At 42.5% G+C, this 72089-nt stretch overlaps 4 protein-coding genes across 11 annotated transcripts in view; 1 reads left to right on the top strand and 3 right to left on the bottom strand.

Annotated features, from left to right (window-relative positions):
• LOC121581142 (heterogeneous nuclear ribonucleoprotein C-like) overlaps positions 1-19466 on the bottom strand; it is a 21182-nt gene extending 1716 nt beyond the window's left edge. The window contains exons 1-9 of one of the 6 annotated variants that reach the window (XM_045224705.1): positions 19028-19462; positions 18863-18930; positions 8210-8375; positions 6610-6875; positions 6313-6397; positions 6132-6182; positions 5020-5189; positions 3862-3975; positions 1763-1908 (exon numbers count right to left, since the gene is read on the bottom strand). In XM_045224705.1, the coding sequence (XP_045080640.1) occupies positions 1763-1908; positions 3862-3975; positions 5020-5189; positions 6132-6182; positions 6313-6397; positions 6610-6875; positions 8210-8214 (837 nt within the window). In that variant the 5' untranslated portion in view covers positions 8215-8375; positions 18863-18930; positions 19028-19462. Of the gene's footprint in view, positions 1-1762; positions 1909-3861; positions 3976-5019; positions 5190-6131; positions 6183-6312; positions 6398-6609; positions 6876-8209; positions 8376-18862 lie in introns of all 6 variants that reach the window. The other 5 variants (XM_045224706.1, XM_045224707.1, XM_045224704.1 and 2 more) reach the window with 5 other exon arrangements.
• LOC121581141 (transcriptional repressor CTCF-like) lies at positions 9790-12506 on the bottom strand. The gene has a single exon (XM_045224703.1). The coding sequence runs from the start codon at positions 11857-11859 to the stop codon at positions 10075-10077; it is 1785 nt and encodes a 594-aa protein (XP_045080638.1). The 5' UTR covers positions 11860-12506; the 3' UTR covers positions 9790-10074.
• Positions 19467-33720: 14254 nt separating the features above from the next.
• Positions 33721-64145, bottom strand: dcaf8 (DDB1 and CUL4 associated factor 8). Of its 3 annotated transcripts, none has more exons than XM_041896540.2 (13): positions 63904-64145; positions 53874-53923; positions 41492-41581; positions 40667-41295; positions 40356-40496; positions 37935-38029; positions 37654-37764; positions 37392-37522; positions 37160-37267; positions 36638-36768; positions 36231-36350; positions 35985-36101; positions 33721-35787 (listed from the first exon to the last, which is right to left on the bottom strand). In XM_041896540.2, the coding sequence occupies exons 2-13, from the start codon at positions 53887-53889 to the stop codon at positions 35680-35682; spliced, it is 1797 nt and encodes a 598-aa protein (XP_041752474.2). In that variant the 5' UTR covers positions 53890-53923; positions 63904-64145; the 3' UTR covers positions 33721-35679. The 3 variants fall into 3 exon arrangements, with proteins under 3 accessions (XP_041752474.2, XP_041752472.2, XP_041752475.2); XM_041896538.2 differs by having other exon boundaries at positions 53853-53923; positions 63904-64144; XM_041896541.2 differs by lacking the exon at positions 53874-53923 and having other exon boundaries at positions 63904-64144.
• Positions 64146-71228: 7083 nt separating this feature from the next.
• The window catches only part of LOC121581139 (calsequestrin-1), a 17523-nt gene continuing 16662 nt past the window's right edge, over positions 71229-72089 (top strand). The window contains exon 1 of the mRNA XM_041896537.2: positions 71229-71615. Within this exon, the coding sequence (XP_041752471.2) occupies positions 71379-71615 (237 nt within the window). The 5' untranslated portion in view covers positions 71229-71378. The remainder of the gene's footprint in view (positions 71616-72089) is intronic.

Here is a 72089-nt window from a genome sequence, read left to right as displayed (position 1 = left end):
AAGCTCTGCACTGGTGGTGCCCCGATCCCGCAGCTGAATCAACTTTAGGAGACGGTCCTGGCGCTTGCTGGACTTTCTTGGACGCCCTGACGCCTTCTTCACAACAATTGAACCTCTCTCCTTGAAGTTCTTGATGATCCGAAAAATGGTTGATTTAGGTGCAATCTTACTAGCAGAAATATCCTTGCCTGTGAAGCCCTTTTTGTGCAAAGCAATGATGACAGCACGTCTTTCCTTGCAGGTAACCATGGTTAACAGAGGAAGAACAATGATTTCAAGCACCACCCTGCTTTTAAAGCTTCCAGTCTGTTATTCTAACTCAATCAGCATGACAGAGTGATCTCCAGCCTTGTCCTCGTCAACACTCTCACCTGTGTTAACAAGAGAATCACTGACATGATGGCAGCTGGTCCTTTAGTGGCAGGGCTGAAATGCAGTGGAATTTTTGTTGGGGGGATTAAGTTCATTTTCATGGCAAAGAGGGACTTTCTGATTTATTGCAATTCATCTGATCACTCTTCATGACATTCTGGAGTATATGCAAATTGCCATCATCAAAACTGAAGCAGCAGACTTTGTGAAAATTAGCATTTGTGTCATTCAAAACTTTTGACCAAGACTGTAAAGTGTTGGTCCCATGTTTCATGAGTTGAAATGAGCACAAAAGTGTATTTCTCTCAAATGTTGTGCACAAATTTGATTACATCCCTGTTAGTGAGCATTTCTCCTTTGCCAAGATAATCCATCCACTTGACAGGTAAACTGATTAAACAGCATGATTATTACACAGGTGCACCTTGTGCTGGGGACAATAAAAGGTCACTAAAACGTGCAGTTTTGTCACAACAATGCCACAGATGTCTCAAGTTGAGGGAGCGTGCAATTGGCATGCTGACTGCAGGAATGCCTCCAACGTCATTTTTGAGAATTTGGCAGTACGTCCAACCGGCCTCACAACCGCAGACCATTTGTAACCACGCCAGCCCAGGACCTCCACATCCGGCTTCTTCACCTACAGGATCGTCTGAGACCATCCACCCGGATAGCTGATGAGACTGGGTTTGCAAAACCAAAGACTTTCTGCACAAACTGTCAGAAACCATCTAAAGGAAGCTCATCTGCATGCTCGTTGTCTTCACCAGGGTCTTGACCTGACTGCAGTTCGGTGTCGTAACCAACTTCAGTAGGCAAATGCTCACCTTCGATGGCCACTGGCACGCTGGAGTAGTGTGCTCTTCACGGATTAATCCCGGTTTTAACTGTACCGGGCATATGGCGTCATGTGGGCAAGCGTTTTGCTGATGTCAACGTTGTGAACAGAGTGCCCCATGGTGGCAGTGGTGTTATGGTATGGGCAGGCATAAGATACGGACAATGAACACAATTGCATTTTATCAATGGCAATTTGAATGCACAGAGATACCGTGACGAGATCCTGAGGCCCGTTGTCGTGCCATTCATCCACTGCCATCACCTCTTTTCAGCATGATAATGCATGGCCACATGTCGCAAGGACCTGTACACAATTCCTGGAAGCTGAAAATGTTTCAGTTCTTCCATGGCCTGCATACTCACCAGACATGTCACCCATTGAGCATGGTTGGGATGCTCTGGATCGACGTGTATGACAGCATGTTCCAGTTGTAGTTGCATGTTGCGTTTACATTTTTATTCTGTGTAGCAGACACAGGTCAAACCATTTATCTTTAGCAGCATCATGACATTTTCTCCTCTTCCCCCTCCCTCGTTTCTTCCATCTCACCTCCTCCTCTTCTAGCAGATCCCCCTCCTCCTCAGAGTCATTGAGATCCTGGCTCTCCCTCTCCCTCTTGATGCTCTCCTCCTTCTTGTTGCTGCAGTGCTGCTGTGAGGACACCTCTCCAGGCTCAGGCTTTGCACCCTTCCCATCTGTTACAGAAAGAGAGCGCGATCCGGGTCAAACAAGCCAGAGAAAAAGAAGGCGTCAAAAGAAAGTTCAACAATGAAATCCCTTAACTATGCATACAAGTCATAAGAATGCTGAGATTGCTGGTATACAGTGGGGGAAAAAAATTATTTAGTCAGCCACCAATTGTGCAAGTTCTCCCACTTAAAAAGATGAGGCCTGTAATTTTCATCATAGGTACACGTCAACTATGACAGACAAATTGAGGAAAAAAAATCCAGAAAATCACATTGTAGGATTTTTTATGAATTTATTTGCAAATTATGGTGGAAAATATGTATTTGGTCACCTACAAACAAGCAAGATTTCTGGCTCTCACAGACCTGTAACTTCTTCTTTAAGAGGCTCCTCTGTCCTCCACTCGTTACCTGTATTAATGGCAGCTGTTTGAACTTGTTATCAGTATAAAAGACACCTGTCCACAACCTCAGTCACACTCCAAACTCCACTATGGCCAAGACCAAAGAGCTGTCAAAGGACACCAGAAACAAAATTGTAGACCTGCACCAGGCTGGGAAGACTGAATCTGCAATAGGTAAGCAGCTTGGTTTGAAGAAATCAACTGTGGGAGCAATTATTAGGAAATGGAAGACATACAAGACCACTGATAATCTCACTCGATCTGGGGCTCCACGCAAGATCTCACCCCGTGGGGTCAAAATGATCACAAGAACGGTGAGCAAAAATCCCAGAACCACACGGGGGGACCTAGTGAATGACCTGCAGAGAGCTGGGACCAAAGTAACAAAGCCTACCATCAGTAACACACTACGCCGCCAGGGACTCAAATCCTGCAGTGCTAGACGTGTCCCCCTGCTTAAGCCAGTACATGTCCAGGCCCGTCTGAAGTTTGATAGAGTGCATTTGGATGATCCAGAAGAGGATTGGGAGAATGTCATATGGTCAGATGAAACCAAAATAGAACTTTTTGGTAAAAACTCTTTGGTAAAAACTCAACTCGTCGTGTTTGGAGGACAAAGAATGCTGAGTTGCATCCAAAGAACACCATACCTACTGTGACGCATGGGGGTGGAAACATCATGCTTTGGGGCTGTTTTTCTGCAAAGGGACCAGGACGACTGATCCGTGTAAAGGAAAGAATGATTGGGGCCATGTATCGTGAGACTTTGAGTGAAAACCTCCTTCCATCAGCAAGGGCATTGAAGATGAAACGTGGCTGGGTCTTTCAGTATGACAATGATCCCAAACACACCGCCCGGGCAACGAAGGAGTGGCTTCGTAAGAAGCATTTCAAGGTCCTGGAGTGGCCTAGCCAGTCTCCAGATCTCAACCCCATAGAAAATCTTTGGAGGGAGTTGAAAGTCCATGTTGCCCAGCGACAGCCCCAAAACATCACTGCTCTAGAGGAGATCTGCATGGAGGAATGGGCCAAAATACCAGCAACAGTGTGTGAAAACCTTGAAGACTTACAGAAAACGTTTGACCTGTGTCATTGCCAACAAAGGGTATATAACAAAGTATTGAGAAACTTTTGTTATTGACCAAATACTTATTTTCCACCATAATTAGCAAATAATTCATTAAAAATCCTACAATGTGATTTTCTGGATTTTGTTTTCTCAATTTGTCTGTCATAGTTGACGTGTACCTATGATGAAAATTACAGGCCTCTCTCATCTTTTTAAGTGGGAGAACTTGCACAATTGGTGGCTGACTAAATACTTTTTTTCCCCACTGTACATACAGAGTACAAACCAGCTCATGCATTTTTTTTATGTTATAAAAGTTGACTGTCCACATAACCTGGTTCAAGCATTTACCATGTAACCCTGAAGGAGGCACTGCGTGCCGAAACATTGGTTGCCATACCAATTCAATGTTTGGGAGCATAGTGTGCAACTTTCTTTTTGTAAAAGCTTTGAACACATGGTTAAGGTGATACTCCTGCACTCTACCTGACTTCTTGCTGTGGTCCTTCTCCATAAGCTCTAGGCTCTCCAGCAGGTAGTCTACTTTGTGTTTAATCATTGTCAGCTCCTTCTTGATGGTCTGCAGGTCATCTGTTTTCACTGAGAGAAAAGAGACAGAGAACAAATTGGGATAAAGGTTTAAGAGATAGCTCCTTTGATCACACTACCTTATGAAGCTCTGTATTAAAGTGCTGTGTGAGTAACTTTCATTAGCAACATGCGATTAACCTCAAGCCCAGCACCGTGAGCATCAGGGCATAAAATAAACGTTTTGGTCCACCAGCCAAAATCCCCCCCTCGCTATAATTACACCAATAAAAAATAAAAATAAAAAACAGATGAGTGTGCTTTGTAATGTTCCTAAAACAATACATGTATTACTAGTAAGAAGTAAAATATCACAGATGAGACAATTTCACCTGCCCCTTTTAAAGGGCGGGAGGTTACCGTGGTATTGCGACTTGTCATGTTTGTGCCTGTGAGATTGAGTCTGACTAGTAGAAGCGTTGTCTTCTCTTCCCTAGTAGTTGAAACGCAAACATAGAATAACAACCTAGCTTGTGAACAAAACAATGTAAATAGCCAAGAAACACAAAGGACAAAGTCTCACTTCAGTAGACTTTGGTTTCAAGTAGATTAGACCCACTTTTATGCCTGTGCACAGCTCTTCTAAAAATGAATCTTTCGCTCAGCTCTTCACATACGCACAGCCCCCAGCCAGGCAGTGTTGCAGCACGAGGTGGAATAGGCTATATAGGATTCGTAGTTCTTTGACTTTGTGCAATACATTTACCAGCAATTAAACAAAAACGGCAGAAATACTTTGAAAACAGCTACTGCAGCATTTATTTTACTATAAATGTGATCATACTTGACTATTTCTATTTGCAAATGCGAGTGACACACTTCACACTGTGGAGCCCTGACCACCCTCCAACGTAGCTGGTGAAATATACATCTTACCCGCCAATGCCAAAATCTACCTGCATTTGGCAGGTGTTGGGTGTTAATTTTAGGCCCTGGTGAGCATTGACAGCAGGTACTGCATGAGGATGCTACAAATAGTATACTGTGCAATGTGCAAAGTGTATTACAAGTAGTGTGCTATTCGAGTGGCTAGAGAAGAGAGGGCTGGGCACGGACTTGTTCTTGAGGATGCCCTCTGGCTGCTCTTGGAGGAAGAGGAGAAACTGGCCTTGGCGCGGCGGCTGCCCCCTCCAGTCATGCTGACCCGTGGGCGCTTGGACGGGATCACTGCTCGGGACATGGGTGGAGGAGGAGGAGGGGGCACGCGGGATGGGTACGAGTACACTCTGAGAATAGAACAGCGAGTAATGAATGAACAATCTACTGCCTTTACACTAATTCTGCTTGCATATTGAGTTATCTACACTAAAGAAAAATATAAACACAACATGTAGTGTTGGTCCCATGTTTCATGAGCTGAAATAAATCCCAGGAATTTTCCATACGCACAAAATGTTTAATTCTCTCAAATTTTGTGCACAAATTTATTTACATCCCTGTTGGTGAGCATTTCTCCTTTGCCAATATAATCAATCCACCTGACAGCTGTGGCATATCAAGAAGCTGATTAAACAGCATGATCATTACACAGGTGCACCTTGTGCTGGGGACAATAAAAAGCCACTCTAAAATGTGCAGTTTTGTCACACAACACAATGCCACAGATGTCTCAAGTTGAGGGAGCGTGCAATTGGCATGCTGACTGCAGGAATGTCCACCAGAGCTGTTGCCAGAGAATTTAAATGTTCATTTCTCTACCATAAGCTACCTCCAATGTCATTTTAGAGAATTTAGCAGTGTGTCCAACTGGCTTTACAACCGCAGACCACGTGTATGGCGTTGTGTGGGCGAGCAGTTTGCTGATGTCAATGTTGTGAACAGTGTCCCATGGTGGCGGTGGGGTTATGGTATGGGCAGGCATAAGCTACTGACGAAAACAATAGCATTTTATTTATGGCAATTTGAATGCACAAATACCGTGACGAGATCCTGAGGCCCATTGTGAGACCATTTTTTTAAAGGCATCCCTGACCAACAGATGCAAATCTGTATTTCCAGTCAAGTGAAATCCATAGATTAGGGCCTAATGAATTTATTTCAATTGACTGATTTCCATATATGAACTAACTCAGTAAAACCATTGAAATTGTTGCGTTTATATTTTTGGTCAGTATAGTTAAATAGAGCTGAAACATAGGAAGTGGGAACAGACAAAGCACTGGACTCACCTGTCATAGTAATCTCTCTGGAAGTCGTAGTCCAGATCAAATGTGGGACTACTGTGGGGAGAAGAAAAATAGTTGTATGCATGTATGCAGTGGAGAAGAGGAATTATCAAAGTAAGAGTAAGATTGAGACCCAGAGGTGGCTCACATTTGATATTAGATATTTAAAAACGTGGTTCTTTACATTGAATCAGACCTGTACATGTCTCCCGCCAATCGCTTTGTGGTCTTTGACCTGTGGGGTTTGGGTTCTCCAGCCAAGTTAATGTCTGAGGAAGAGAGAGACAGTCAGTCTTGGTTGGCAGTTGGAAATACAATCTTTATCCATATTCAGTCCTTACAGAGGCACCTTTAAAAACTGTTCTCATCCTCCACAAGCAGGCCAGGTACTGTACCGAAAAGGTCTGTTTTGTCCAATACCCATTGAACCCTGAGTTTGAGGCATTGCTCACCAGCCCCAGAGGCAGGCTTTAATCCTTACCCAGCACCTGTCCCACGATCATGCGTCCGTCCTCGGCCCCTACGGCGGTACGTGCGCATCTCTCGTTGGCGAACTGGACGAAGGCAAAGCCCTTGTGCACAGAACAGCCCACGATCTTGCCGTACTTGCTGAAGATTGCCTCCACGTCTGCCTTGGTGACCAGGAGCGTGTTGAGGTTCCCGATGAAGACCCGCGAGTTGAGTGAGCGCGGGTCCGTCTTGTTGGTCACGTTGCTGGCCATCAGGCTGCTGGTGGTGGGGGACCGACTGGTGGAGGAGGGAGAGACGGGCGAAACCCCAATTATTAACTATGTCACTGCAAGATAACACTACTCAACCATCTTTATATACAAACAAAGCGAGTGGCAGGGAATGTTCAGAATGAACACTTGACCTTGTTCAGTGTAATATTATATCACCAAAATATGTAAAATAGTTTAAGCATCTCATGCACAAATTTGTTTGTGTCGTATCTTCAAATCAGATGTCCCATGTGTTGGTAGTGTAACAACAATTAGCCTTAAAAGGGATACTTTGGATTTAGGCAACGAGGCCCTTTATCTACTTCCCCAGAGTCAGATTAATTTGTGGATACCATTGTTATGTCTCAGTGTCCAGTATGAAGGAAGTTCGAGGTAGTTTTGCAAGCCAATGCTAACTAACGTTAGCGCAATGACTGGAAGTCTATGAGTATCTGCTAGTATGTATAGTAGATACCCATAGACTTCCAGTCATTACGCTAACACTAGTTAGCATTGGCTCGGAAAACTCTCTCGAACTTCCTTCATACTGGACAGAGACATAACAATGGTATCCACAAGTTAATCTGACTCTGGGGAAGTCGATAAAGGGCCTCTGCCAAAATCCCAAAGTATCCCTTTAATATCAGTAGTACATATACAGTATGTATGTCTAGGTTGGTGCATATGGTGCAACTCCAGGAGGTCCTACTGTAAAAAAAGGATTGGGAATAAGCACAATAAGTTGCATTAATATGCACAATAAGTAATCAAAGACAATAACTTCTATTACCATATGTGAAAAACACCATAACGTTGTATTTATGCAGACGTACAGAAGCTGCACATCACATTTCAATTCATACACAAACCACAACTCATTCAACAGCCTATTACAATTGAAATGTTCCTGGAAGAAACGGATGCACACGGGTGTCCACTGACTGTTCAGACAACAGGGTATTATATTAGAACAGTGTGGACGGGGCAGTGTGTGTTCCAATCCACCTGTAGCAGGTTTTGTTGCAGGGTTTGTTTTATATTGCCTGAATTGCACATCTGGGGCCATAGTTAACAAGTGTCTCAAAGCAGTAAATAGATAAGTGCTTGAACATTTTGAGAATGTCACGCTATAGGCTACTATTTAGCACTGTAAGCATATGGTCGGGAAAAGGCATGAGTGTGTACAAATTAGGTGCTTATAATATTAGTGGCACGTGGTAATTTAAGGAAAGCTGGGCAAAGGAGTTAGTGCACAATCGGACGTTAGGGAGTGAGATTTCTCACTGGCACTGCATACAACCTGAGTGTCAAAAAAAGGAGACGTTAACAACCATTGGGGGTTAAATAACCATCACTCACTCCATAGCGTCTGTGTGCAGGGCGATCGTCTGTCTGTCAGTCAGTCAGTTCTTTGACACTGAGCGCAGGGCCAGTGTGAACGGGCAGGTGTCTTGGGTGCTCTCAGCAAAAACTACAATTCCATCAGCACCCTCTCAGAATGCAGAACTTCGCCCCACGACTTATACTGAGGCGGGTGACAGAGAACACACCTCAGTGACATTGGATGTACAGGGTTATTACAGTCTTACCTGGTTGGGTTTTGCACATAATTCAGTTATGAGCCAAATACAGAGAAAACCAGGGTTTAGGGCCATCCTATAGAGGAGCATTCAGGCGACACCCTTTCTGCTATTGATGTGTAACAATAGGAGTTGCCTAGCCTACCAACTTGTTTAAGAGAAAGATGCAATATGCTTCAGGTACTTTTAGTGACAGATTATGCAACAGTATCAATATGTTGATTGCTTTTTTATTTTTTATTACCGGTCAGGCATCCATTGCAAGACTAAGTTACATCAACAGACAGTGGGCCTAGACCTGCTTAGCTCTAACTGTGATTAAGGGGAGAAGCAGTGGGAGGTAATGTGGTAACAGCTGACAAGTCTTCAAATGTACTATATGAGTAGCCGTGTGATGCACACAGAGAAATAACATTGGGACGTTCTTTTGCATGAACACATTGAGAAGCTAAATAGTCTTTGTGAACGTAAACGAGGACAAGTGGGCCTATGCCTACTTTGAGGATTTCACCAACAGTGAATGTTCTGTGCAGGGGCCACCAGAACACTCACGCTGCTCATGGGCCTTCAGCAGCACTGCATGCGGTGATGTGTGTGTGGGGAGGCGGGAGCTGTGCACTGTAGTGCTGAATGTCCCGACTCCCTTATTTCATAGAACCGAAGTGCACAATAACATTTGTCAGAGCAGATATATTGCATTGACTCCCCCCCTTTGTTTTTACACTGCTGCTACTCGCTGTTTATTATCTATGCAGTCACTTTACCCCTACCCATGTACAAATTATCTTGACTAACCTGTACCCCCGCACATTGACTCAGTACCTTTACCCCCTGTATTTAGTATTATTGTTATTTTATTGTGTTACTTTTTTTTCCATTTCGTTTATTTAGTCAATATTTTCTTAACTCTATTTTCTTAAAACTGTATTGTTGGCACAAACCGTAATTCTGTTACCAAACTTTGCATCGGCACGGTTTCTCAAGTAAATGTGTTTTTGTAAAATGTTGTGGAAATTGTAAAAAGTAGTCCTTGTGCATAGAGTTGTATGGTTTGTTTAACTTTGCAATCATTGGTTTTTGTTTGGCCTACATTTTAAAGTGAAATCTTAGTCTCAGCATCACTCTTATCGTGGAATTGCCCTGTACTAGGCATGTTCCAAAGATGAGACCAGACCAAACTAAAACTTGATTATTAGTAGTAGTGATGGGGGAGGGGAAATCGATAGTTACATATCGGGATATTGATTTTACATTTACATTTTAGTCATTTAGCAGACGCTCTTATCCAGAGCGACTTACAGGAGCAATTAGGGTTAAGTGCCTTAAGGGCACATCGACAGATTTTTTCACCTAGTCGGCTCGGGGATTAGAACCAGCGACCTTTCGGTTACTGGCACAACGCTCTTACCCACTAAGCTACCTGCCGCCCCAGACCAAAGCAATTGGAACTTAAACTGTTACAGTGAATGCATGGAAGGATGTGGGTTTGAGAGTGAAAAGAAACACAGATTTGTTAAAAACAAATTATGAAAATAAAGAGTAAAGCGGAGTGGTTTGTAATATGGCAGATCATATGAAGAGGGTGGACTTGAAGGGAAATGTTGAGAGAAGGGGGAAGTCCTTGAGCTGTCTGTGTGGGCTAGATCACCGGTCCATCATGCTGAAGATCATCTCAGGGGTGAGATCTCCGTTGGACGCAACCTCTGCTACAGGCAGCGCTACCCCTGCCTCTGCCTCCTCTGACTGCTCAACCACCACCTCTATGGCAGCCTGCTCAGCCTCTGGCTCATTCTTCACTATGATGTTCTCTATGGCACCTGTATTCTCATCCTCCACCTGGATGATGGCTGCTGCAGCAGCCTTGCCCTTAGGGGTAGCCTTGCTAGCTTTGGCAGGTGAGGCGGGTTTGGGCGTATTCTTGGGGGGTCTACCGCGTTTCCTCTTCACGGGAGGCTCCACAGGGGCAGGGATAGGCTTGGTGGGTGGAGCCTGCTCCAACTCCATCTCCTCCTCCTCCTCTTCTTCATCCTCCAGCAGTGCCGCCTCAGCCTCCTCATCCTCTTCATCAATGTCATCCAGCTCAGGATCAGCATTGTCCTCACTGTCGTCGTCATCATCGTCCTTCCTTGAGCGCATCTTCCTCTTCCTCCCACCTCGTCCTCTCTTGGGTGGGGTTCCATTCTCTCCTTCACCAGGATCCCCGTTACAGTTCTCTGCATGTCTGGCCATGGTGTTCCTGCGGGTGAAGGTCTTGCCACACTTTGTGCACACAAAGGCAGTCGGCACAAAGTTGGGGTCATGGTAGCGCCGGAAGTGCATGTCCAGGAGCTGCTTCTGACGGAAGGTCTTCTCGCACTGGCTACAGGAGTAAGGCTTCTCTCCTGTGTGCGTGCGCCTGTGCATCAGCATGTGGCGCTCTTGTCTGCAGCAGTAGTCACACTGGTCACACTTGAAGCGTTTCTCATTCTTGTGGGACTTCTGGTGCTGGATGAGAGCGTAGCGCTCGTGGAACACAGCATCACAGTAACGGCATTTCCTGCCCTGCTCAATGAACGAGTGCTGCTTACGCAGATGGACACCCAGGTCACTCTTGCGGGCGATAACTGTGTCACAGTGGGGGCAGTGGAACTTGGCCACGTTCTCTGTGTGCTTCTGCAGGATGTGCATCTTCATGGTTCCACTCTGGGTGAAACGGGCGTGGCAGATGTAGCATTCATATGGCTTCTCTCCCGAGTGTGTCCTCATGTGTCTCTTCAGCTTGTAGGTGTCTCTGCTGGCGTAGCTGCACAGACTGCACTGGAACGGACGCTCCCCGGTGTGGGAACGGATGTGCCGCTTCAGCTTGCTCACCTCCACACTGGCATAGTCACACATGGAGCACTTGAAGGGTTTCTCATGAGTGTGCTTGTAGCGACGATGTCGGACCAGCTCTCCGCTGGTCACAAAGGCCATGTCACAATCTTGACACTTGTGTGGTCTGGTACCTGTGTGTGTGTTGAGGTGGTTCCTCAGCAGGGTAGCGGTCCTGAAGGCCCTTCCACACAGATGGCACTTGTGGGGCCTCTCGTCCGTATGGCTCTTCATATGTCGGTCCAGGTTGGAGCGGCGGGGACAGGTGTAGCTACACAGCTCACACTGGAATGTTTTCTTCACACCCTTCTTCTTGATCTTGGTGGGTTTGGGGGGCTTCATGTTGCCCACCACCTTCTCCGCGTTGACCTCAGAGAGCATCCCCTCCTGCTGCTCCTCCTCAAAGTCATAGACAGACACATCCATGTTGTCTTTGTCCCCCTCTGTGTTGTAGCGCAGCTTGCTCTTCTTTGCCTTCTTGGCAGTCTTCTTGGCTGGGGGCTGGTAGTCTGGGTCCGTGGTCCATTGTGGGTCTTCAGTCTGGGGCTCGCAGTGCATTTTGACGCTATATCTTCTCATTTTGACAATACCACAATATTATCTTTGCGCTAGTTGGCTGTACCAAAACTCCAGTATTTTTCCTTAATTGTTTGCTCTCCATCTTCGTTTTAAAATAGGGAGCCAATTTGTTTAGAGCACTTAATTCCATGACTGATCAAAACTCATTCTCATGGCTTTCTCGTCTCTCTGCAGCAGACATATGGTGAGCAATTGTTTGGAACATCGAATCGAAATAAAATCAGTATCAAATCGCGGCACCCAAGTATCGTGATAATATCGTGAGGTCCCCAGCAATCCCCAGTCCTAATTAGTAGCCTAATTAGATGGTAATTTTACATGAAGTAAAACATGTTGGAGCTTGCTTTAGCTCTTTAAATGTTTGTGTTAGTGGAAGAAGTGTTCGGATTTTAGATTTGAAAAGCAGAGAAGTAGAATAAGATTTCATACCCAAGTTGTCGTCTAACTTGTGGGAAAAGTGGTCAAAACTGCAGTTGTTTCAAAGATTTGATGCGAAAAGTAGTTCAAGCGGGTAGTAAAATAAGGTTCATACACATTTTGACAGATGGAGAAGTCATGGAAAATCCATGAGTTTTAACCAAATTTCGATGACCAACCATTAGCGGCGTTTCTATGTACAGTTGAAGTCAAGTGTTTACATACACCTTAGCCAAATACATTTAAACTCAGTTTCACAATTCCTGACATTTAATGCTTGTAAAAATCCCCTGTCTTAGGTCAGTTAGGATCACCACTATTTTAAGAATGTGAAATGTCAGAATAATTGTAGAGAGAATGATTTATTTCAGCTTTTATTTCTTTCCTCACATTCCCAGTGGGTCAGAAGTTTACATGCACTCAATTAGTATTTGGGAGAATTGCCTTTAAATTGTTTAACTTGGGTCAAACGTTTTGGGTAGCCTTCCACAACCTCCCACAATAAGTTGGGTGAATTTTGGCCCATTCCTCCTGACAGAGCTGGTGTAACTGAGTCAGGTTTGTAGGCCTCCTTGCTCGCACACGCTTTTTCAGTTCTGCCCACAAATTTTCTATAGGATTGAGGTCAGGGCTTTGTGATGGCCACGCCAATACCTTGACTTTGGTGTCCTTAAGCCATTTTGCCACAACTTTGGAAGTATGCTTGGCGTCATTGTCCATTTGGAAGACCCTTTTGCGACCAAGCTTTAACTTCCTGACCGATGTCTTGAGATGTTGATTCAATATATCCACATAATTTTCCTTCCACCCCCACAGCATGATGCTGCCACCACCGTGCTTCATGGTTGGGATGGTGTTCTTCGGCTTGCAAGCATTCCCCCTTTTCCTCCAAACATAGCGATGGTCATTATGGCCAAACAGTTATATTTTTGTTTCATCAGACCAGAGGACATTTCTCCAAAAAGTACGATCTTTGTCCCCATGTGCAGTTGAAACCGTAGTCTGGCTTTTTTATGGCGGTTTTGGAGCAGTGGCTTCTTCCTTGCTGAGCAGCCTTTCAGGATATGTCGATATAGGACTCATTTTACGGTGGATATAGATAATTTTGTACCGGTTTCCTCCAGCATCTTCACAGGGTCCTTTGCTGTTGTTCTGGGATTGATTTGCACTTTTCGCACCAAAGTACGTTCATCTCTAGGAGACAGAACGCGTCTCCTTCCTGAGAAGTATGACGGCTACGTGGTCCCATGGTGTTTATACTTGCGTACTATTGTTTGTACAGATGAACGTGGTACCTTCAGGCGTTTGGAAATTGCTCCCAAGGATGAACCAGACTTGTGGAGGTCTACATTTATTTTTCTGAGGTCTTGGCTGATTTCTTTTAATTTTCCCATGATGTCAAGCAAAGAGGCACTGAGTTTGAAGGTAGGCCTTGAAATACATCCACAGGTACACCTCCAATTGACTCAAATGATGTCAATTAGCCTATCAGAAGCTTCTAAAGCCATGACATCATTTTCTGGAATTTTCCAAGCTGTTTAAAGGCACAGTCAACTTAGTGTATGTAAACTTCTGACCCACTGGAATTGTGATACAATTAATTATAAGTGAAATAATCTGTCTAAACAATTGTTGGAAAAATTACTTGTGTTATGCACAAAGTAGATGTCCTAACCAACTTACCAAAACTGGAGTGGTTGAAAAACGAGTTTTAATGACTGCAACCTAAGTGTATGTAAACTTCCGACTTCAACTGTACGTATATATTTGTTTAAAGTATGTGTAATGTGGTGTTGACACTGGGAGGCTGCTCTCTGATCCCATGTACCACCTCCTGTCATAGTGCAAGGCACTTAACCCCTCACAAAGTAGAATACCTGTTAGGCAACTGTATAAAACATGTGGTCAACTGGGGAGCTACTGGGTGTGCAGGCTTTTGATCAAGCCCTGCTCAAACACATCAGAGCCAGTTTATCAAGGTCCGTTTGAGCAACTAATTTCTAAAATGTGGTTTGTTAGAGGGGGACTGGAATAAAAGCCTGCACACCTATTAGCTCTCCTGGAGGATGGTTGACCACCCTTGATATATAACATTGCAACATTACAAACAAATAAGTTATGCCTTTTGAAATAATTCACTAATTTAACATATCAAAGATCAAATAGCTATGGTAGGCTACAAATCGTTTTATTCAGCTGAAGCAAGCGCACACATTTTCAGGAAATGTATATTTTCTAGTTTAGTGATTTATTTGAGCTACCTTAGAAGTGTTTACTTTGCAGGCTGAGAAGCATCTATTGAGTTGCAATGTCCCATACATTGGATGCCCAAATCAACTGGAAGTATCTATAAAACAAGTTGAAGCCACATAATCCAAAATAAAAGCTACATGTAAGTGTAATTCCAATCCTGGCTGATTTTTATTTAATTGATATAAATTACATTAACAGAAATTAATTTCCATGACATTTCCAAAACTGTTAGGATTTTATCATTTTCTAAAACTTTTCCAGGCCTGGAAAATACCATAAAAATTCCATGACCTTACGGACACTGAAAACATGTGTACCTCTTGATTTGTGAAAGTTATGTTCTGATTCCAGATTTGAATAAGTGAGTAGAGGAAGATTCCATACGCTAACTTTGTTGAGCTTGTTGGGAAAGGGGCCTGAGTCAAAGTAGCTGATTTGTGTCAAAAGTTACATCGATCCCAGTGAATGGAATCAGTTTGGGATATTAGCTTTTTGGTGCACCAGCCACTGTGGCAGATAGATTTTTTATTTTTTTTTATCTACCAGCCACTCAAGTTTTTTATTAGCCAAAATATTATTTTCTCAATAATTACACACACAAACGGATGAGCACGCTTTCTAATGTTTTAAATACAATAAATGTACTACCAGTAATAAGTAATGGGGTATATTGTTTAATTTCATTTCCTTTTTGTGACCTGCATCTTTTAACCAATGTATGTTAAAAGAAATAATTTAAATCCAATAATAAAAACAAACAGTTCTACTACTGAACATCAAGAATCAACAAAGTATCTGCCCTGCCACAAAAAGCTGAGTGATACGGCTTACTTATTATTATTGTTCAGAGCTCTACGCTGACATTTTTTACAAGGAGTACATGATGTGCTCCTAAGTAGAAATGTAGAAGCACACAAATAAACCTAGGAGAACAATGAATACAAGTTTTTGGGAGTGATCCATGCTCAATCAAGCACAATCATTAGTTGAGACAAACATTTTCAGCTGGCCCTTTAAGGGACAGGCCGTTACAGTGGTAAATCTCTGACTGTGATGTCTTCCTAGCTGCAGCAAACTCAAACTAACATTGATAAACAACCTAGCATGCGAACAAAACTATGTAACTGGCCATGAAACAAGAGGAGAAAGTCACACTTAGGTAGCCTTTGTCAATTTGACCAACTTCTACATGTGGGCATAGGATTAAAACTGTTCCCAAATGCTGTGACCACCCGCCAACGTGGCTGGTGAAATATACATTCTTACCCGCCAATGACAAAATCTACCAGCATTTGTTAATTTCCAACCCTGAATGGAATGTTGGAAATCATGTGACTGTCTAACAATGGGGAGCTTTACATGCTTACCAGACCACCCACGGTGTGAGCGAGCTTGCAAAATAAATGTACATGTTATTCAATAATTTCATCCAAACTGCTTGCAGGCGTCTGTGTAGCCAGGCGCTAATGCGCTGCAAGTCCCACCTCTCCCATCTACTCATTGGTTTTTATGAGCATATAGGCTACCCACATGGGTGATAAAAAGATGAGAGGTCCACACTCCAGTCGGTGGCTGGCCGTAATACACCTTAAAGTAAAAGTTTGTTGCCAACCGCCATATAAAATCCACAGAAGAATGAACGAGGAGAGATTAATCAAAGAAACTAAAAACGAACTAGGTTTCCCCTTTTATCTGTGGATTAATTATTGGAGTAGAGAACACATGATTGTGTGACTGAAAATGGGTCAAAATTCTACAAAGATTCAGCAAAAAAAGATCCATATGCAGGTAAAATAACAACCCAATGTTTATCTCACAGGACAAATTAGAACGCAACAGCAAGCTAACTAAATGTCCATGAATGTGTCTGGTGGTGATAGACAAAATCAACATGCGTACGATGGCTGACACGCTGAGCCGGTTGGGTCATCATGTTAGAATGTTGAAGTAATAAATCGCTTTTAAAAAATTGACAAAAAGCTTAAAGAGCAACTGCCCCTAAAAACCAACTTGTCATTTAGAAACCAGCCTATGTGGAATCGATACGAGTCAGAAACATTCTGTCAAAATTGACTACAACGTAATTTGTCATAAAGTCAAGTCTTGTTCAAAACGGAGTTTTGTAACAGAGTATTTCACAAGGTAGATGAAAGTTGGGTTTATTCAATCCTGCCCACAGCACACAAGTAATCATCCATTCGGGGTGCAGCTGCAGGTGACCAGATCATAATGCCCCTGGTAAATGTAGGTTGACTTTGGGTATCCCTATGGGGCTAGTTAGGGACCATCTGTAAATTACACAATGTGAATATCTCCTAATTTCAATGACTGAAACCCCCCCCCAAAAAAAAGTAACCATAAATTGTAGAAATTAATATACAAATATTAAAAGTATTTAATGAGAAAACTAAAACGTGTGCAACATGAAAATATTGTCTAATTTACATTGTGTATTTATTGTGGTCCTCTGTAGCTCAATTACATTTACATTTTAGTCATTTAGCAGACGCTCTTATCCAGAGCGACTTACAGTTAGTGAATGCATTTTTTTTTTTTATACTGGCCCCCCGTGGGAAATGAACCCACAACCCTGGCATTGCAAACGCCATGCTCTATCAACTGAGCTACATCCCTGCCGGCCATTCCCTCCCCTACCCTGGACGACGCTGGGCCAATTGTGCACCGCCCATGAGTCTCCCGGTCGCGGCCGGCTGCGACAGAGCCTGGATTCGAACCAGGATCTAGTGGCACAGTTAGCACTGCGATGCAGTGCATTAGACCACTGAGCCACTCAGGAGTCTCATGGCGCTTATAACGCCAGGGTAGTGGGTTCGATCCCTGTGACCACCCATACGTAAAAATGTATGCGCACATGACTGTAAGTCGCTTTTGATAAAAGCGTCTGCTAAATGGCATATTATTATTATTGACTGTTCCAAACTAGCCCCGGAGATAGGCTATCCAAACTCAAACCAACTTTGCCATGGTCACACACCAGCCAGCTGAAGCTTTTGGCGAAATAATTTAGCTAACTGTACCCACATCAAACCACACGTTTGGGTCATGGCCGCTAGCATTTCCAATCATGAACCACATTTTTAAAAAGACGCAAAATCAGGAAGTGCAGTCACTCTTTAGTTTAAAAAGTATAAAAGATATCAAAAAGGTGTCTACAAGCACACTGGTCCTGACCTCTCTGCACCTTGTAAAGTTTTGATTACGTTTCTAGCTTTAACGTGTACGACAAATAGCGTTCCAAATAATAACAAGAAGTATGACAAGGACTTAGAGTGGGACGTCCCAGTAATTATTAGACACACAAACAACCTGATCAATCAATGCTGAGGTCTCTGGCAGGGAGGGGCCTGAGGCAAAGCACCACAACTCTAAACAGAGCAGAGCATTTATGATTCACCACCTTACTTCCAAAGTAAATGTAACTACTAGCTATTATCAAAACGGAGAGTGGACTGTCTAGTCACTTTTGAGCTACACTTGCTGATATCTTTAGCACTATTGTTTAGTCTAAGATGCAACTTGATGAAATCAGGTTCATTAAAAGGATTACAGGAAGGCCTAAATAACCTCATAATCTGCACATTGTAGTAAAAAAGTCCTATACAAAGCTGTGATCTAGCAAGCTATATATTGGTTTAGGGTCTAGCAAAGTGAGACTGAGCAAGGACAGAGTACATAACTGCATTATTCATAAAGTAACGTTTAATTAGTGGTAACAAAAAGTGCACATGTCCTTGTGTTTTCTGCGACATAGTTAATATTATCGACGTAAAATATGAATGACGTAACGTTAATTATAATGTGAAAAACGTGTCCAGAGAAAAATGGCCAACCAGCATTTCTTGCAGAAAAAAAACATTAATTCCCGCAAAAATAGCGTTCGTGTATCAGTCTTTCTGTGGATATTCAAGGACTCCAAAACCAGCTAATCAATCACAAAAATGTAAAAAAAAAAAAAATAATAACAGCAAGGTGCAACAGGGAGGACTTCTAATTTTAAAAAATTATATCGAAAAACAAATTCCACAAGGTTAGCTAGCTAACTTTAGCTTGCAGGCTAGCCAATCAGCCAAACGACCTAGCTGCAAAATGGCTGAAGTGCAGCGTGTTATTGTCCAGAGAGCGCGTTATTCGCAGATATTGTCATAAAAATATAACCAGTTCGGCTTACACAATCATGAACTCAGTTTGCAAGACAACAAAACAGATGTCAAAAACGCTAGTAAAATTATTTGGGATCCTTCTAGCTAGCATGTTGTGCCAACTAGCTAGCTTGCTAAAACGCTAATGGAACCAAAGACAGTAAGTAACTTACATCAGTATGTTTCGAAACTGTGATGGAACCATGATGAGCTAACTAACAGTTAGCCATCTAGCCGCTCGCTCAAATAGAAAAAGACATGGCGTTAAAAAATGAAATTCCAAAGATACTGTAGTCAGAGAAAAAATATAAAAAACAGTCTTGAATCAAAATACTCACCAGGAGCTTAAAGGTTAAAATGTCTTATATTTCAGCAAAATCTGTCAATACAGTACTGAGGTGGTCTTCTTGCAGCTATGAGAAAATGGTTCCACCCTGCACGAAATGGCGCAGCACATAAAGGGGGAGGGAGTCAAGACTGGTATTAAATCAAATATCTACTTTGACAAGATAGTCGACTGACCGCTCTAACAATGGAAATACATGACCGCAAAGGTAGACGGGAGGCGCGATCAGGTGGGAACATTGTAGCCAATGAGAGGGCAGATTCGCATGTAAACGATGGACACAACTCCGATTTAAAATAGTTTTCCTCAAAGTTACTGGAATGCCACGTGCGCCCACCTATATCAGAATATGTGTAACAACATCAATATTACGAAACGAATAATCGATCAAATAAGCCTCACGTAGAAAATTCGACACTCTCATAGACCTCCAAATTATTTATTTTTTAAATAAACTTGGTCTACTTATCACGCGGATAGATTTAAGCCTCTCGCTTCGCCTCTTCCTCTCTGACTAAATCCGCCTTAATAGACACCTATCAAATTTGATTGGCTAACTCGTTGCAAACCCAAACCGTTCCCGTCAGTGGTTGGTTACAATGTCTGTCACATGCTTTTATTGTTATAACCTTGCAACTGTCGGTCGTGTCAAAGCTTGTGTCCCAAACTGAAGACATCTCCCTACAACAGTGGTATTCAAACTTGGGGGACACCATTTTTTCCAAAATAATTTATCAGGACACCACCCCACCCCAACCCAAATCTAATATTGACACAGCCTTAAAATCGGTAAATTTCGATTTTTACGTCAACAAATAACCATCAATAACCTTGAAAAGAAACCAATAAATACATTTACTCAATAAAACATGATCTTTCTCAAAAAACATCCTAAACAATAATCTGTACTCTTAATGTTTGCTCCACCTCCCTAGAAGCTGTTAAGAAGCCTTTTAGACCTAGACTTGGCGCTCCGGTACTGCTTGCCGTGCGGTAGCAGAGAGAACAGTCTATGACTAGGGTGACTGGAGTCTTTGATAATTTTTAGGGCCTTCCTCTGACACCGCCTGGTATAGAGGTCCTGGATGGCCCCAGTGATGTACTGGGCCGTACGCACTACCCTCTGTAGTGCCTTGCGGTCGGAGGCCGAGCAGTTGCCATACCAGGTGGTGATGCAACTAGTCAGGATGCTCTCGATGGTGCAGTTGTATAACTTTTTGAGGATCTGAGGACCCATGCCAAATATTTTCAGTCTCCTTAGGGGGAATGTCTGGTGAGTATGCAGCCCATGGAGAACTGGGACATTTTCAGCCTCCAGGAATTGTGTACAGATCCTTGCGACATGGGTCTGAAACATGAGGTGATGGCGGCGGATTAATGGCACGACAATGGGCCTCAGGATCTCGCCACGGTATCTCTGTGCATTCAAATTGCCATCGATAAAATGCAAGTGTGTTTGTTGTCCGTAGCTTATGCTTGCCCATACCATAACACCACCGCCACCATGGGGCACTCTGTTCACAAAGTTTAAATCAGCAAACGGCTCACCCACACGACGCCATACACGCTGTTTGCCATATGCCCGGTACAGTTGAAACTGGGATTCATCCATGAAGAACACACTTCTCCAGCGTGCCAGTGGCAATCGATGATGAGCATTTGCACACTTAAGTCAGTTACGACGCCGAACTGCAGTCAGGTCAAGACCCTGGTGAGGACGACGACCATGCAGATGAGCTTCCCTGAGACGGTGTCTGACAGTTTGTGCAGAAATTATTCTGTTGTGCAAACCCACAGTTTCATCAGCTGTCTGGGTGGCTGGTCTCAGACGATCCCACAGGTGAAGAAGCCGGATATGGAGGTCCTGGGCTGGCATGGTTACACGTGGTCTGCCAAATTCTCTAAAACGACTTTGGAAGTGGCTTATGATAGAGAAATGAACATTCAATTCTCTGGCAACAGCTCTGGTAGACATTTGCTTCAACAAAGTACTGAGTAAAGGGTCTGAATACTTATGTAAATGTGATATGTCTAAAAACCTATTTTTGCTTTCTCATTATGGGGTATTGTGTGTAGATTGATGAGGGAATTTTAGAATAAGGCTGTAACGTAACAAAATGTGAAAAAAGTCAAGTGGTCTGAACACTTTCCAAATGCACTGTAGACAGGTGTGTGCCTTTCCAAATCATGTCCAATCAATTGAATTTACCACAGGTGGACTCCAATCAAGTTGTAGAAATATCTCAAGTATGATCAATGGAAACTGGATGCACCTAAGCTCAATTTCGAGTCTCAAAGCAAAGGGTCTGAATACTTATGTAATAGGTGTATCTGTTATAAAACAATTATACATTTGCAAACATTTCTGAAAACCTGTTTTCGCTTTGTCATTATGGGTTATTGTGAGGATTATTATTTTTTAAATCCATTTTAGAATAAGGCTGTAACATAAGAAAATGTGGAAAAAGGGAAGGGGTCTGAATACTTTACGAATGGTATATATATATATATATATATATATATATATATAGTTGAAGTGGGAAGTTTACATACACCTTAGCCAAATACATTTAAACTCAGTTTTTCACAATTCCTGACATTTAATCCTAGCTAAAATTCCATGTTTTAGGTCAGTTAGGATCACCACTTTATTTTAAGAATGTGAAATGTCCGAATAATAGTAGAGAGAATTATTTATTTCAGCTTTTATTTCTTTCCTCACATTCCCAGTGGGTCAGAAGTTTACATACACTCAATTAGTATTTGGTAGCATTGCCTTTAAATTGTTTAACTTGGGTCAAACTTTTCAGGTAGCCTTCCACAAGCTTCCCACAATAAGTTGGGTGAATTTTGGCCCATTCCTCCTGACAGAGCTGGTGTAACTGAGTCAGGTTTGTAGGCCTCCTTGCTTACAGACGCTTTTTCAGTTCTGCCCACACATTTTCTATAGGATTGAGGTTAGGGCTTTGTGATGGCCACGCCAATACCTTGACTTTGTTGTCCTTAAGCCATTTTGCCACAACTTTGGAAGTATGCTTGGCGTCATTGTCCATTTGGAAGACCCATTTGCGACCAAGCTTTAACTTCCTGACCAATGTCTTGAGATGTTGCTTCAATATATCCACATAATTTTCCTTCCTCACGATGCCATCTATTTTGTGAAGTGCACCAGTCCCTCCTGCAGCAAAGCACCCCCACAGCATGATGCTGCCACCACCGTGCTTCACGGTTGGGATGGTGTTCTTCGGCTTGCAAGCATTCCCCTTTTTCCTCCAAACATAACAATGGTCATTATGGCCAAACAGTTATATTTTTGTTTCATCAGACCAGAGGACATTTCTCCAAAAAGTACGATCTTTGTCCCTATGTGCAGTTGCAACCAGTATTCTGGCTTTTGTATGGCGGTTTTGGAGCAGTGGCTTCTTCCTTGCTGAGCAGCCTTTCAGGTTATGTCGATATAGGACACGTTTTACTGTGGATATAGATATTTTTGTACCCGTTTCCTCCAGCATCTTCACAAGGTCCTTTGTTGTTGTTCTGGTATTGATTTGCACTTTTTGCACCAAAGTACGTTCATCTCTAGGAGACAGAACGCGTCTCCTTCCTGAGCGGTATGACAGCTGCGTGGTCCCATGGTGTTTATACTTGCGGACTATTGTTTGTACAGATGAACGTGGTAGCTTCAGGCGTTTGGAAATTGCTCCCAAGGATGAACCAGACTTGTGGAGGTCTACAATTATTTTTCGGAGGTCTTGGCTGATTTCTTTAAATTTTCCCATGATGTCAAGCAAAGAGGCACTGAGTTTGAAGGTAGGCCTTGAAATAGTCAGAAGTTTACATACACTTAGGTTGGAGTCATTAAAAGTCATTTTTCAACCACTCCACACATTTCTTGTTAACAAACTATAGTTTTGGCAAGTCGGTTAGGAAATCTACTTTGTGCATGACACAAGTCATTTTTCCAAGAATTGTTTACAGACAGATTATTTCAGTTATAATTCACTGTATCACAATTCCAGTGGGTTAGACTTACATGTAGCCTTTCTTTTGGATTATGTGGCTTCAACTTGTTTTATAGATACTTCCAGTTGATTTGGGCATCCAATGTATGGGACATTGCAACTCAATAGATGCTTCTCAGCCTGCAAAGTAAACACTTCTAAGGTAGCTAAAATAAATCACTAAACTAGAAAATATACATTTCCTTAAAATGTGTGGGCTTGCTTCAGCTGAATAAAAAGATTTGTAGCCTACCATAGCTATTTGATCTTTGATATATTAAATTAGTGAATTATTTCAAAAAGCATAACTTATTTGTTTGTAATGTTGCAATGTTATATATCAAGGGTGGTCAACCATCCTCCAGGAGAGCTAATGGGTGTGCAGGCTTTTATTCCAGTCCCCCTCTAACAAACCACATTTTAGAAATTAGTTGCTCAAACGGACCTTGATAAACTGGCTCTGATGTGTTTGAGCAGGGCTTGATCAAAAGCCTGCACACCCAGTAGCTCCCCAGTTGACCACGTGTTTTATACAGTTGCCTAACAGGTATTCTACTTTGTGAGGGGTTAAGTGCCTTGCACTATGACAGGAGGTGGTACATGGGATCAGAGAGCAGCCTCCCAGTGTCAACACCACATTACACATACTTTAAACAAATACAGTGGGGAGAACAAGTATTTGATACACTGCCGATTTTGCAGGTTTTCCTACTTACAAAGCATGTAGAGGTCTGGCACTTTTATCATAGGTACACTTCAACTGTGAGAGACGGAATCTAAAACAAAAATCCAGAAAATCACATTGTATGATTTTTAAGTAATTAATTTGCATTTTATTGCATGACATAAGTATTTGATACATCAGAAAAGCAGAACTTAATATTTGGTACAGAAACCTTTGTTTGCAATTACAGAGATCATATGTTTCCTGTAGGTCTTGACCAGGTTTGCACACACTGCAGCAGGGATTTTGGCCCACTCCTCCATACAGACCTTCTCCAGATCCTTCAGGTTTCGGGGCTGTCGCTGGGCAATACGGACTTTCAGCTCCCTCCAAAGATTTTCGATTGGGTTCAGGTCTGGAGACTGGCTAGGCCACTCCAGGACCTTGAGATGCTTCTTACGGAGCCACTCCTTAGTTGTCCTGGCTGTGTGTTTTTGGGTCGTTGTCATGCTGGAAGACCCAGCCACGACCCATCTTCAATGCTCTTATTGAGGGAAGGAGGTTGTTGGCCAAGATCTCGTGATACATGGCCCCATCCATCCTCCCCTCAATACGGTGCAGTCGTCCTGTCCCCTTTGCAGAAAAGCATCCCCAAAGAATGATGTTTCCACCTCCATGCTTCACGGTTGGGATGGTGTTCTTGGGGTTGTACTCATCCTTCTTCTTCCTCCAAACACGGCGAGTGGAGTTTAGACCAAAAAGCTCTATTTTTGTCTCATCAGACCACATGACCTTCTCCCATTCCTCCTCTGGATCATCCAGATGGTCATTGGCAAACTTCAGACGGGCCTGGACATGCGCTGGCTTGAGCAGGGGGACCTTGCATAGGCTGCAGGATTTTAATCCATGACGGCGTAATGTGTTACTAATGGTTTTCTTTGAGACTGTGGTCCCAGCTCTCTTCAGGTCATTGACCAGGTCCTGCCGTGTAGTTCTGGGCTGATCCCTCACCTTCCTCATGATCATTGATGCCCCACGAGGTGAGATCTTGCATGGAGCCCCAGACCGTGGGTGATTGACCGTCATCTTGAACTTCTTCCATTTTCTAATAATTGTTTCAACAGTTGTTGCCTTCTCACCAAGCTGCTTGCCTATTGTCCTGTAGCCCATCCCAGCCTTGTGCAGGTCTACAATTATATCCCTGATGTCCTTACACAGCTCTCTGGTCTTGGCCATTGTGGAGAGGTTGGAGTCTGTTTGATTGAGTGTGTGGACAGGTGTCTTTTATACAGGTAACGAGTTCAGACAGGTGCAGTTAATACAGGTAATGAGTGGAGAACAGGAGGGCTTCTTAAAGAAAAACTAACAGGTCTGTGAGAGCCGGAATTCTTACTGGTTGGTAGGTGATCAAATACTTATGTCATGCAATAAAATGCAAATTAATTACTTAAAAATCATACCATGTGATTTTCTGGATTTTTGCTTTAGATTCGGTCTCTCACAGTTGAGGTGTACCTATGACAAAAATTACAGACCTCTACATGCTTTGTAAGTAGGAAAACCTGCAAAATCGGCAGTGTATCAAATACTTGTTCTCCCCACTGTATATACGTACAGTTGAAGTCGGAAGTTTACATACACTTAGGTTGCAGTCATTAAAACTCGTTTTTCAACCACTCCACAAATGTCTTGGTAACAAACTATAGTTTTGGCAAGTTGGTTAGGACATCTACTTTGTGCATAACACAAGTAATTTTTCCAACAATTGTTTACAGACAGATTATTTCACTTATAATTCACTGTATCACAATTCCAGTGGGTCAGAAGTTTACATACACTAAGTTGACTGTGCCTTTAAACAGCTTGGAAAATTCCAGAAAATGATGTCATGGCTTTAGAAGCTTCTGATAGGCTAATTGACATAATTTGAGTCAATTGGAGGTGTACCTGTGGATGTATTTCGAGGCCTACCTTCAAACTCAGTGCCTCTTTGCTTGACATCATGGGAAAATTAAAAGAAATCAGCCAAGACCTCAGAAAAATAAATGTAGACCTCCTCAAGTCTGGTTCATCCTTGGGAGCAATTTCCAAACGCCTGAAGGTACCACGTTCATCTGTACAAACAATAGTACGCAAGTATAAACACCATGGGACTACGCAGCCGTCATACCGCTCAGGAAGGAGACACGTTCTGTCTCCTAGAGATGAACGTACTTTGGTGCGAAAAGTGCAAATCAATCCCAGAACAACAGCAAAGGACCGTGTGAAGATGCTGGAGAAAACAGGTATAAAAGTATCTATATCCACAGTAAAATGTGTCCTATATCGACATAACCTGAAAGGCCGCTCATCAAGGAAGAAGCATCTGCTCCAAAACCGCCATAAAAAAGCCAGACTACGGTTTGCAACTGCACATGGGGACAAAGATCATACTTTTTGGAGAAATGTCCTCTGGTCTGATGAAACAAAAATATAACTGTTTGGCCATAATGACCATCGTTATGTTTGGAGGAAATAATGGGTAGCTTGCAAGCCGAAGAACACCATCCCAACTGTGAAACACGGGGGTGGCAGCATCATGCTGTGGGGGTGCTTTGCTGCAGGAGTGACTGGTGCACTTCACAAAATAGATAGCATCATGAGGAAGGAAAATGATGTGGATATATTGAAGCAACATCTCAAGACATCAGTCAGGAAGTTAAAGCTTGGTTGCAAATGGGTCTTCCAAATGGACAATGACCCCAAGCATACTTCCAAAGTTGTGGCAAAATGGCTTAAGGACAACAAAGTCAAGGTATTGGAGTGGCCATCACAAAGCCCTGACCTCAATCCTATAGAAAATGTGTGGGCAGAACTGAAAAAGCGTGTGCGAGCAAGGAGGCCTACAAACCTGACTCAGTTACACCAGCTCTGTCAGCAGGAATGGGCCAAAATTCACCCAACTTATTGTGGAAGCTTGTGGAAGGCTACCCTAAACGTTTCACCCAAGTTAAACTATTTAAAGACAATGCTACCAAATACTAATTGAGTGTATGTAAACATCTGACCCACTGGGAATGTGAGGAATGAAATAAAAGCTGAAATAAATCATTCTCTCTACTATTATTCTGACATGTAACATTCTTAAAATAAAGTGGTGATCCTAACTGACCTAAGACAGGGAATTTTTACTAGGATTAAATGTCAGGAATTGTGAAAAACTGAGTTTAAATGTATTTGGCTAAGGTGTATGTAAACTTCCGACTTCAACTGTAACTGAGCAATGCATTAAGTCGGTTTTTGGTGTGGGTACCGTGAAGAAAGCCATAGTGGCGTGTATGTTGGGGTATGTACAGTATATTCAAAAAGTATTCAGACCCCTTGACTTTTTCCTTATTTTGTTACGTTACGGCCTTATTCTAAAATTGATTAAGTAAAACAATTTCCTCAGCAATCTACACACATTATACCACATAACGACAAAGCGAAAACAGGTTTTTAGACATTTTTGCAAAATGATAAAAAAAACAAAAACAGAAATACCTTATTTACATAAGTATTCAGACCCTGTGCTTTGAGACTTGAAATTGAGCTCAGGTGCATCCTGTTTCCATTGATCATCCTTGATATGTTTCTACAACTTGATTGGAGTCCACCTGTGGTTAATTCAATTGATTGGACATGATTTGGAAAGGCACACACCTGTCTATATAATGTCCCACAGTCAAAGTAATTGTCCGTAGAGCTCCGAGACAGGATTGTGTCGAGGCACAGATCTGGGGAAGGGTACCAAAAAATGTCTGCAGCATTGAAGGTCCCCAAGAACACAGTGGCCTCCATCATTCTTAAATGGAAGAAGTTTGGAACCACCAAGACTCTTTCTAGAGCTGGTCGCCTGGCCAAACTGAGCAATTGGGGGAGAAGGGCCTTGGTCAGGGAGGTGACCAAGAACCCGATGGTCACTCTGACAGAGCTCCAGAGTTCCTCTGTGGAGATGCGACAACCTTCCAGAAGGACAACCATCTCCGCAGCACTCCACCAATCAGGCCTTTATGGTAGAGTGGCCAGATGGAAGCCACTCCTTAGTAAAAGGCACATGACAGCCCGCTTGGAGTTTGCCAAAAGGCATCTAAAGGACTTTCAGACCACGAGAAACAAGATTCTCTGGTCTGATGAGATCAAAATTGAACTCTTTGGCCTGCATGCCAAGCGTCACGTCTGGAGGAAACCTTCCCTACGGTGAAGCATGGTGGTGGCAGCATCATGCTGTGGGGATGTTTTTCAGCGGCAGGGACTGGGAGACTAGTCAGGAAAACCTGCTCCAGAGCGCTCAAGACCTCAGACTGGGGTGAAGGTTCACCTTTCAACAGGACAACGACCTTAAGCACACAGCCAAGACAACACAGGAGTGGCTTCTGGGCAAGTCTCTGAATGTCCTTGAGTGGCCCAGCCAGAGTCCGGACTTGAACCCGATCGAACATCTCTGGAGAGACCTGAAAATAGCTGTGCAGCGATGTTCCCCATCCAACCTGACAGCGCTTGAGAGGATCTGCAGAGAAGAATGGGAGAAACTCCCCAAATACAGGTGTGCCAAGCTTGTAGCGTCAAACCCAAGAAGAGTTGAGGCTGTAATCGCTGCCAAAGGTGCTTCAACAAAGTACTGAGTAAATGGTCTGAATACTTGTGCAAACATTTCTAAAAACCTGTTTTTGCTTTGTCATTACAGTGTATTTTGTGTAGATTGATTAGGGGAAAAACAAAAATGTAATCAGTTTTAGAGTAAGTCTGTAATGTAACAAAATGTGGAGAAAGTCAAGGGGTCTGAATACTTTCCAAATGCACTGTATGTCTGTTTGAAGTGTATGCAAATAGATGATACAAGTGGTTAGGCATTTTCAACACACACATTCTTTTTTAAAGAAGAGAAGTAGTCAATTTCTCCTAAACCCTCAACCATAAAAGACTATCATGCATGTTGTGGATGTTAGTTCTGTGTGTGCAGTTAAGGGCAAGGCGAGCTGCTTTGCTTTGATCCAGCTGCAGCTTTGCTAGGTCTTTCTTTGTTGCACCTGACCATGTTACCGGACAGTAATCAAGATGCGACAAGACAACTAGTACATTTGATCTTGGTGCCAAAAACACATAACATATTTTTATAACAGACATACCTCTCCCCATCTTCACAACAACTTTGTCAATATGACTTGACCATGATAACTGTCCATCCAATGTTACTCCTAGGAGTTACGTTTCTTCAACTTGTTCAATGGTCACACCCTTTATGCACAACTCCAGTTGAGGTTAATGTCTAAGAGAATGCTTTGAACCAAATACAATGCTTTTGGTTTTAGATGTATTTAAGACCTGTTTATTGTTAATTACCCATTCTGACACTGACTGTAACTCCTTGCTAAGAGTCTCAGTGAGCTCACTGTCTGTAGGTGCTTATGTGTATAGTGTGCAATCAGCAGCATATATAGTCATTTTAGCTTCTTGTAAGACAAGTGGCAAATAATTTGTACAAATAGAGTAACAGCCCAAGGCAACTGCACTGAGGGATACCGCACTGTACATATCTGATGTTAGAGAAGTTTCCATTGAAGAATACTCTGAGTTCTATTGGTTAAGTAACTCTCTCTCTCCTTCCAGACTCACATTAAGAATCTCCAATCCAAAGTTAAATCTAGAATCGGCTTCCTATTTCGCAACAAAGCCTCCTTCACTCATGCTGCCAAACATGCCCTCGTAAAACTGACTATCCTACCGATCCTTGACTTCGGCGATGTCATTTACAAAATAGCCTCCAACACTCTACTCAGCAAATTGGATGTAGTCTATCACAGTGCCATCCGTTTTGTCTCCAAAGCCCCATATACTACCCGTACGCTCTTGTTGGCTGGTCCTCACTACATATTCGTCGCCAAACCCACTGGCTCCAGGCCATCTATAAATCCCTGCTAGGCAAATCCCCGCCTTATCTTAGCTCATTGGTCACCATAGCAACACCCACCCGTAGTATGCGCTCCAGCAGGTATATCTCACTGGTCATCCCAAAGCCAACACCTCCTTTGGCCGCCATTCCTTCCAGTTCTCTGCTGCCAATGACTGGAACAAATTGCAAAAATCTCTGAAGCTGGAGACTCTTATCTCCCTCACTAACTTTAAGCATCAGTTGTCAGAGCACCTTACCGATCACTGCACCTGTACACAGCCCATCTGAAATTAGCCCACCCAACTACCTCATCCCTATATTGTTATTTATTTTGCTCATTTGCACCCCAGTATCTCTATTTGCACATCATCTCTTGCACATCTATCATTCCAGTGTTAATACTAATTGTAATTATTTTGCACTATAGCCTATTTATTGCCTTACCTCCATAACTTGCTACATTTGCACACACTGTATATATATTTTCTGTTGTATTTTTGACTTTGTTTTGTTTTACCCCATATGTAACTCTGTGTTGTTGTTTTTATCGCACTGCTATGCTTTATCTTGGCCAGGTTACAGTTGTAAATGAGAACTTGTTCTCAACTGGCTTACCTGGTTAAATAAAGGTGAAATAAAATAAAAATAAAATAAAACTCTCCAACCATGTGATGGTTTCAATAACAAATTATGATCAATAACATCAAAGGCTACACTGAAATCTAACAATACAGCTATCATCTTATTATCCATTTATTTTAGCCAATCATCAGTCTGCTACCATTCTCAATTGTTTCATATCTAGGTTGTCTATACCTGGTGGCTTATTATTATTGATGGATAACAACCATTTTTCCACCTCTTCCACACAAACTTGACCAAATTCAAAACGGCAATCCTTCTCTTTCATTATTCGATTTTTAATACACAAATATGATGGTTAACTGTTCAATATTGTCATTTCACTTCTCAGTTTGTCCACTTTACTGGTGAAATAGTCATTGAAATGATTGGCTATATCAAAAGGTTTTGTTAAGAATTACCCATCGACTTCAATGAACGATGGAGATTAATTGGGTTTTCTGCCCATAATATAATTTAAGATATTCTAAGGTCTTTTCCCCTTGTTTTTTATGCCATTTATCTTGTTTTGGTAACATAATTTCTTATTTTCTTTGTTATGTTTAGCCACACATTTTCTCAATTTACAATGTGTCAACCAATCAGCTGAGCAGCCTGACATGTTGGCCACTTCTTTTGCATAAATTCTTTGAACTATACAATTGTTCAATTTATCATTGATCCAGGGGGCTCTAACAGTTCTCACAGTTAGTTTCTTAACAGGTGCATGTTTGTCAACAACTGGCAAGAATAATTGTACAAATATGGATCCTCCTCCTTATACACATCAGACCAATATAAATGTTTTTACATCTTCAACAAAAGAGTCCTGAGAAAAGATTTTGTATGATCTCATTTAAATTATTTAGGCCCTGCCTTTGGTACTTTGGCTTTCCTTGTTTTTGCCACAATGTTAGGGTCACTACTACAGCCAATGGGAGCTGATATTGCTTTGGAGCAAAGCTCTGCGTCATTGGTGAAGATACGATCAATACAAGTGGATGTGTCACAGATCCAAACACTATGGTATAAACTAGTTGGTTGAGTGATAACCTGGGTTATGTTACAGGCATTAGTCACAGTAAAAAGCTTCCTCTTGAGAGGACAACTAGATGATAACCAGTCAATGTTCAGGTCACCAAGAAAATACATTTATCTTGGTGGCCTATAGCAGCACCCTAAAAGAAGCGGCTTCAGATGAGGCAGGTGAACCTGCAACCACTGTGACAACTGCTGATGTAAAAAGGGCTTTATGAAATACATTTGATTGATTGAATTCTTGTCTTCATTCATGTCTTTATCTTGCTGATAAAAAAAGAGCAAGTGGTTTTCAATAATGTGTGTGGAGTTGTATGTTGGAGCTATTATGTGGGTAGTCTCTAGCCTAGTAGCCAGATCATTTTATGCATTAGCAAACTCCTCGACCGCTCAATAAACAACAGAAGATGGCTAAAGGACACACAGACCACCTGGGATATCCATTTTTGTTCTGTCCCCCAGACCTCGGACAAGTTTAGACAAAAGCCACTATACAACCATGTCAAATGTAATGATTTGTTGGTGTATTTTTCTCTACTTTTTCTCTCCAAATTATTTTCTTCCTCTCTAGTTGTTGGAATAAAAAAGTGTTTTTGAATCTGGCTGCTGAAGACTTCTATTCTAGTACATTTTAGACAAAACTTTTGACCAATGTGTGGGTCAAACGGGAACTTCTGTGTTAAACTTGCTTTAAAAGAGTAAGCTCAACCTGGGGGGTATTCCAGAAAGATGGTTTAACAAATTCAGGATTCCCTGAACATATTTGGCTTTTCTTAACCAGATAAGGGAGTCCGGAATTTCTTGGTTCCAGAATGGCTGCTTCTCGTTTAAGTAATTAGGCTAAGCGAATCTCAGATTGCATGCAACATTCAAAAAGGTAGATGATAGATATGGAGTCAAAAGGCATACCCCAGAACAAGAAACAATTGTAACATACAATAAATATGTTCACATATTTAACCAAAAAAGTAATACATCCCCTGCCGCAAAAGCCAGAGGGAGCCTGGCATACAATTGCAGACAGAGTAAATGCATAAGTGAAGTAGCACAAATTCAATATCTAATAGGCCAAGCTTACACACATGGCAGATTAGTAATAATGCTTTCACTTTATAGAGCACTTTCATTGCAACACTGGTGATATTACATGTCAAGGCTATGGCCTAATACTGTATGTAAGTTGTAGTAGCCTGTCACAGTTGCAATGGTAGGCCCGCCCATTCCATAGCCTATGTAGGATGAATAATAATTTGTTGAATTCGAATTTCATGACAACACGGGAAACAATGTGTGCTATGTTCAGTTGTAACCCTGTGGGAGTCACAGATCTGACAAAATAAGTAAGGAAGATCATTGAGTTTAATGACTGTTTCTGAAAATGATTAGGTTTGGTGAAGATGTAGGCTACAGTATTCAATAGCTACCTGTTTATGCTGTGAAAAGATGTTCTATTCACGTAGTCTCTTTCATTTGGTCTTTGAATTAGGATATGTCCCATCTATAGAACCAATGACGTTTGGAATCTACGGGATGAATTTGGCTATTTATCATTTTTATCATGTTGCCTAGTCTTATCAATTTGAGATTAGCAAAGCATCGCTGGCAGTCAACTGACCGCAGCCTACTGGACCTGCAATTCTGTAAAAGTCCTCCTTGATTATTTGGACAGCTTGATGACCAAGGAATTCAACAAAGACATTAAAACATCTCTTCAATGCGAAGCAGACTCTTCTTACGGCTCTACACACAGTTGCCTTGCCAAATTGTTCCGCATCGCCCACATTGTACAGGAGTACAGGAAACTTCCAGTGGCAAAAAAATCGCTAAGCAATACAGTTTGTATAGCAGTGAAAGCGAAACCGCATTCGGTAACATTGCTACGGGTTGAGTATGTTGGCAAGATATGATTGATCGTGCGGAAAAACTATAACGTTCCGAAAGAAAATCTTCTGAATGATCTAAAGCGGTGGTTCCCAACCTATGGTCTCATGAGTCTTTTCAAGTACACACAGGGGTCCTAGTAACCCTGGTTGGGAACCACTGATCTAAAGGATCTATTCGAGGTGCAATAACTCATTCCCTTTGTAATGCAGTGCGAACAATGCAGGCTCCAATGTCAATTGGATTTTCCGCAAAGGGACAGTTCATAGTGACGGACAAGGACAGTTCATAGTGACGGACAATAATCTGATTGGCGGAGAGACCCGTCTTTATTCACCAGGCCAGGCTAAGATCAAGTTAACCTAGTAGGTAGCAGGTTTGCTTCAGCGCATTTGTTGCTATGGTTTCTGATCAGGCTATACATCAAGCTCTCTTTCTGGAACCAGAAATTCTGAGATTGCTCAAATTCTGGTTTGACAGATCTCGCAAACTCACTAATCCAGCTTTCTGGAATACCCCTCTGATGCCTGAAACAGTTAAAACAACCAATGTCAAAATAACACAAGGGACACGGTCTTCTGTTTATTGCACAAAAGGTACATGTTTCCAACTGCACCAGTAGAACACAATATTAGGCAGCAGTGGAATAAATCATTGATCAAAAGCTTAAACGATGTGAACAAAGAAAAATAGGTCAAGATCTTGAAGGGAGAAAATTAAACATTGAAAATGAAAAGGAACCAAACTTAATTCATGTTCAACTGAATCCTGCCGATATAGGATAATGTAACAATTGGGGAGGTCATTTACAAAAAAAAATGACGTCATCTTTGTCTCTTCATTTTAAAAGTACTTTGTCCTCATATATAATATAAACCTCTGCATCAATACCAATCAAATATTTAGACAATTTTTTTCTTAAGTCAAACATTATTTGCTAAAGATGATTTCTTTACAGTTTTAATATATATATATATATGTACATATCAATTGATCTAACTTCTATAATTCTCATACAAAATGAGAAAAAGCTGGACTTTATCGCTCTCACACACAAAAAAACAACAACAACTGGCAAGCAGATCGATCCTCCCTTCTTCTGTCCCCCTGGCCTGAATGCTATAACACAGACCCAGAGGCCTGACTGGGCAGATGGGCCCAGATACAGAGAAGAATGGCTTCTGAAAGCCCACACAGGTCAAAAAGAGAGCCAAACAGCAGTTTCTACATCTGATCTCCAGAGCCTGATCAAACCCCGTTCCTTCTTTATGGAGTCTGATCTCTGGCAGAGGCCCGACAGCTGGCATGAGCCATGGATGTAGGTAGCAGGACCCGAGGCTTAGGGCCTTATCATCAGGGTTTCTCAAACAGAAAAGTGAGAAACCTTTTGGATGTATTTACTGTATGCATTACGCAATGAGACCATCCAGGTGTTCCTCAGTAGCCCTCCAGCTCACCGTCTCAGCGAAATGTACTCTCAGAGGAAGAGAGGATGGCTTAGGGAGGGAGGGGCTGAGGTCAGGGTGCTCCTCCAGGAGGAGTGTAAAGGAGGAGGAGGATGGGTGAGGTTAAATTGGTGGAAGCAGAGGGATTCTTTCTTTCTCCTCGCTCCAGCTGGAGCTGTTTTAGACACTCCTGCTAAGTGCAAATCCCAAACGAAACAACTAGAGTCAAATGTCTCTCCTTTTACACGAGCACACCTTTACGTCACTGAGGTGTTCATATTGCATGGTTGGCCGCCAAACGCACACTTTGTCTAAGAAACTCACGCCATACATCCCTGATTAAAGTGCACTATGGGGGGCTAAACTGATTGGCCACGTGCTGATGTTCTGAGGCTAACTGCTGATGTTCTGAGGCTAACTTAGAGAAGAAGAGGGTGTAGAACGTGTAAGGGGCTCTGGTTTGAAATCTATGGAGTGAATTGGGGGATGATCAGAGGTTGGAAGGTGTATTTCCCATCACTCCATTTCTGCCATCACCAACAGAAAAGTATGGGGGAGAGAGGTTGTTAAGGAGAGTGGGGTAATGTGTGCTCTGCAGATGATGTACAGCGGATTGTGAAATGTGTATGATGTTGAAGTGCTTATGTTCTCAGGGGCTTGGCAGAGCATATGTATGGGTGTACGAGTCCAAGTGGTTGTCTAGGGATGTGAGCACTCATCAGCCTCCCTCTAACACAGTTTAGATCAAAATCAGGGTTGAGACTATTTGTATCAGCAGACTGTATGAGCAAAACTGTCTACAATTCACTCCCTGTCGGATTAGAAGTGAGATTTTGTGTCTTGGTGTATACTAGTCACCCTCCCTACCCCTCAGCTGTGTGTATGTACTTATATGTCTGCCTGTGTGTGTGTGTGTGTGTGTATATGCTGTGTGTGTGTATGTGAATACCTTTACTGTTACTTCATGGTCTCTCAGTGTTCATGTGTGTGCCAGTGTGTCGATAGTGCCTGCCTATGTGCATCAATGCTAGGGCAATAAAGAGTGTGTGTGTGTGTGTGTGTACTCTTGCATGTCTCCTTGGCTCAGGAGGACATGCACTGGACGTGGTCTGGCCCTCCATCCTCTTCATCAGAGGAATCTGGAGAGCTCCACGATTCATCAGTGTCTCCCTCTGCACCCTCGCGACGTGTCTGGAAAAAAAAAAGGGGGAGAGAGAGGGAGAGAAAGAAAAAAGAGAATGTTCAACCTCAACACAATTGTCACTAACTACTACTGGAGAGAGAGAGAGAGAGAGAGAGAGAGAGAGAGAGAGAGAGATTGGAGTGCACTGATTTGATTACTGGAATAGAGATGACACATGGAGGGTGGGTTATGGTGTTCCACTCACCCTCTGGGGCCGTCTGTTTCTCATGTGCCTCATGAGGAACCACAGGAGCTGTGTGTCGTACTGGTCTCCATGGCGAACACTGTCCTCGTCACGCTCATGCTTGTTCTTCTTCATCACCTGAACAACCACAACAGTCACATCAAAATTCACAGTTTGGTATGCAGTATCCAAGCCTATATGTTGTGGAATGTTTGGGATATTGGTGATATGTTGTGGTTTGTGTGGATATAATGGTATGAACCGTACGTCTTTGAGGCCCTTGAGCCCTGTGGGATTCTCGGCAGTGGGGGCCCACAGTTTAACGTCATGATCCAGACCACTGGTGGCCAGACCTGGGAGGTGAGGGTGGGGCTCCAGGCAGTTGACCTGGGAACAGAGGATGAGATAAAGCGTGACGTGACAGATTGAGATTAATAAGTGAGCATGAAACTTTGAAACTGATACTGTACAATTTTGTTTGAGACTATTGCTTGCGCTCGCCAATTTCCTCAAAGCGCCGAGGCCCTTTCTATTTACATTTACGTCATTTAGCAGACGCTCTTATCCAGAGCGACTTACAAATTGGTGCATTCACCTTATAGCCAGTGGGATAACCACTTTACAACATACATCTTCCCACCCTCCATCCCTCCCTCCCTCCCTCCCTCTCTCACCACTCCACCTCTGTCTCCCTCCATGAACTGGACAATGCGAGCGGAGACCTTGTCCCACAGGTAGATGTGTCCACAGTCGCTGCCACTGACCACAAACTCACTGCTAGGGCCATAGAAGTTCACCCCCTTCACTGTGAAATTGAGAAATAGAGAGGGAGGGAGAAGAGGGAAAGAGAGACAGGGAGAGTGGCAGCTTATTACACTGGAATTCCAAGTTATAACATGGTAATACGCTAGTGTTCATGTTACTTAGGTAGGGCGGCAGGTGGCCTAGCGGTTAGAGCGTTGGGCCAGTAAGCGAAAGGTCGCTGGTGCGAATACCTGAGCCGACAAGGTGAAAAATCTGTCAATGTGCCCTAGAGGGAGGCACTTAAATCTAATTTGCTCCAGGGGCGCCGTACTACAATGGCTGACCTGTAAAGATAATACATTTCACTGCACCTATCCTGTGTATGTGTTGCTGTTTTCTTGACTTATAATTGACTAGTTCATAATCATTCCTTCCCCTTTCTTCCCCAGTACCTGTAGCGTTGTTGCGATGGCCCTTGTATCTCCTGCGGTAGTCTGCACCGTCACTGTGGCTGGAGTCAAACAAGTAGATGTCCTCATCGTTGTAACTAGTCAGGAGCTCTGAACAGACAGACAGAGAGACATGGTCACTGATGGGGAGAACAGACATGAGGACAGTCATAACAGCAACAGCTAGAGGACGTCAGACTTCTGAATAAACGTGTTTTTGAGTCATGTGTTTTACCTGTGCCATCATGACTGTACACTAAGCAGGTAATGTTAGTTTTGGACTCGCTGGACACCAGGTGAGATGGACAGAACTTCTTCAGTACGCCATTATTTTCATTCTCATTAATCTTCCTCTGGTCATAGATCCTAAAAATTTTGAAGGTGAGGAGAGGTAAGAGAGAGAACATAGTAAGAACATGCAGAATCCAAGAGAATGCACTTTGCACTTCCTCTGCTTTACGATTACGATAGACCTATAAAAGGGATTTGAGTCTCACCTGACATACTGATCTCTCCCACCCACAGCAAAGTGGTGTGTGTTGACAGGGTTCACAAATATGGTGTACAACCCCACTTTCTTATCCCCCTCCTTCACCACCACCAGTTTACTGGGAGAAAAGGAAAAGAGCAAAACAAATAGTGGGAAAAGGGTTAAACGGCTGTTATGTTATACATTGGGCCTGGAGTTTTTCCTGGTCTGGTCACATGGACAGGGAAAACGAATGGCTTTAGTACAGTAACGTCCAGGCGATCTTGCAGTAATGGCGTTATCACTCACTTGGCAGGCCGGTCGAGGCGCAGGTCGATGCCAAACACTATGGCGTCCTCCCCAGCCGACAGGAAGGAGCAGGGAGAGTCTGGCTCCAGGGCCAGCTGACAAACACACACACACACAAAAACAAACACAAACAACACACTTAAATCATCTCAGGTCTCAGCTTAAAAAGGCTTAGAACTACTGCATCTCAAATGACAACCAGTTCTCCACATTGTGCCCTACCAAAGCTGACATACACTGAGTGTACAAAACATTAAGAATACCTGCTCTTTCCATGACATAGACTGACCAGGTGAATCCAGGTGAAAGCTATGATCCCTTATTGATGTCACTTGTTAAAGCCACTTCAATCAGTGTAGATGAAGGGAGAAGACAGGTTAAAGGATTTTTAAGCCTTGAGACAATTGAGAAATTGATTGTGTATGTGTGCCATTCAGAGGGTAAATGGGCAAGACAAAAGATTTAAGTGCCTTTGAACGGGGTATGGTAGTAGGTGCCAGGCGCACCGGTTTGTGTCAAGAACTACAACGCTGCTGGGTTTTTCACACTCAACAGTTTCCCGTGTATATCAAGAATGGTCCACCACCCGAAGGACAATCAGCCAACTTGACACAACTGTGGGAAGTATTGGAGTCAACATAATAAGCCAGCATCCCTGTGGAACGCTTTCGACACCTTTAGAGTCCATGCCCAGACGAATTGAGGCTGTTCTGAGGGCAAAAGGCAGGGGGGGCACAACTCAATATTAGGAAGGTGTTCTTAATGTTTTATTTTTAACATTTTATTTAACTTTTATTTAACCAGGAAAGGCTCATTGAGATAGGCAGCACCAAGTCATTACACAATTACGGACAGACAACATGAAAAACTACAAGTAATCTAGTAAACATCCATAGAAATTACAGGAGCATAACAAAATCATAAAATAGCAATTTAAAAACATTGACAGGTCAAGGAATCTGCCCCAAAATCCGTCATCAATGATTTAAAAACACCAATTGGGACAGGTTCTTCCAGTTTAAAAGTATGTTGTAAGGCGTTCCAAGCCGATGGCGCAGAGTACATAAAAGCCCTTTTACGAAATTCAGTTCGGACATTTGGAACAGTTAGGAAGTACCCACCACATTTCTGAAGAATAAAAATGCCTAGATAAAATGGTAGTAAACCCAAAATGGCTTTGTAAATAAAAGTATACCAGTGACTGAGCCTACGAGTGACTAGAGAAGGCCAGCCAACCCTGGTATATAAAGTGCAATGGTGCGTAAGGGTTTTGCAGTTTAAAATAAATCTCAATGCTCCATGATAAAGGGTGTCTACTGATCTCAAACACTGAGCGGAAGCATTCATATATAAAATATCTCCATAGTCTAGTATAGGCATAAATGTAGCTGATACTAGCCTCCTTCTGGCTTCAAAAGAAAAACAGGCCTTATTCCTAAAATAAAATCCCAACTTCAGCTTCAATTTTTTTGTAAGTTGTTGAATATGCTATTTAAAAGGCTGTCATCAATTACAATTCCAAGATATTTATATGAGGTTACAACCTCAATCTCATTGCCCTGAAAGGTAGTAATAGGTTCAGTGGTCTATTTCTTGCTTTAGAAAACACCATTAGTTTAGTTTTGTCAGCATTGAGGATAAGCTTCAATTGACACGAGGTATGTTTAACAGTATAAAAAGCAGTTTGCAAGTTCTGGAAAGCTTTTGTGAGAGATGAGGCACAACAATAAATAACAGTAACATCAGCATAAAAGTGAAGTTGTGCATTTAGCAAATTTTTGTCTAAATTATTTATATAAATAGTGAATAAGAGGGGACCAAGTTCAGAGCCCTGGGGCACACCATTACAGACAGACAATTTAACAGACATGAGCCCATCAAATTGAGTGCACTGAGTTCTATCAGACAGACAGGTAGCAAACCATGCAACTGCATGCTCCGAAAGACCTACACTCGACAATCTCTGCCTCAGTATAGCATGATCAACTGTATCAAAAGCCTTAGAGAGATCAATAAAAAGTGAGACAGTGCCGTTTTTTGTCAAGGACTTCAGTGATATATTTTAAAACCTTCATGGCTGCTGTAATTGTGCTATGCTTTTTCCTGAAGCCTGATTGATACATTGATAAAATAGAGTTAGTATATAAAAACTATTTTAGCTGTTCACTAACAAGGGTTTCAAGTATTTTTGCCAGGGGTGACAGCTTTGAGATTGGCCTATAATTATTTCAAAGAGTTGGATCTCCCCCCTTTAAAAGTGGTAGGACAAATGCCGTGTATGGTTCTGGTCAAAAGTTATGTAATATATTGAGAATAGGGTGTCATTTTAGCCGCAGCCAAAGTCTGGCTTCTTGGGCAAATGTTGAAACTCATTATCACGAATACAACCACACTCCTGAGGTATACACATGGTCTCCATACCTTGTGTGCTGCCCCTTTATGCTGAGCCACTCTCTTGGTGCTCTTGCAGCGCTGAGTGGCAGAGAGCTCAGCCACTCTGATCTGACCGTCCCGGGCACACATGGCCATGGTGGAGTCGCCACTGTGTGGCAGGAACTTTGCCTGGGGAGGAAGAAAGGTACATTTCAACATCTCTTAAAAGTCCCCTACCACATTTCTAGCTTACCTTTCTAATTTTACAATGGCTTGCTAATGGTTGTCTGTCAACAACATCAGAAATCTTCCCCTCGTTTCTACAATCCCATCCTAGCCTGATTCTCCTCTCCCCTAACCTGAAAGACGTTGCTCTTATGCCCGCTGTCAAACTCCAGCTCAGCACGGCGACGTGCCCAGTCCCACACTACCACCCGCAGGTCATCGCTGCCGGAGGCCAGGCGTGTGCCTGAGGGGTTGAAGTGCAGGGTGTTCACACAGCCAGTGTGTCTCTCCAGGCGCCCCTGGAGCTCCAGCCTCTGGACCAAGCCTCGTGCACCACACACACGCCTCACAAACTGGTGCGAGCCCCGGCCAATCTCCCTCGACTTCAGGGAGGGCACCGCCCGCCATGACGGCCCGCTGAGGTCACGCAGCTCCGCCCCCAGCCACGCGTCCATGGCCTGCTCGTCCTCTTCCTCCTCTTGATCTTCCTCCTCTTCCTCATCATCCTCATCAGAGCTGGAGGAGTGGTGGGCGGTGCCACCACTCGGGCGGTTCCTCTTTCTGGCGGGCCACTTTCCTGCATCTCTCTCATTCACTCTCTCTCTTCTACCTCCCTCGCTCTCTCGCTCCCCTTCCTCGGTCAGGGAGTAGAGGCCACTGCCATCCATGCTGTCTGTGTCCTCCTCCTCCTCTCCAGGCACCCTCACACCCTCTGCATCTGGCATTGGCTTGTCCTTAGCCCCGTCTCCTGCCTCTTTGGGAGCTAAGGGAAGCATGAGGACAAGAGAGCAAGTTGTCACACACTGAGTAAAAATAGTTACTGTCAAGAAGTGTGGAGGAAACTTATCCATTGTAAAACAAATATTGAGTGTATAATGTCAAAGTTGAAGTTATGGTGTCCTATGTTGTGGATAGATGTTGAACTATGACAGCTATTTGCTATAGTCCTCTTCTACTACCTGCTTGAGAGCCAGAGTGTCCCTCTGTGGCTGTGGAAGCATCTCCCTCCCCTCGCTGGTCCTCTCCTGGATCTGGCTCCTCAGACCCACCTGAAAAACAAACGTTCAGAGATGCCCACACATTCACATTAGTTTTACATAGCAGGTTCTGGTGGTGTGACTCACTAGAAGTTCAACTACAGAGTTTGTATTTCCAGTCGGCCAAAAGCAGTACATGGAGTAGCCAGCCAAATAGAAAAAGTAGCCAGCAAGGGAATTCCGGGCTCGGGCCAGAGGATGTGAGCGGAGTGGAGCGAGGAGCGGAGCGTGCGTAATTTGGCTGGAGCGGATTTAATTTTGGGGGGGAGCGTCTGCCTTCTCTTTCGCTCCGGTACTGCTCAGCCACGAACTCTGCGCATGCTCTGCACAGCATTTTTCATTTCCTTCATCACTGTTCTTTTAATTAGGCCTATTCTGTTGTATTTATTTAGCCTACCCCACCACAATGCGCAGAGATGTTGATATGAAATAGGTCACACAGCCTGTGTAATTGATAGCAAAACAACAAATCAGCCCATGCAGCAGCACCGGAGACATTTAGATTTTTATATATTGTATAAATAAAAAGAGTCTAAGTTTAGAAGTTACAAAGTTGTCTATCAACTGTAAAATGGAATCGCAACAGAGCCAGTTACAACTGAAGTATCTGATTAGAGAAAAAGCTATTTGTTTTTTAACACAGCAGCTGCATATCATCAGGTAGGTCCTTGTTTAATAGTCTACGACATGTTATTGAAATGTTGAAGCTTCTTACGATAGCCTACTTCAAAACCAAATGTTACATAGTCACAAAAGTAGATGAGGTGTTTGTTAATTATATTTTGAAACAAAAAATGAATGGAGCCAATTTGGAGCTGCATTTATTTTTCTGTGAGCGCTGAGCGATTTTTTGCGAAGCGGGAAAGGACGTTGAGCGCCGGAGCGGTGCACAAAGATGAGTGGGATTTCCAACAATTCAAACTCTGCTCACATACTCTGGCTCAGTGGTCCAGGGGGCATGCCCCCACAAAATAAATTGCAGAACAAGCTTTATTTTGGTGGCCTCTGGTACATTATAATGCCTTGATTCCATCTGAAATACACAGCTAAATTATTGAATACTTTAACAACTCTACATCCCAAATTGTGGTATTGAGTAGAAAGACATGACTTGCAATTAAAATGAATTCAGTGTGTTAATTGTTTTGGATACCGTCTAGGCCTATACTGAACAAAAATATAAATGCAACATGCAACAATTTCAATGATTTTACTGAGTAACAGTTCATATAAGGAAATCAGTCACTTGAAATGAATTCATTATGCCCTAAATCAATGGATTTCACATGACTGGGCAGGAGCGCAGCTACGGGTGTGCCTGGGAGGGCATAGGCCCACCCACTGGGGAGCCAGGCCCAGCCAATCAGAATGGGTTTTTCCCCCATAAAAGGGCTTTATTACAGACAGAAATACTCCTCAGTTTCATCAGCTGTCTGTGTGGCTGGTCTCACAAAGCGCAGGTGAAGAAGCCGGATGTGGAGGTCCTGAACTGGCGTGGTTACACATGGTCTGCGGTTGTGAGGCCGGTTGGACGTACTGCGAAATTCTCTAAAACGATGTTGGAGGTGGCTTATGGTAGAGAAATGAACATTCAATTCTCTGGCAACAGCTCTGGTGGACATTCCTGCAGTCAGCATGTCAATTGCGCGCTCTCTCAAATCATGAGACATCTGTCGCATTGTGTTGTGTGAAACTGCAAAACTGTGGCCTTTTATTGTCCTCAGCACAAGGCACACCTGTGTAATGATCATGCTGTTTAATCAGCTTCTTGTTATGCTACACCTGTCAGGTGGATGGATTATCTTGGCAAAGGAGAAAAGCTCACTTACAGGGATGTAAACAAACTTGTGCACAAAATTAGAGAGACATTTCTGGGATCTTTTATTTCAGCTCATGAAACATGGGGCCAACCCTTTACATGTTGCGTTTATATTTTTTGTTCAGTATATACAGTGGGGGAAAAAAGTATTTAGTCAGCCACCAATTGTGCAAGTTCTCCCACTTAAAAAGATGAGAGAGGCCTATAATTTTCATCATAGGTACACGTCAACTATGACAGACAAAATTAGGAATTCTTTTCTCCAGAAAATCACATTGTAGGATTTTTAATGAATTTATTTGCAAATTATGGTGGAAAATAAGTATTTGGTCACCTACAAACAAGCAAGATTTCTGGCTCTCACAGACCTGTAACTTCTTCTTTAAGAGGCTCCTCTGTCCTCCACTCGTTACCTGTATTAATGGCACCTGTTTGAACTTGTTATCAGTATAAAAGACACCTGTCCACAACCTCAAACAGTCACACTCCAAACTCCACTATGGCCAAGACCAAAGAGCTGTCAAAGGACACCAGAAACAAAATTGTAGACCTGCACCAGGCTGGGAAGACTGAATCTGCAATAGGTAAGCAGCTTGGTTTGAAGAAATCAACTGTGGGAGCAATTATTAGGAAATGGAAGACATACAAGACCACTGATAATCTCCCTCGATCTGGGGCTCCACGCAAGATCTCACCCCGTGTGGTCAAAATGATCACAAGAACGGTGAGCAAAAATCCCAGAACCACACGGGGGGACCTAGTGAATGACCTGCAGAGAGCTGGAACCAAAGTAACAAAGCCTACCATCAGTAACACACTACGCCGTCAGGGACTCAAATCCTGCAGTGCTAGACGTGTCCCCCTGCTTAAGCCAGTACATGTCCAGGCCCGTCTGAAGTTTGCTAGTGCATTTGGATGATCCAGAAGAGGATTGGGAGAATGTCATATGGTCAGATGAAACCAAAATATAACTTTTTGGTAAAAACTCAACTCGTCGTGTTTGGAGGACAAAGAATGCTGAGTTGCATCCAAAGAACACCATACCTACTGTGAAGCATGGGGGTGGAAACATCATGCTTTGGGGCTGTTTTTCTGCAAAGGGACCAGGACGACTGATCCGTGTAAAGGAAAGAATGAATGGGGCCATGTATCGTGAGATTTTGAGTGAAAACCTCCTTCCATCAGCAAGGGCATTGAAGATGAAACGTGGCTGGGTCTTTAAGCATGACAATGATCCCAAACACACCGCCCGGGCAACGAAGGAGTGGCTTCGTAAGAAGCATTTCAAGGTCCTGGAGTGGCCTAGCCAGTCTCCAGATCTCAACCCCATAGAACATCTTTCGAGGGAGTTGAAAGTCTGTGTTGCCCAGCGACAGCCCCAAAACATCACTGCTCTAGAGGAGATCTGCATGGAGGAATAGGCCAAAAACCAGCAACAGTGTGTGAAAACCTTGTGAAGACTTACAGAAAACGTTTGACCTGTTTCATTGCCAACAAAGGGTATATAACAAAGTATTGAGAAACTTTTGTTATTGACCAAATACTTATTTTCCACCATAATTTGCAAATAAATTCATTAAAAATCCTACAATGTGATTTTCTGGATTTTTTCTCTCTCATTTTGTCTGTCATAGTTGACGTGTACCTATAATGAAAATTGCAGGCCTCTCTCATCTTTTTAAGTGGGAGAACTTGCACAATTGGTGGCTGACTAAATACTTTTTTCCCCCACTGTATGATCAGGACTATTTTCTAAGTAAGATAACTTTTTAAAACATTAAACCTATCTTCTCTTCAAGTTATATTTACAGTTGGTAGGGTTTTAGACCGGTCAATCAATCACTGTGGGTGGAAGGTGGTAGATTAGTAATCTAGTCAGAAAAACGAATCTACCCTTTCAATTGTATTTATTGTGGAAAGACTAAATCTAGTTCTCTTTCAATTTAGTTTATTGTGGCATAAACCTAAGACAAAAGGAACATTAAACCTGTCTTCTATTTAGATTAAAGGCCCAGTGCAGTCAAACACGTAATTTTCCTGTGTTTATAAACATTTCCACACTATGAGGTTGGAATAATACTGTGAAATTGTGAAAATAATGATAATGCCCTTTTAGTGTAAGAGCCGTTTGAAAAGACCGCCTGAAATTTAACCCTGTTTTGGCGGGATGATGTTTTGGCCTGACTGGTAACATCACCAGGCGGTTAATTCATTAATAGATCAATAAGATAGAGTTCCAAACCTCTCTGCCAATAACAGACCGTTTTCAGTTTTCCCCTCCCCACTCAGACCACTCCCAGACAGTCCTAGCAAAATTCTTGCTCTTTGAAATTTCTCTTTGCAAAGAAGCTATTTTTGTTTCCATTTGACCAGTAAGGTACTTAATTGTTACCCAGATATGATTTCATATTGATATAAAAACGGCTGCATTGGACCTTAAAAGTCTTATTTACCGTTTTATTGTACGATATGAATTGCTACAATGTTTGTTCTTCAAATTATGTATTTAATTAAAACAGAAAAATGAAGTAAATAGCCATATTATCTTGAAAGATAAATGAATGGTTCAATTGAAAAGATAAGGGTTATATCAGTCTTAGGGCTTTCCCAACTAAAACAAAATATTGGTCAACCGTAAGTCTGTTCTTTAGACCAATCGATTTGTCGAAATTCTTAAACATAATTTTCCATATATAGACACACCCTATGTGTTTTAATAAAATCAACTATACGCATTGAGCTTATCTGATGCTTAAAGCTTACGGTTTGATGAAATAAGACAAATGCCTCATGAGGGCACCAGAGATTTAGATAACTAGAAGAAAATAAACTTTACCTGACCCAACTATTCTCCACCCGCTCCTGCTGGCTTTCGCAGATTCTGCCATTACTCTCCTGAAGTTGCCTGTAATAGGCTACACGAGGAGTCTGCAAGCTTTCTCATGTTGAATGCCAATTTATCTTACCATTTCTATCGAGCTGCGCGGCAGTTATGGTTTTCATATGCACATTTTCGTCAAACAGTTTAATTTAATTTATAATAACGTCTTCATATCTCAAAATCATTGTCATGTGATTAATCAAAATTATATCCAAATCTAAATGAAAATGATACAAACCTAAAAAGTTACTTCTATTGCCATTGCCAACTATGTAAAAATAGCCTACATAAAGCCAACAAATAAAAACATTGCAGCCTGCATGTAGAAAATATCCTGATAAAAATAAATATCCTATAAATCACATTGGCTACACATGGCCTGTCTGCAACATTGTATAAACTATTAAGTTGGGTCCAGCCCCGAAGTTTGTGCTAGCGAGCTTGCAACATTGTATAAAATGCTTGGTACCGGCACCTCAAATTTCTACTGCTTGAGCTCCTGTTCCTCTTATAGAATATTAGCTCAAAAGTATTGTGGAGCTCCTGCACCTAAATATAAACAGCACCAGCACCCAAAATGAGTACTGGAACCTATTTCAGTCCAAGTCAAGCACTGATAAGAAGTAATCAGGTAGGCCTATTTTACGAAGTTTCCACTGGATCAAAGCATGACATTTTTCGCTTTCACGCTGAGTGGTTATCGAAAGGGAGAGAGCTGGAAAGATTTTTCCGGTAGCCTATAGGCCCACTTCTATGCGTGCGTGTCCTTACTCAACATTGACAGGAGCGCTCCAAACAAAAGACAATGACTAAATTGAATGAAATAAACCAAAACTTGTTTTTCACAAGAAACACGAGCAATGGACATTAGACCGATTGAAATTTGTCCTTTGGTCTGGAGTCCAAATTGGAGATTTTTGGTTCCAACCGCCGTGTCTTTGTGAGACGCGCTGAGGGTGAACGGATTATCTCCGCATGTGTAGTTCCCACCGTAAAGCATGGAGGAGGAGGTGTGATGGTGTGGGGGTGCGTTTCTGGTGACACTGTCAGTGATTTATTTAGAATTCAAGGCACACTTAACCAGCATGGCTACCACAGCATTCTGCAGCGATACGCCATCCCATCTGGTTTGTGCTTAGTGGGACTATCATTTGTTTTTCAACAGGACAATGACCCAAAACACATCTCCAGGCTGTGTAAGGGCTATTTGACCAAGAAGGAGAGTGATGGAGTGCTGCATCAGATGACCTGGCCTCCACAATCACCCAACCTCAACCCAATTGAGATGGTTTGGGATGAGTTGGACCGCAGAGTGAAGGAAAAGCAGACAACAAGTGCTCAGCATAAGACTGTTGGAAAAGCATTCCAGATGACTACCTCATGAAGCTGGTTGAGAGAATGACAAGAGTGTGCAAAGCTGTCATCAAGGCAAAGGGTGGCTACTTTGAAGAATCTCAAATATAAAATTCTAGATGATTAATTGGGGTCAGCCCTAATCAGTCTTAAGTATTATATCTTTCTGATTTTACATAGCCTACATTTTTTGCCTTATTCCATTTTGTTCTTTCCCAAATTCAGTTTTCTCCAGTTTTCTGAGTTTTTACAGGTTTTCATTCTTAAAATCACACGTTAATAGAAAAACAACTAAATTGGATGTTCACAACTATGCTTAAACCACATCAGGAGACCACTTTTGAGTTCTGGGAAAAATCCAAGTGCACATCTAGCAAGAAGCTGTTGTTTAGCTGTGTTTCTGTAGAGCACATGTGATAGTAGAGCTTGCAAAACAAATACCCACTGGATTGATGAAAATAATCATGATCTCATGCTGCCAGGTAAGCAAAGGCTACTTTGTAGTTAACATTTAACAGAGTGTTTTTGGGAAAGCCTTTCCATCTACCAGAAGACTGTTTTCATTAGCATCAAGGCTAATGGCTACAAAAAGTGTGCACTGCACACACATACACAGGGGCATTCTCGTTGCCTCTTCAGGAAGTTGCAGGAAATGCAAATTACTGATGCATTCTGTTCATGTCTCATAATAAACTTGGGCAAATTAATTATTTTTTCAATAGATTTAGTTGATTCACTGAGGTCAATACATTTTTGAATATTGTTGGATTCCATGAGGGTCCTAATGATCATATTTGGACCTGAATGAGGCTATTAATCCTGCAGTGATGATTAGCCATCTTCATCGAATGTTTTAATAATTTATCTGTAGATAATCGCCAAAATGCCTAGGCCTCACTGTCTGGCAAGCCCCGAAATCTTAGGAAAGGAAACATTTACATTTACATTGACATTTTAGTCATTTAGCAGACGCTCTTATCCAGAGCGACTTACAGTTAGTGAGTGCATACATTTTAATTATTTTATACTGGAATCGAACCCACAACCCTGGCATTACAAATGCCATGCTCTACCAACTGAGCTACCCTTTGGTTTACTTGTCCCGATGCGATAGCATGGACATAAACTCAGCAAAAAAAGAAACGTTCCTTTTTCAGCACCCTGTCTTTCAAAGATAATTCGTAAAAATCCAAATAACTTCACAGATCTTCATCGTAAAGGGTTTAAACACTGTTTCCCATGCTTGTTCACTGAACCGTAAACAATGAATGAACATGCTCCTGTGGAACGGTTGTTAAGACAATAACAGCTTACAGACGGTAGGCAATTAAGGTCACAGTTATGAAAACTTAGGACACTAAAGAGGCCTTTCTACTGACTCTGAAAAACACCAAAAGAAAGATGCCCAGGGTCCCTGCTCATCTGCGTGAACGTGCCTTAGGCATGCTGCAAGGAGGCCTGAGGACTGCAGATGTGGCCAGGGCAATAAATTGCAATGTCTGTACTGTGAGACGCCTAAGACAGCGCTACAGGGAGACAGGACGGACAGCTGATCGTCCTCGCAGTGGCAGACCACGTGTAACAACACCTACACAGGATCGGTACATCCGAACATCACACCTGTGGGACAGGTACAGGATGGCAACAACAACTGCCCGAGTTACACCAGGAATACACAATCCCTCCATCAGTGCTCAGACTGTCCGCAATAGGCAGAGAGAGGCTGAACTGAGGGCTTGTAGGCCTGTTGTAAGGCAGGTCCTCACCAGACATCACCGGCAACAACGTTGCATATGGGCACAAATCCACCGTCGCTGGACCAGACAGGACTGGCAAAAAGTGCTCTTCACTGACAAGTCGCAGTTTTGTCTCACCAAGGTCGATGGTCGGATTCGCATTTATCGTCTAAGGAATGAGCGTTACACCGAGGCCTGTACTCTGGAGCGGGATCGATTTGGAGGTGGAGGGTCCGTCATGGTCTGGGGCGGTGTGTCACAGCATCATCGGACTGAGCTTGTTGTCATTGCAGGCAATCTCAACGCTGTGCGTTACAGGGAAGACAACCTCCTCCCTCATGTGGTACCCTTCCTGCAGGCTCATCCTGACATGCCATACTGCTTGTTCTGTGCGTGATTTCCTGCAAGATATGAATGTCAGTGTTCTGCCATGGCCAGCGAAGAGCCCGGATCTCAATCCCATTGAGCATGTCTGGGACCTGTTGGATCGGAGGGTGAGGGCTAGGGCCATTCCCCCCAGAAATGTCCGGGAACTTGCAGGTGCCTTGGTGGAAGAGTGGGGTAACATCTCACAGCAAGAACTGGCAAATCTGGTGCAGTCCATGAGGAGGAAATGCACTGCAGTACTTAATGCAGCTGGTGGCCACACCAGATACTGACTGTTACTTTTGATTTTGACCCCCCCTTTGTTCAGGGACACATTATTCCATTTCTGTTAGTCACACGTCTGTGGAACTTGTTCAGTTTATGTCTCAGTTGTTGAATCTTGTTATGTTCATACAAATATTTACATATGTTAAGTTTGCTGAAAATAAACGCAGTTGACAGTGAGAGGACGTTTCTTTTTTTGCTGAGTTTATAACCATGTTGCATGATGTATGAATGGCAAAGGGATATAGGAGATTGACTTTCAGTCAGTTCGACACTTTTTATAAACTAGTCAACACTTGCTCTTCAGTTGTCAAACAAAGCACAGTAAATACCCTATGCACCACAACTCCGCATGGCTGGCCATGTGAAACACGCGAAAGAAAATAAACGAAGGTGACAGAGAACAATAATTTGTCTAAGTGGATTTCACCTCATCGTTACCACTTACATTACATCGGACGTAAAATTCACGCGCATCATGCTCTCCTCTCTCCCCCCGGAGGCGGGACAGACCGCAGACTGCTCTACCGTGTCATCGCTCGCTTTGTGACTGACACGCGCCTAACCTATCAATAGATCGCTAGAAGATGCGTAACGTTTATTCTATCCGGAGAGGGCTCGACGGACTAGCGAATTGAAATGTTTTAATGAAAAGTAGCCTAGTTAATATGAAGTGGAAAAAGTAGCCGCCTGAAAATGAGTCTGTAAGTGGCTGATTAGCCGACGGCCAGCGCTAATGGAAAACACTGAATGAGGCTGTCTCTCCACTACCTATGGTTCCTGCAGTGAGGATTTAACATCTTAATCGAATGTTTTCATAATGTATCTGCAGATAATCGCAAAAAAGCAGTAGTAGCCTACCAATATGCAAATTAGGGAGCCAAATGAATGGCTCTCTCACTGATGCAATTTGTGTTGGTTCTGTTGACCTAAACATATTTATTTTTTAAAAGAGCCATTTGTTCGCGAACAACCCAGCCCATAACTAGGCTACACTGGCAAGTCTCGACATGGGCTTCGAATCCTAGGAAAAGACAAACAAGATCTTTGGTTTACTTGTCCTGATGTGATACTATGGACATGAATACATAGTATGATTTATGAATAGCAAAGGGATGTAGGAGATTGACTTTATTCAGTCTGTTCGACGCCTTTTATAAACGACTCAACACAAGCTGTTCGGTCGTCAATCAAAGCACAGTAAATAGCCTATGCGGCCCGGACTCCGTGGAAGGCTATATAGGCCTATCAAACATGTGAAAGAAAATAAAAAAATCTGCCACAAAACAATAATTTAGTGGATTTCAACTCATCGTTACCACTTACATTACATGGGACGTGTACATTCACTCACAGGAGCCTCTCCCTCCGTGAAAAGACATTTGACTACAGCCAACCACAGCGCAAAAATAACACTGGTACCGAGAAGCGGGACGGACAGCAGAATGACAAACCAGCAGTGTTCCCCTGTCATCGCTCGCTTTGTGACTGACAGACACCTGTCCTATCTATAGATCAGTAAAATATGTACACTACCGGTCAAAAGGTTTAGAACACCTACTCATTCAAGGGGTTTTCTTTATTTTTTAAAAACTATTTTCTACATTGTAGAATAACAGTGAAGACATCAAAACTATGAAATAACACATATGGAATCATGTATTAACCCAAAAAGTGTTAAACAAATCAAAATATATTTGAGATTCTTCAAATAGCCACCCTTTGCCTTGATGACAGCATTGCACACTCCTGGCATTCTCTCTACCAGCTTCACCTGGAATGCTTTTCCAACAGTCTCGAAGGAGTTCCCACATATGCTGAGCACTTGGTGGCTGCTTTTCCTTCACTCTGCGGTCCGACTCATCCCAAACCATCTCAATTTGTTTGAGGTCAGGGGATTGTGGAGGCCAGGTCATCTGATGCAGCACTCCATCAAACAGCCCTTACACAGCCTGGAGGTGTGTTTTGGGTCATTGTCCTGTTGAAAAACAAATGATAGTCCCACTAAACCCAAATCAGATGGGATGGCGTATCACTGCAGAATACTGTGGTAGCCATGCTGGTTAAGTGCGACTTGAATTCTAAATAAATCACAGACAGTGTCACCAGCAAAGCACCCCCACAACATAACACCACCTCCTCTATGCTTTACAGTGGGAAATACACATGCAGAGATCATCCGTTCACCCACACCACGTCTCACAAAGACACAGCGTTTTGATCACAAATCTCAAATTTGGACTCCAGACCAAAGGACACATTTCCACCGGTCTAATGTCCATTGCTCATGTTTCTTGGCCCAAGCAAGTCTCTTCTTCTTATTGGTGTCCTTTATTAGTAGTTTCTTTGCAGCAATTCGACCATGAAGGCCTGATTCACACAGTCTCCTCTGAACAGTTGATGTTGAGATGTGTCTGTGACTTGAACTCTGTGAAGCATTTATTTGGGCTGCAATTTCTGAGGCTGGTAACTCTAATGAACTTATCCTCTGCAGCAGAGGTAACTCTGGGTCTTCCATTCCTGTGGTGGTCCTCATGAGAGCCAGTTTCATCATAGCGCTTGATGGTTTTTGCGACTGCACTTGAAGAAACTTTAAAAGTTCTTGAAATGTTCCGTATTGACTGACCTTCATATCTTAAAGTAATGATGGACTGTCGTTTCTCTTTGCTTATTTGAGCTGTTCTTGCCATAATATGGACTTGGTCTTTTACCAAATAGGGCTATCTTCTGTATACCCCCCCTACCTTGTCACAACACAACTGATTGGCTCAAATGCGTTAAGAAGGAAATAAATACCACAAATGAACTTTTAAGAAGGAACCTGTTAATTGAAATGCATTATAGGTGACTACCTCATGAAGCTGGTTGAGAGAATGCCAAGAGTGTGCAAAGCTGTCATCAAGGCAAAGGGTGGCTATTTGAAGAATCTCAAATATAAAATATATTTGGATTTGTTTAACACGTTTTTGTTACTACATGATTCCATATGTGTTATTTCATACAGTGGGGAAAAAAAGTATTTAGTCAGCCACCAATTGTGCAAGTTCTCCCACTTAAAAAGATGAGAGAGGCCTGTAATTTTCATCATAGGTACACGTCAACTATGACAGACAAATTGAGAGAAAAAAATCCAGAAAATCACATTGTAGGATTTTTTATGAATTTATTTGCAAATCATGGTGGAAAATAAGTATTTGGTCAATAACAAAAGTTTCTCAATACTTTGTTATATACCCTTTGTTGGCAATGACACAGGTCAAACGTTTTCTGTAAGTCTTCACAAGGTTTTCACACACTGTTGCTGGTATTTTGGCCTATTCCTCCATGCAGATCTCCTCTAGAGCAGTGATGTTTTGGGGCTGTCGCTGGGCAACACAGACTTTCAACTCCCTCCAAAGATTTTCTATGGGGTTGAGATCTTTTTTCTCATTTTGTCTGTCATAGTTGACGTGTACCTATGATGAAAATTACAGGCCTCTCTCATCTTTTTAAGTGGGAGAACTTGCACAATTGGTGGCTGACTAAATACTTTTTTTCCCCACTGTAGTTGTGATGTCTTCACTATTATTCTACAATGTAGAAAATAGTAAAAATAAAGAAAAACCCTTGAATGAGTAGGTGTTCTAAAACCTTTGACCGGTAGTGTATATAGTTCATTCTAGCGGGAGAAGGCTATACAGACTGACTTTTCTGACTAGCAAATTGAAAATCTTTAATGAAAAGAAGCCTAGTTAATAAACTGGTAAAAGTAGCCGACTGACAATGATTCTGTTATCGGCTGTTTAGCCGACCGCCAGCGCTTATGGAAAACTATGCAACAGTGAGGCCTGTGTGATCCCTCACCGTTAAGCACACTGGATTTACCATCTGCCTCTGCCATCCTGCTTCTTTCTTCCTGTGGACAGGAGGAGAGCCTGGAATGAAACAGAGAGACAGGGTCAAGTTAATTACATTGCTGGCTGCTTTTGAAGACACCTATTAATATTGATTGTCAACAATTGCAATATGTCCAAACAACTGACTTGACCTTCTAAGTTAAAGCAAGTTAGCAAGACATCACTAAAGACAGCTAGCTAGTTTAGTTAGCTAGCTAAGGTGACTAATGAACAAATTAAGTTCTCATATGATTGAAATCTTGCAAACTAGCTAGCTAAATATATCAGCAACTAGGCCTTAAAGGAAAATTCCACCCAAAAACTATATTTTGGTATTTGTTTCATTAGTCCATTGTTGATATAGTCCGAAAGTGTTTTGCATGTCAGCAATCAAGTTTTCAAGATATATGTGTTTCAAAATACAGACATACAGCAAAATGCATTATACCAGCTGTATTTCTGTACTTTGAAAGTTATATATATTTTAGACTTGATTGCTTACATGCAAAACATTTCGTGACTATATCAACAATGGACAAATGAAACAAATACCAAAAGATTGATTTTGGGTGGAGTTTTCCTTAAATGAAATCAAGTGTGCACTTACACATTACCAGAAACGAATTACCAGTCTATAGGTATCTAAGTTTGCAACCAGTAGCTTGGAGTAAGCTAGCTGACTTAACGTGACTCCATGGTGAAGGAAGTTTATGATGAAATCCACCAACGGAGTGGAGCAGAGACCAAGCTTTGTGTAATCTAGTTCAGATTACATTGATTCGTCCAAGATCAACACTTAATGCTAACCTTGTACCTATGTTTGTCCTCTGTAGTCTTTGTTTGCTTAAATCAATAATTTTTCAATAAACGTTAATCAAATACAACCGCCGACTGTTTCCTATTTGAGATTAAATGAGCACATGCGCATTTGCACTGAGTTGCCATCAGTCGGTGGTTGTATTTGATTAATGTTTATTGAAAAAAATATGGATTTCAGCAAACAAAGAAAGGCACGCAACTACAGAGGACAAACATACGTACAAGGTTAACGTTTCATAATTAAAAATTTTTGATCTTGGGCGAATCGATGTAGTCTGAGCTCGATTCCACAAAGCCTGGTCTCTGCTCCATTCTAATGGTGGTTCATCAGAAACGTTGCCAGGGTCCTCACGATATGATATTATCATGATACTTAGGCGCCGATACTATATGTATTGCGATTCTCATTATTCTATATGTATTGCGACTCAATACTGTGATTTTATTGCGATTAGTTGTTCCAAACATATTGCTCACCATACACTACCGGTCAAAAGTTTTAGAAAACAATATTGTCAAGACAATACATTCTCAAAAATAATATCCTGATATGTAACTGTATGGATTTTTTTCACCCAACACTAACGTGCACAAGATTGAAGTACATGCAGGCAATGCAATGCTTACTACAGTGAGGGAAAAAGGTATTTGATCCCCTGCTGATTTTGTACGTTTGCCCACTGACAAAGAAATGATCAGTCTATAATTTTAATGGTAGGTTTATTTGAACAGTGAGAGACAGAATAACAACAACAAAAATCCAGAAATGTTTTATAAATTGATTTGCATTTTAATGAGGGAAATAAGTATTTGACCCCTCTGCAAAACATGACTTTGTACTTGGTGGCAAAACCCCTGTTGGCAATCACAGAGGTCAGACGTTTCTTGTAGTTGGCCACCAGGTTTGCACACATCTCAGGAGGGGTTTTGTTCCACTCCTCTTTGCAGATCTTCTCCAAGTCATGAAGGTTGAGGCTGACGTTTGGCAACTCGAACCTTCAGCTCCCTCCACATATTTTCTATGGGATTAAGGTCTGGAGACTGGCTAGGCCACTCCAGGACCTTAATGTGCTTCTTCTTGAGCCACTCCTTTGTTGCCTTGGCCGTGTGTTTTGGGTCATTGTCATGCTGGAATACCCATCCATGACCCATTTTCAATGCCCTGGCTGAGGGAAGGAGGTTCTCACCCAAGATTTGACGGTACATGGCCCCTTCCATCGTCCCTTTGATGCCGTGAAGTTGTCCTGTCCCCTTAGCAGAAAAACACCCCCAAAGAATAATGTTTCCACCTCCATGTTTGACGGTGGGGATGGTGTTCTTGGGGTCATAGGCAGCATTCCTCCTCCTCCAAACACGGCGAGTTGAGTTGATGCCAAAGAGCTCCATTTTGGTCTCATCTGACCACAACGCTTTCACCCACTTCTCCTCTGAATCATTCAGATGTTCATGGGCAAACTTCAGACGGCCCTGTATATGTGCTTTCTTGAGCAGGGGGACCTTGCGGGCGCTGCAGGATTTCAGTCCTTCACGGCGTAGTGTGTTACCAATTGTTTTCTTGGTGACTATGGTCCCAGCTGCCTTGAGATCATTGACAAGATCCTCCCGTGTAGTTCTGGGCTGATTCCTCACCGTTCTCATGATCGTTGCAACTCCACGAGGTGAGATCTTGCATGAAGCCCAAAATATGTTCCAAGATGGCGAAGTAGTGCAGTTGTGTTTTTATCGTCTGTCTGTAAATAGCCTGTAAATACCCTATTTTCGTACATTTTTCGTACATATTTCCCTATCAGACTTTTCATCCTTCTACAAGATATACTTTCCTGCAACCCGCCTCACTCAATGTGGAACGGATTCTATTATTGACTTACCTTTATCTAGAATCTAGAATCTCCAGTTGAAACTAGCTAGCCAGCTAACTAGCTACTTGCTATTTGCTATTAGCCACAGCTAGCGGTGTTTTCACCCAGAACATTGGATTTTTTTCCGCGGGATTAATTTTAATCATTGGACATTGATCACCGGATATTCGGCCAGTCTGCACAGCGCGTTATCGACCCAGAACATATCAGTTTTTCCGCGGAATCACTGATTCACTGGACCTTTAACTCCGGATTAATCGCTACCAGCTGCCTACAACAAATCGGACGCTGTGGTCTGGCTAATCAACCTGAGCTAGGCCCATCTCCCGGCTATCTACCTCTCTATCAACCGGACGGGACCACATAGTATTGACACGGAGCCCCGCCGATCCTACACGACTGGTCTGCCGACGAAATCGTCTGATGTGGTTACGATGTAACCACGAAGATTCCATCCATCTGCTAGCCCTGGCCCGTTAGCACACGCTTACTCACTAAACTGAACTAGCTACTGGACTAGCTACTTGCTATTAGCCACAGCTAGCAGTGTTTCACCCAGAACATTTGATTTTTTTCCGCGGGATTAATTTTAATCACTGGACTTTGATCACCGGATATTCGGCCAGTCAGCACTGCGCGTTATCGACCCAGAACATATCAGTTTTTCCGCCGGAATCACTGGACCTTTAACTCCGGATTCTTCGCTACCAGCTGGCTACAACAAAACGGACGTAGCACACGCTAGCCGTGGCCTCTTACTCACTAGCACTTCACCACCGGACCTTATGATAACTCAGCTATACAGCTGATATCTGCTGGACTGTTCCTTTTTTACGGTACTACATCCTGTTTATGTTTAGCCTCAGCCCAAACATGGTTAGTTTATCGATGTTTCGGTTATTTCTAATTGTACTATATCACTGTAGACCCCCCAGCCTAGCTAAACCTGCCTTAGTTAGCTCTTTTGTCCCTCCACCCATACACTCAGAGACCGACTCAATTGATGCCTCTAGAGATACTATCTCTTTCAGTGTTACCCAACGCTTAGGTTTACCTCCACTTTACTCATATCCTTCCATATCCTTGTCTGTACATAATGCCCTGAATCTTTTCTATAACACCCGGAAATCTGCCCCCCTTTATTCTATGTACCCAACGCACTAGAAGACCAGTTCTTAAAGCCTTTAGCCGTATCCTTATTCTAGTCCTCCTCTGTTCCTCTGGTGATGTAGAGGCTAACCCAGGCCCTGTAGCCCCCAGTATCACTCCTACTCCCCAGGAGCTATCATTTGTTGACTTCTGTAATCGCAAAAGTCTTGGTTTCTTGCACATAAATATCAGAAGTCTACTTCCTAAGTTTGAGTTATTCACTGCGTTAGCACACTCTGCCAACCCTGATGTTCTAGCAGTGTCTGAATCCTGGCTCAGGAAGGCCACCAAAAATTCTGAAATTTCCATCCCCAACTATAACATTTTCCGTCTAGATAGAACTGCCAAAGGGGGGTGGAGTTGCAATCTACTGTAGAGATAGCCTGCAGAGCTCTATCATACTATCCAGGTCTGTGCCCAAACAGTTTGAGCTTCTACTTCTAAAATCCACCTTTCCAGAAATAAGTCTCTCACTGTTGCCGCTTGCTACAGACCCCCCTCAGCCCCCAGCTGTGCCCTGGACACCATATGTGAATTGATTGCCCCCCATTTATCCTCTGAGTTTGTACTGCTTGGTGACCTAAATTGGGATATGCTTAATACCCCAGCCATCCTACAATCCAAGCTAGATGCCCTCAACCTCACGCAAATTATCAACGAACCTACCAGGTACAACCCTAAATCCTTAAACATGGGTACCCTCATAGATATCATACCCTCTAAATACACCTCAGCTGTCTTTAACCAGGATCTCAGCGATCACTGCCTTATTGCCTGCGTCCGTAACGGGTCCGCGGTCAAACAACCACCCCTCATCACTGTCAAACGCTCCCTAAAACACTTTAGCGAGGAGGCCTTCCTAATTGACCTGGCCCAGGTATCCTGGATGGATATAGATCTCATTCCGTCAGTAGAGGATGCCTGGTTGTTCCTTAAAAGTAATTTCCTCTCAATCTTAAATAAACATGCCCCATTCAAAAATACAGAACTAAGAACCGATATAGCCCCTGGTTCTCCTCAGACTTGACTGCCCTTGACCAGCACAAAAACATCCTGTGGCGTACAGCATTAGCATCAAAAAGCCCCCGCGATATGCAACTTTTCAGGGAAGTTAGGAACCAATATACACAAGCAGTCAGGAAAGCAAAGGCTAACTTTTTCAAACAGAAATTTGCATCCTGTAGCACTAACTCCAAAAAGTTTTGGGACACTGTAAAGTCCATGGAGAATAAGAGCACTTCCTCCCAGCTGCCCACTGCACTGAGGCTAGGAAACACTATCTCCACCGATAAATCTACAATAATCGAGAATTTCAACAAGCATTTTGCTACAGCTGGCCATGCTTTCCATCTGGCTACCACTAACCCGGCCACCAACTCTGCACCCTCTGCTGCAACTTGCCCATGCCCCCCCGCTTCTCCTTCACACAAATTCAGACAGCTGATGTTTTGAAAGCGCTGCAAAATCTGGACCCCTACAAATCAGCTGGGCTAGACAATCTGGACCCTTTCTTCCTAAAACTAGCCGCGAAATTGTCGCAACCCCTATTACTAGTCTGTTCAACCTCTCTTTCATAACGTCTGAGATCCCCAGAGATTGGAAAGCTGCCGCGGTCATCCCCCTCTTCAAAGGGGGTGACACTCTAGATCCAAACTGCTACAGACCTATATCCATCCTGCCCTGCCTTTCGAAAGTATTCGAAAGCCAAGTTAATAAACAGATCATCGACCATTTCCGAATACCACCGTACCTTCTCCGCTATGCAATCCGGTTTCGAGCTGGTCACGGGTGCACTTCAGCCACGCTCAAGGTCCTAAACGATATTATAACCGCGATTGATAATAGACAGTACTGTGCAGCCGTCTTCATCGACCTGGCCAAGGCTTTCGACTCTGTCAACCACCGCATTCTTATTGGCAGACTAAATAGCCTTGGTTTCTCAAATGACTGCCTCGCCTGGTTCACCAACTACTTCTCAGATAGAGTTCAGTGTGTCAAATCGGAGGGCCTGTTGTCTGGACCTATGGCAGTCTCTATGGGGGTGCCACAGGGTTCAATTCTTGGGCCGACACTTTTCTCCGTGTATATCAATGATGTCGCTCTTGCTGCTGGTGACTCTCAGATCCACCTCTACGCAGACGACACCATTTTGTATACATCTGGCCCTTCATTGGACACTGTGTTAACAAACCTCCAAACGAGCTTCAATGCCATACAACAATCCTTCAGTAGCCTTCAACTGCTCTTAAACACTAGTAAAACTAAATGCATGCTTTTCAATCGAACGCTGCTAGCACCCGCCCACCCGACTAGAATCACCACTCTCGACGGGTCTGACCTAGAGTATGTGGACAACTACAAATATCTAGGTGTCTGGTTAGACTGTAAACTCAACTTCCAGACTCACATAAAGAATCTCCAATCCAAAGTTAAATCTAGAATCGGCTTCCTATTTCGCAACAAAGCCTCCTTCACTCATGCTGCCAAACATGCCCTCGTAAAACTGACTATCCTACCGATCCTTGACTTCGGCGATGTCATTTATAAAATAGCCTCCAACACTCTACTCAGCAAATTGGATGTAGTCTATCACAGTGCCATCCGTTTTGTCTCCAAAGCCCCATACACTACCCACCACTGTGACCTGTACGCTCTTGTTGGCTGGTCCTCACTACATGTTCGTCGTCAAACCCACTGGCTCCAGGCCATCTATAAATCACTGCTAGCCAAATCCCCGCCTTATCTTAGCTCATTGGTCACCATAGCAGCACCCACCCGTAGTCTGCGCTCCAGCAGGTATATCTCACTGGTCATTCCCAAAGTATTTCTGACTTTATGTTTTTTTTTACCCCATATGTAACTCTGTGTTGTTTTTGTTGCACTACTTTGCTTTGTCTTGGCCAGGTCGCAGTTGTAAATGAGAACCTGTTCTCAACTGGCTTACCTGGTTAAATAAAGGTGAAAAAAAAAAAAAAAAAATAAAAAGCCCCAGGCCGAGGGAGATTGACAGTTATTTTGTGTTTCTTCCATTTGCGAATAATCGCACCAACTGTTGTCACCTTCTCACCAAGCTGCTTGGCGATGGTCTTGTAGCCCATTCCAGCCTTGTGTAGGTCTACAATCTTGTCCCTGACATCCTTGGAGAGCTCTTTGGTCTTGGCCATGGTGGAGAGTTTGGAATCTGATTGATTGCTTCTGTGGACAGGTGTCTTTTATACAGGTAACAAACTGAGATTAGGAACACTCCCTTTAAGAGTGTGCTCCTTACCTGTATAAAAGACACCTGGGAGCCAGAAATCTTTCTGATTGAGAGTGGGTCAAATACTTATTTCCCTCATTAAAATGCAAATCAATTTATAACATTTTTCACATGCGTTTTTCTGGATTTTGTTGTTGTTATTCTGTCTCTCACTGTTCAAATAAACCTACCATTAAAATTATAGACTGATCATTTCTTTGTCAGTGGGCAAACGTACAAAATCAGCAGGGGATCAAATACTTTTTTCCCCTCACTGTAACTAGGGTGCGTTGAGTTCGCTTGAACGTTAGATACGTTGCTGAACGGTTTGTACTGAATGGCACGTTTTCCCGAAACGTTCCTGAACAGACAGGCTGTGGCTTGAAGCAATGAGTGACGTTTTTAAAGGGTTGCGGTGTATTTTGAATCCACAACCCAACCCCTCCCCGTTCAATTGAGTGTTAAGCAAATCAAAATATATTTTATAGTTGAGATTCTTCAAATAACCACCCTTTGCCTTGATGACCGCTTTGCACACTCTTGGCATTCTCTCAATTAGCTTCACCTGGAATGCTTTTCCAACAGTCTTGAAGGTGTTCCCACATATGCTGAGCACTTGTTGGCTGCTTTTCCTTCACTCTGCAGTCCGACTCATCCCAAACCATCTCAATTTGGTTGAGGTCGGGGGATTGTGGAGGCCTGATGCAGCACTCCATTACTCTCCTTCTTGGTAAAATAGCCCTTACACAGCCTGGAGGTGTGTTGGGTCATTGTCCTGTTGAAAAACAAATGATAGTCCCACTAAGCCCAAACCAGATGAGATGGCGTATCGCTGCAGAATGCTGTGGTAGCCATGCTGGTTAAGTGTGCCTTGAATTCTAAATAAATCACAGACAGTGTCACCAGCAAAGCACCCCCACACCATAACACCTCCTCCTCCATGCTTTACGGTGGGAAATACACATGCAGAGATCATCCATTCACCCACACCGCGTCTCACAAAGACACGGTGGTTGGAACCAAAAATCTCCAATTTGGAATCCAGACCAAAGGACACATTTCCACCAGTCTAATGTCCATTGCTCGGGTTTCTTGGCCCAAGCAAGTCTCTTCTTATTGGTGTCCTTTAGTAGTAGTTTCTTTGCAGCAATTCGACCATGAAGGCCTGATTCACACAGTCCCCTCTGAACAGTTGATGTTGAGATGTGTTTGTTACTTGAACTCTGTGAAGCATTTATTTGGGCTGCAATTTCTGAGGCTGGTAACTCTATTGAACTTATCCTCTGCAGCATCGGTAACTCTGGGTCTTCCATTCCTGTGGCGGTCCTCATGAGAGCCAGTTTCATTATAGCGCTTGATGGTTTTTGCCATTGCACTTGAAGAAAATGTTCTGTATTTACTGACCTTCATGGCTTAAAGTAATGATGGACTGTCGTTTCTCTTTGCTTATTTGAGCTGTTCTTGCCATAATATGGACTTGGTCTTTTACCAAATAGGGCTATCTTCTGTATACCCCCCTACCTTGTCACAACATAACTGATTGGATCAAACGCATTAAGGAAAGAAATTCCACAAATTAACTTTTAAGAAGGTACACCTGTTAATTGAAATGCATTCCAGGTGACTACCTCATGAAGCTGGTTGAATGAATGCCAAGAGTGTGCAAAGCTGTCATCAAGGCAAAGGGAGGCTATTTGAAGAATGTCAAATATAAAATATATTTTGATTTGTTTAACAGTTTTTTGGTTACTACATGATTCCATATGTGTTATTTCATTGTTTTGCTGTCTAAACTATTATTCTACAATGTAGAAAATACTAAAAAATTAAGAAAAACCCTTGAATGAGTAGGTGCTCTAAAACTTTTGACCGGTAGTGTATGTCTGCCGCAGAGGGACAAGAGAGAGCCAAATAAAAGTGCTTAAAACAAATTGGCTCCTTATTTAAAAAGAAGATGGAGAAAAAGCTATGTCTATTGTTGGTGCAGGTACAGCCAACTTGAGCAAAATAATATTGCAATATTGCCAAGATGATACATTCTCAAAAATAATATCCCGATATGTAACTATATGGATTTTTTCCCCCCATCACTAATGTGCACAAGATTGAAGTACATGCACACTAATGCATGCGTACTAACTAGGGTGCGTTGAGTTCGCTTGAACGTTTGCTATGTTGCTGAAAGGTTTGTACTGAATGGCACGTTTTTCAAAACGTCCTTGTAGTTCTTGAACAGACAGGCTGTGGCTTGAAGCAATGAGTGACGTTTTTAAAGGGTAGCGGTGTATTTTGAATCCACAACCCAACCCCTCCCAGTTTTTCAACGGCACAGTTTCCGTTCAATTGAACGTTATATTACGTTTTTATGTACTGAACGCTGCCCTGAAGTCAACCGTTGTTTACATGGTTTTGCGCATGTGCCAGGTGATAGAAACGTCAACTTCAGTACCGGCGCTCTAAAAAGTCGGGTGAACATGACTTTCCTGTGAACATTTTGTCTATAATTTCGACCATCTGAAGGACTAACACCACGGACAACCGATAGAGTAAGTTAAAATGTAATTTTATGAAACATTCTGGCTTGTAAGGAACACTTATTTACACAATGTTGCAGTCATTAGTTTCAGGCTGTACATACCAATTAATTATGTATTACAGTTTGATTAATCAGACTAGGAGTAAGCTAACTAACAGTAACTATTAACGTTAACTGTCAAACTAATCTTAGCTAGCTGCTGCAGCAACACTGACATTTAACATAACACAACAGCTGACAGGCCACCATGCTACCTAAAATTAACCAGAGACAGCGAGCTATCGTGCACGAAGTATCCTGTTGGTTGATTTGAAACGCTAATCTACAAATGTTGGTACATTTAGTTAAATGTTGTTCAGGAGTTTGACCAATTTCACGGTAGTAATAACATGTAAACATGCTAGCTAGCTAATGTTACCTCTAGTCGTAGGCCCAACGAGGCGTACGTCGTTTAGTCCTAGTCGTCGGTGCAGATGTATTGTCTTCAAGCTACTACTTAGCTAGCTATAGCATATTGGATAGAAAATCTTGGAAAAACACACGACATGAGGAATGTGTGTATAAAGAGACAGTCAAATTAAAGACGACGCGTGTTTGCTCTGTTTATGTTTTGACGTTCAGCTTCTTTTTTTCATAATTCCTTTTCCGGCGAATAACTTTTTTTCACCGGAAGTCTGTGTGTACAACAATGCACCGTTCTTATTATACCTCAGTGCAATGCACCCGTGTCATCTAATGTAAATATTTATACGATGTCTTTGCTGTAATCGATCATATATTGTCCTACAAATAACAATAAGTGAAGTTAGGTGAAAATGTTTTCCCACCTGTAGTCCATAAACATGGCATCATATGATGCGCATAATAGCTTATCTATTATTATTATTATTTATCACAATTGAATAAATCCCTTTAGTGATGGGGAGGTGGAGCAGAGGGGTTTACTAAAAAGCAGAATCAATGAGTTAGCCAGCTAACTTGCCTTTTATTTTTTAGAAGGATAGGCTTGAAATGGGCCTGGTCTAATTGAATCAACAACCAAAAACACATGTCTAAGTTAAGCTTTCTTAAATAATCAGAAAATCAACAGTTACAGTGCCTTCAGAAAGTATTCATACCCCTTAATTTATTTCACATTTTCTTGTTACAGCATGAATTCAAAATGGATTAAATCTATTTTTTTTCTCACCCATCTACACACAATACCCCAAAATGACCAAGTGAAAACATGTTTTTTGAAATGTTAGCAAATTTTTTGAAAATGAAATTCAGAAATATTCAATTTACATAAGTATTCACACCCTTGAGTCAGTACATGTCTTGAGTCAGTACATGTTAGAATTACCGTTGGCAGCGATTACAGCTGTGAATCTTTCTGGGTAAGCCTCTACAATACTTTTTAAAATTCTTCAAGCTCTGTCAAGTTGGTTGTTGATCATTGCTAGACAGCCATTTTCATGTCTTGCCATAGATTTTCAAGCCGATTTTAAGTGAAAACTGTAACTAGGCCACTCAGGAACATTCAAAGTCGACTTGGTAAGCAACTCCAGTGTATATTTGTCCTTGTGTTTTAGGCTGTTGTCCTGCTGAAAGGTACATTTGTTTCCCAGTGTCTGTTGGAAAGCAGACTGAACAAGGTTTTCCTCTAGGATTTTGTCTGTGTTTAGCTCTATTCCATTTATTTTTATCCTGAAAAACTAGTCCTTGCCAATGACAAGCATACCCATAACATGATGCAGCCACCACCATGCTTGAAAATATGAAGAGTGGTACTCAGTGATGTGTTGTGTGTTGGATTTTCCCCAAACATAACGCTTTGTATTCAGAACATAAAGTGAATTTCTTTGCAACATTTTTAGCAGTTTTGCTTTAGTGCCTTATTGCAAACAGGATGCATGTTCTGGAATATTTGTTATTATGTACAAGCTTCCTTCTTTTCACTCTGTCGTTTAGGTTAATATTGTGGAGTAACTACAATGTTGTTTATTCATCCTCTGTTTTGTGTTATCACAGCCATTAAACTCTTTAACTGCTTTAAAGTCACCATTTGCCTCATGGTGAAATCCCTGAGCGGTTTCCTTCCTCTCCGGCAACTGAGTTAGGAAAGACGCCTGTATCTTTGTAGTGACAGGGTGTATTGATACACCATCCAAAGTGTAGTTAATAACTTCACCATGCTTAAAGGGATATTCAATGTCTGCTATTGACATTTGTACCCATCTACCAATAGGTGCCCTTCTTTGCGAGGCATTGGAAAACCCCTCTGGTCTTTGTGGTTGAATCTGTGTTTGAAATTCACTGCTCGACTGAGGGACCTTACAGATAATTGTATGTGTGGAGTACAGAGACGAGGTAGTCATTTAAAAATCATGTTATACACTATTATTGCACAGAGAGTAATTCCATGCAACTTATTATGTAACTTGTTGAGCAAATTTTGACTCCTGAACTTGTTTAGGCTTGTTATAACAAAGTGGTTGAATACTTATTGACTCAAGACATTTCAGCTTTAATTGTTCTTATTAATTCGTAAAAATGTGCTAAAATACTATTCCACTTTGACATTATGGGGTATTGTGTATAGGCAGGCCAGTCACACAAAATCTAAATGTAATCCATTTTAAATTCAGGATGTACCACAACGAAATGTGAAAACAGTCAAGGGGCACTGAATTTCTGGTTCTTCATCAAAGTTAGCTGGCGAACTAATTGATTCTGCTTTGTAGTATACCCATCAGGGCTCTGATCCATTGAGTTATAAATAACCCTGTCAACTATTGTAGCATTTTGCAAAAGAAAACAACATGATTATTTGTCTCTCTGAAATTAAACCATCAAGTGATAGATTTTAAACAAATACATGTCTGTGTCATTGAGCAACCCCATGCCATGATTAGATAGTGAAAAAACACACCAATCTCTTTCATAATTTCTTTCAAGAATAAAAGCAAATCTACCAGCATTTCTGAAAATGGATATACAGTGGGGAAAAAAAGTATTTAGTCAGCCACCAATTGTGCAAGTTCTCCCACTTAAAAAGATGAGAGAGGCCTGTAATTTTCATCATAGGTACACGTCAACTATGACAGACAAAATGAGGAAAAAAATTCCAGAATATCACATTGTATGATTTTTAATAAATTTATTTGCAAATTATGGTGGAAAATAAGTATTTGGTCAATATCAAAAGTTTCTCAATACTTTGTTATATACCCTTTGTTGGCAATGACACAGGTCAAACGTTTTCTGTAAGTATTCACAAGGTTTTCACACACTGTTGCTGGTATTTTGGCCCATTCCTCCATGCAGATCTCCTCTAGAGCAGTGATGTTTTGGGGCTGTCGCTGGGCAACACAGACTTTCAACTCCCTCCAAAGATTTTCTATGGGGTTGAGATCTGGAGACTGGCTAGGCCACTCCAGGACCTTGAAATGCTTCTTACGAAGTCACTCCTTCGTTGCCCGGGCGGTGTGTTTGGGATCATTGTCATGCTGAAAGACCCAGCCACGTTTCATCTTCAATGCCCTTGCTGATGGAAGGAGGTTTTCACTCAAAATCTCACGATACATGGCCCCATTCATTCTTTCCTTTACACGGATCAGTCGTCCTGGTCCCTTTGCAGAAAAACAGCCCCAAAGCATGATGTTTCCACCCCCATGCTTCACAGTAGGTATGGTGTTCTTTGGATGCAACTCAGCATTCTTTGTCCTCCAAACACGACGAGTTGAGTTTTTACCAAAAAGTTCTATTTTGGTTTCATCTGACCATATGACATTCTCCCAATCCTCTTCTGGATCATCCAAATGCACTCTAGCAAACTTCAGACGGGCCTGGACATGTACTGGCTTAAGCAGGGGGACACATCTGGCACTGCAGGATTTGAAACCCTGGCGGCATAGTGTGTTACTGATGGTAGGCTTTGTTACTTTGGTCCCAGCTCTCTGCAGGTCATTCACTAGGTCCCCCCGTGTGGTTCTGGGATTTTTGCTCACCGTTCTTGTGATCATTTTGACCCCACGGGGTGAGATCTTGCGTGGAGCCCCAGATCGAGGGAGATTATCAGTGGTCTTGTATGTCTTCCATTTCCTAATAATTGCTCCCACAGTTGATTTCTTCAAACCAAGCTGCTTACCTATTGCTGATTCAGTCTTCCCAGCCTGGTGCAGGTCTACAATTTTGTTTCTGGTGTCGTTTGACAGCTCTTTGGTCTTGGCCATAGTGGAGTTTGGAGTGTGACTGTTTGAGGTTGTGGACAGGTGTCTTTAATACTGATAACAAGTTCAAACAGGTGCCATTAATACAGGTAACGAGTGGAGGACAGAGGAGCCTCTTAAAGAAGAAGTTACAGGTCTGTGAGAGCCAGAAATCTTGCTTGTTTGTAGGTGACCAAATACTTATTTTCCACCATAATTTGCAAATAAATTCATTAAAAATCCTACAATGTGATTTTCTGGATTTTTTTTCCTCAATTTGTCTGTCATAGTTGACGTGTACCTATGATGAAAATTACAGGCCTCTCTCATCTTTTTAAGTGGGAGAACTTGCACAATTGGTGGCTGACTAAATACTTATTTTCCCCACTGTACACTGCTGAGGAGTATTTCTGTCTATTATAAAGCCCTTTTTAGGGGGGAAACTAATTCTGATTGGCTGGGCCTGATTCCTGAGTGGGTGGGCCTGCTTCCCGAATGGGTGGGCCTGGCTCCCAAGTGGGTGGGCCTATGCCTGCCCAGGCTCACCCATGGCTGTGCCCCTGCCCAGTCATGTGAAACCCATAGATTAGGGCATAATTAATTTCTTTCAATTGACTGATTTCCTTATATGAACTGTAACTCAGCAAAATCTTTGAAATTGTTGCATTTATATTTTTGTTCAGGTGTGTGTATATATATATATATATATATATATATATATATATATATATATATATATATATATATATATATATATATATATATATATATATCAACAATATATATATATATATATATATAATATCCGCCTCGCTCTCAGATAAATAAGTATTACTGCTAGGTTTTACACGGTCAAATGTAACAAATCACTACATTTTTTATAAGGAAATGTACAAATGATACGTGACATCAATATTTATTCAAAAGGGGACCATCGCGCTCTGCCAGATGTTTGGTTGGTGCGTAAAACCCGTAAATTTAGATAAGCAAAAAGGTATGATGGGTCTGCACTTAAAAATATGTCGCATAAAGCTTAATTCATTTTTTGATTTCATTTAACTCAGGAGCAGGAGGAGGAGATTGACATCAATCTGGAGGCCCCTGAAACTGAGGAAGCTTCCCTGGCCATACAGAACAAGTTCAGACACTTCCAAAGGAAAAAGTAGTAGAGAGAGAAAGCTCTATGCAGGAGAAAATGGTATGATAATGAGAAACAGAAAGAAAGACTGAAAGGAAATGAGAGAGTCAGGATTAAATGGTGGGAATTACATTTCAGGTTTATCATCATGACCAAATAATAGTCATTCTGTTCCCCATACTGAGATGCTGGTTAAAGATTAGGGTTAAATGGAGGGTGATTGAATAATGCACAAGACTTACATTTTTACAGCTTTTTTCACAATTCAGTATTATTTACTGCTTTATCACTGAACTCACTTCCCTTGAGAGTCAAGTGTAAGTTCTGGTAGTTGTTTTAATAGGGATTTTTCGTTCCAAAATCCATTTACATTGACCAATCCTGTTCTATATTAGTTGCTGACCAAAATAAAAAAGTTCTTAAACTGAATTAAAGTTTTGAGTTTCTATTGGTTACATTAAAATGGCTTAGGTCTCACACATGATATCAAGTCAAGATATCAAAGCAATCAAATTGTATCTGATTGAATTGTAAGTTCATTTAGAAACAACAGTCCATTGGCTGAAGAAGATGAGCAACAGCCTGACTCACGTGGTACACAGCGAAGGAGAGCTGTGACACACTTGTCTGGACAGGAGTCCGGTTGTTTGTGCAATATTCGCGCAAAAATTTACTCGAACTTTAATTGGTTATCTCAAACGTTAATTTTTTTCTGGGAGGTTGAGAACTCTCGTTGTTTCGATTAGAAAAAACAACAGTTGTATTGAAAGGGGGCGGGGCTCAGGGGCTGTGTGTGGCTGTCCATGTGGGTGTTTGAGTGAGAAAGACACAGAGGAGAAACAATCAGTAATAAAAAGCACAGCCCTGTTCATTATCAACGCTTTGCCTACAACATCAAGGAGCCTTTCTAGACTCAGAAGTCAGGAAGACTTCGAGTTTGGTGTCAGCCATGCTATGGGAGACTGTGCTTGGCTCCAAATGACTGCAAATATCTGCTGCCATGTCATATCATGCCTCTAGAGGCTGCTGTTGCCTAGAAGTGGGCAATGTATTTCAGTTGCATGAGTTTACATCAACGACAGTGGATATCACAGCAGGACCATGTAGCTTCTGAAATGTTGTGTTTTTCTCCTCGACAACTAACACCAATGAGGACACATTAGGATACACAGTTGTTTGAAATACACAATGCTTACAAAAGCCATATTGTGTGAGTTTTAAAAGGACCACCCCCCACCCTCCCAAAACACTCTCCTTCTCCCTTTTTATTTCTCTCAGATACAGTAACACCGAGACAAACGAAGCGTAACAGGCCATGGGTTAAGCAAACAGCCTTCATTTTCTACAGTCAACCAGATATGCTTGGCAGCCCAGTCAACACTCCTCCTGTCCCCTTACAGTACACATTCCCCATCTCTACATTCCGTTCCCCCTCATATCCCTCTCCACAAGAGCTGGGGTTGACTAAATAGGAATTAGCACAGCTAGCCACTGAATACAGAGGGAGGGGGGAATTATTATGAGATCATGTAGCAGACTTTTATTTATAACTCACCTCTCCCCTTTCAATTTGTAAACGTATCTCACAGGCAAACACACACACACACACACACACACACAGACACTTGCAAGTCGACAAATTCCCAGAGCGCAGACAAATGAAAATGCTTTCACCATGGTAAAACTATCTGTTGGTTATCATTGAGTCAAGGCTGATAGCCCCCAGGGCAGGCTAACTGACCTATGTACTTTATGTCCAGTGAAACCAAACCAGAAGCGTCACCCTTACCTCTCACCCCTGTCCCTGTGTATCCTAGTGCCACATTCTAGCGCTGGGCCAGTGACAAGAGAAGCAAACGGGACACCAGCACCCCTACCAACATGTTCTACATCTATTATTTTTAGCCAGGATCGGAGCCCATCTAAACTAAATATGGGAAAAGTGTCTCTGATCTCCAGGATCTCCCTGCCCATCATTCCTAGTCTCTCTTCATTTGTCTCCCTCTAGGTAGTGGACTGTCATTCAATCACTTCTTTCTATTTCAAACTCTCTGTCTCTGTCTTTCACGATCCTCTTCTTTACTGAAGAAGAGGTGGGGGTGGGATGGGATGGGGTGGGTGGGGGGGGCTGTTCCTCCTCTTTTAACCTGCGACACAAACACGCAGATGCAGGCAGACACACATACACGCGCACACACACTCAGGCACGCACACAGGATCGGTCCCTTACTCTCATCAGCCCTGTCACCGCAACAGCCGCTCTAATCCCCTCCCACCTTCTTTCCCACACTCAGTCACACACACACACACACACACACACACACACACACACACACACACACACACACATACATCCAGAATTGAGCCCACCCCCTCTCGCTCTCTATACCCTGTTTCCAGCTCCTAAATGTGAGGGGTTTTTAATAAGGGGGGCTCAAGAGCAGGTCTTGCTCTGTTCTGGGTGGTGGGGATCGGAAGTCCTTCCTCATTTTTATCAAATTATTTTGTAATTATTTTTTAAACTAATTGAAACTACATTAATTCCCAAATAAGTAAGGAAACATGAATTGGAGCTGGGTGGTTGTGGCAGTCCTTCTGTCTTGCGGGGGACCGTCATGGGGTGAGGAGGGTTTGGACTTCCCTGAGTACGATGGCAAGGACCGGGTCATCGAGCTAACTACCAAGAACTACAAGTCTGTGATGAAGAAGTATGATGTGATGGTTCTGTACTACCATGAGCATCCCGGAACAGACACCGTTTCCCAGAAACAGTTTGAGATCGAGGAACTGGCCCTAGAGGTGGGTCAGGGGACTGGGAGAACCAGATCAGGGTACTGGGAGAACCAGATCAGGGGGCTGGGCGGACTTGGTCAGGGGAGTGGGAGGACTTGGTTAGGGGACTGGGAAAAATGGGTCAGGGGGCTGGGAGGACTGGATCAGTGGGCTGGAAGAACTTGGTGAGGGGGCTGGGAGGACTTGGTTAGGGGATTGAGAGTACTTGGTTAGAGGACTGGGAAAAATGGGTCAGGGGACTGGGTCAGGGGTCTGGGAGGACTGGTTCAGGGGGCTGGGAGGACTGGGTCAGGCGCTTGGGAGGACTTGGGCAACTGGGTGGGGGATGGTGAGGAGAAGGAAGGGGTAACTGGGAGGTAGAAGTGGGACACAGTGCCTGGATAGGGATGCATCATCTCTGCTATAATTGATCAATGCATTGATACATTATGGAGTGTGTAATAAGGGCTATGTGGATACAGACAGCATTGACAGGTAACT

Source organism: Coregonus clupeaformis, chromosome 14 (assembly GCF_020615455.1).
Source record: "Coregonus clupeaformis isolate EN_2021a chromosome 14, ASM2061545v1, whole genome shotgun sequence".
Lineage (NCBI taxonomy): Eukaryota > Metazoa > Chordata > Actinopteri > Salmoniformes > Salmonidae > Coregonus > Coregonus clupeaformis.
This window is presented reverse-complemented; position numbering and strand designations above follow the sequence as displayed.

Bases quoted from the DNA above. Each gene is read 5' to 3' on its own strand.
- LOC121581141 (XM_045224703.1), bottom strand. From the start codon at position 11,859: ATGAGAAGATATAGCGTCAAAATGCACTGCGAGCCCCAGACTGAAGAC.
- dcaf8 (XM_041896538.2), bottom strand. From the start codon at position 53,889: ATGGCAGAGGCAGATGGTAAATCCAGTGTGCTTAACG. The intron at 41,582-53,852 runs GTGAGGGATCAC...TTTGTTTTTCAG, and splicing joins TAAATCCAGTGTGCTTAACG to GTGGGTCTGAGGAGCCAGAT. The intron at 37,765-37,934 runs GTGAGTGATAAC...CTTTTCTCCCAG, and splicing joins CGCCTCGACCGGCCTGCCAA to TAAACTGGTGGTGGTGAAGG.